The following is a 72,089-nucleotide window of genomic DNA, read 5'->3' as shown; positions in this document are numbered from 1 at the left end:
CTTCCGCCTAACTGGCGGGTGGTGGTTTTCTCCACCCGCCAGACCTATCAATCCCTCAATTTCAACATGGTATCAGAGCCTACTTTCCTAGGCTGTTTTTCTTCAAATATTAAAACCCTAATATAAACCCTAGCTTTCCGCCGCCGCTGCTGCCACCGGAGAGTAACCACTGCCGCCACTGTTTTCTCTCGTTCCGACGCACTTCTAGTTGTTGTTCAAAGCAACTAACACCACAGCCTTACTCGGAACCTTGTCGCGAGCCGTCGCTTGAAATCCGGTCGCCATTCACCGTCGCACGCGCCACCACCGTCGTCGGGAGTGCTTTCGCTTTTCCGGCCAGATCTCCTCTTCTCCAGTGATTTTGTGATCTCACCTCCTACACCAATGGATTCCTCTCCCTCTTGCGACCTTATCTGGAAAATTTCATCGCTTTCCTCCACCGCCGTCGTCCTCACGCGCCACCGCCGCCGTCATGCGCCGGCGACCTTCCTCACGCGCCGGCGCGTGAGTCTGCCTCCGGCGAGATTTTCCGGCGAGATTTTTCAGATGGTTGTTTTGCCCTTCTTTCAACTTTTTGGTGAAATTTGAAGGCTTCTTTGGGTTTGTTGCCGAACATTTTCCCATGGTGTTTGTGTTTTGGTATAACCGTGTTTGTTTCTTTATCTCCAGTATGCCTTATCCCATGGATGGTCAGTTTCAGCACTACTATAAAGGCCTTTGATTATTTCCCATGTTTCAAGTAAGGGGGAGTGTGACTATCTACAATTGGTGTGCTATCATTTACTATTATTTGCTATTTTATCTACTATGGGCTCCCTTTGCTATTCTTTGCTCCCTTTCTACCTCTACCGCTCTCTTGTGTCCGCTCTCTTGTGTTATCGGGAGGTTGTTCATGTTTAACTCTATCCTTGGTGTGTTCATCTTCATTCCCGAGGTTCATGTTCAATTCTGTCCTCGGTGTGTTCATTCCCAAGATCGTGTTTAGCTTCGTCCTTGGTGTCTTCGTCTTTATTCCCAAGGGTCCGTGGTGTCTTCGTCTTTATTCCCAAGGATTGTGTTCAGCTCCGTTCTTGGTGCCTTCGTCTTCATTCCCAAGGAAGGGTCAGACATAGCGCAATCTCTTTTGAAGTCATCCATCCTCGAGTGCTTATATTGTTGTGATGGTGTTCGTGTTTTCCCTTGGTGCCTCCATTCCCAAGGATGTTCGTGACAAGCTTTGCCCCTGGTGTGTTCATTCCCAAGGGTTGCATTGTCCCTCCGAAGCCATCTCGCATTGTTATCCTCTAGTTGCATTTAATTTTCACTTGTAATTTTGAGTGAGGTAGAGTGCTTGTTTTAATCCAAGCTTGGATCTTCAGATGTTCCAGCTTGAGGGGGAGTGTTGAATAATAGGAAAGTTGTCTTAGTTTCCTATTCTTATTAGTAGTTTCCTATTCCTATTAGGACTAATTTAGTATCTAGTTTAGTATATATAGAGGTCCATAGAAGTATAGAATAGACATTAAGAGAGACAATCTATTGTACTCTTTCATTATAATATATTCTCTATATTCTCTTGTTCTTTGGTTATCACATATTTTGCTTCCGCCTAACTGGCGGGTGGTGGTTTTCTCCACCCGCCAGACCTATCAATCCCTCAATTTCAACAGTAGCATAGTATATCCCTCTCTTGTGTGTCTAGATCATCTCTTTTCTCCTAAGAAGATAGATCACAAGACACAAGTCCAATTCTACCTAAGTATATTATCCCCCAGAGGGTCGGGAAAGGTTTCTAAAACATGAATTACTCGCCACATTTATGTTCCTAACCTGTGGGTTTTGACTGTTAATTTTGTCAGAAAAGGCACCTCAAAGAAAAAAGAATCGGGTACCTCATCCTCGGAAAGGTTGGTTGTTATTCATGTAGTGTATACGTGTTGGCAAAACTTATTTCTTAATGCGAAGAACTTGTGTTTTCAGGTGCGGGAAGAAAGCGCATAGAAGTGGCCGCAAGCCTAGGTAAAGTGTTGTTCCATCTGAAGCCTTAATCGAGGTTAAAAAATCTGGCGCTTATGCTTCAGAATGAATAACCTAACAGTACAATGCAGCTGTAAAAGACCAAATGGACTCTAGACTTGTTATATATGGTTGCTTTTAATCTCTAGTATTTGTGCTACTTTGATAGTTAACCTTAACTGGAGTTATAGTGAATATGTGCTTTCTTTTATTGAATTGCAATAGGTAAAATATATGTATGGAGTCTCTGTCTCAAAAGTAAATATTCATTAGAGATTTAGAGTGGCATGCAGTAAACTTCTATGGTTATATAAGATCTTTAATTTAAATTTGAAGTTTATTTGTTTAAAATTCTAAAGCAACTTTAAGAGTTAATACACAATTTAGTCATTGATTATAATGATTTTTTCTTGATTTAGTCATAAACGTCTTTTTGTGTTTAGTTAGGTCTTCGATTTCGATGGTTTTATCTAATTGAATTCTCTGTAATTGTAGCTTGGTAATTTTCTCTCTATTAATACTCAATTTAGTTTTTGATTATAGTAATTTTATCTAAATTAGTCTTTGATTACACAAATTATTATATAGACCCAGGTCTAAATGTTCACAATTTACCTTTTGAAAATTCACAAATTGTATACTATGAACACACAATGTCAACATATATGTAATTGATTACCTTGTTTTGTATTAAGAAGTTCCTTTCAAATACTCTAGTTAGACAATATTAACATATTCGTATTTGATGACCATGTATTGTATATGTGTTTTGACTTAGAAATATAATTTATATTTTAGAAATTCACAATTTCAAAACTAAGAATACACAATTTATACGTCGCTTAGGATTAAGGTTCACCTTGCAAAGTGGACCTTGTCCATGGTACAACAACTCCTTTGATTATAGTGGTTATCCATATTGGCTCGCCATATGGGTTAGGTTGGGTTGAGCTAAACAGCCTAAACAATAAAAATCTTGACACAATCTAACTTATGGTAAATTATTGTATGGACCACGGTCCAAAAATATCATCCTGAAAATTATGAGTAAAAATAATGTATATTATGTGTTAGAATAATGTACATTACGTGTTAGAATAATAAAGCATCTGGGGTAATATAATGTACATTATGAGCTATAAAAATGTATGTTATAGTTGAGCGCGTGAAAAAATAAAATTAAGCAAAATGATGTTATTCATTTTTTTTTTTAATTTTTTAAAAAAGCCCAAAGATCCTAAGCTCCTATTACCAGGATTCAAACCTATGACCACTCATTTAGAATCGTAACTGAGATGCCATCACACTACATAATAGTTGACTTCATTTTCTTTAATTTAGATTTATTATATTTATCAATACTAGATTAAATATAACTTGGATTGGGTTAGACCAAATAACAAATATTATAACCTGACCCACAGTTTTTTTTTTTTTTTTTTTTTAAATCAATCATTTTTTCTTCAATTTCTTTACTTTATAGTTATTGCATTTATCATTGTCTAATTAAAATAAGTCATGCAGGTTGAATCAAACAGTAAAAATTTTGGCCTAGCCTTTCCAACAGTCCAGAAAAAAAAAATTTTAAACTAATTTTTCATTCAATTTCATTAGTTTAGAGTTATTATATTTCTCAATTTATATATTTATTTTAGAATTAATACCCAATTTAGTCATTGACTATAGTGATTTTTCTTGATTTAGTCTTAAACGACTTTTTGTGCTTAATTAGGTTATCGACTTTAATTGTTTCACACTTTTACCTAATTGAGTCATATGTTAAGATAACTTGACAATTTCATCTCTATTAATATCTAATTTTGTCATCGACTATAGTAGTTTTACTCAAGTTAATTAGTCTTTGACTATAGTGATTTTACCCAATTTAATTTAGTCATTGACTATAGTGGTTTTTCTCGATTTTGTTATTAATTTGAATAGCCGATGACTCAATTGGGTAAAACTAACAAAATCGAACAAAAAGACTTTTAGGACTAAATCGAGAAAATCACTATAATCGATGACTAAATTAGGTATTAACTCATTTATTTTATTATAAAAAGTTACAAGTTAAAAGTTATTTATTTACATTTTTTATTATAGTTATTAATAATCTTTATAACTATTATAAATTTTAATTTATAATTTTATTTTAATATAACAAATAACTATTATCATCGTTAAAACAATTAATTTTTCTAATAAATAATTTTGTAATAGATTTATGTTTTTAAAGAATGAATCAAAAAGAAAAAACTATAATTTTATAACTTTCAGCCAATAAAAAAAGTCTATTTTCTAACTTTAGCCAAACACTAAAAAATGAAAATATTTTTTTTTGAAAATGATTCATGTTTTAAAAATTATTTTCTAAAAAATATTTTCTGAATTTTAAAACTGATCGAGCCTGAATAAACATGCAATATCAATTAACTTAATGAACTTGTAATAATAAATTTATAGTAAACATTTAATGAGCTTGTAATAATGACTTAATAAACTTATACTAGTGATTTAATGTAATTATATGTTAAATAAATAAATTTTTGGTTTCAAAAAAAATTGTTAAAAATCAATATGGGTGTCATTAATTTAAAAATTTTATAGGTTAATTTTAGTTTCACAAAAAAAATTTAAATTAAAAAATAATTTAGTGAGAAAAGTTTGGAATTATTTGATTTGACTTAGGTTCATCTTACAAGATGGAACGGAGTCTTGAATATAACAATTGCCTAATTACACTTAAGGTTCTATAGTACACGGTTTGATTCAAATTGTACGCTTGTCATTTTTATCTCAAAGTAAATATTCATTAGAAATGGGGTAGGTGGTTTCAACAACTTGTAAGAAAATAAATATACATTTTATTTTAAAAGTTTATTATAATTAAGGCAAAGAACGTGTATAATTTTATAATCACAAATCATAATTTACAAGTAAATAATAAACATTAATTAGCATTCACCAAATTTACTAGTCTCTTATTATAATTAGTATAATACTATAATACCATCTATAATCCATTCTAGAAGAGGAATTGTTAAAAACCAACATTGACTAACTCTACTTGTCACACATTAATAAATATATACAAAGTCACAATATTAAAAAAAAAAAAACACACACACACACACACAATTAGTTGGCCACTACTATGTAGTACCATTTCAAATGGGTAATCACATGATCAAATTTTGGTAGTGAGAATATTAATTTTTTGAGCTGAAAAAGATTAAGAAAATATAAAACAGATACTACTTATAAAAAATTATAAGTATTTTAAAAAGTATATATAAAAAAAAAAGAACACAATTAGTTAATAGAGTATAAAGGAAAGCAACACGAATTGAAACTTAAAATACACACGTCACAATTTTAAAAGTAAGTTCCAATAATGAAGGAAAATAATATTAGTTAAATTGCTATCATCCAAGAAACGCAGCAACAATTCATTATCCAATAATTTTCATTGAGAATATTCCACACATTTAGTTTTGCTCTTTTAATTTTATTCCATTGCATCCTTAATTTGTATTTTCTTGACACAATTAACGAACCATTCTTTAAATTCCTATCATTTTGGGGGTTAATAATAAATGTTATCAATTTCATAATTAAAACAGCTTACATGATAAGAAGATAAATTACGTGTTGCGGCAAAAAATTTGAATAATTATATTAAATTACATGTCAATCTTCTTTATTAAATGTTGAATGACAAAAATGTAAATAGATGTTTAATTGTGGCAAATGAATAAAAAATTAAAATATATAAAACAATTTTTTTAAAAAGTAGAATTAAATCTGGCAAAGGCTACAATATTCACCACAAAATTAAAGTGGAATTTTTTTATTTTTTTTTTGTTTTTGTTTTTGTTTTTGTTTTTGTTTTTTTTTGTTTTGTTTTGTTTTTTTTTTTTTGTTTTGTTTTTGTTTTGTTTTGTTTTGTTTTTTTTAATAGCGACCAACTTAGATCACTTGCTTTTACCACATATATCTAATATTCTCATCATCAATGTGTTTTATTCAATTAGAGAGAGATAAACTCAATTTAATTACAATTGAGTTAAAACCTGATGATGATTTGGTCCCTCGATTATTAAGATTTCACTACTTTGGTTCTCAACTTCCAAACTTGCTCAATTTTATCTTTAATTATGCAATTTTTTTTTTTATCTAAAATCGTCTTTTGTCCAAATCAGAATAGTGATGATTATGAGCATTTTGGTTAACAATTGCATAGTTGGTGAAAAATTGAGCAAGTTTAGAAGTCGATGACCAAAGTGGTGAAATCTCAATAGTCGAGGGACGAAATCGAGTATCAACACATTACAATTCATAAATTTTATTATTTAATTGAATATTAGTAATTAAATTTATATATTTACAAACTAATCATATAACAATAGCACGCATGAGTCATGAAATATGTCGATAATGGAAGATCATTTGATAAATCATTTTATTCCTTAGAATAGAATTTGAGGGGTCCTTGGTATTAAGTTATTTTTGAATTCTTATGAATAAGTTTTTTTTTAAAAAAAAATACTCAAAATTTTTTATAAGGCAGTATTTGTTCTATATATACTTTTTCAAACATTTTCAGTCCAAAGAATTTAAACCCCCACCCTGGGTTTGAACCTATGACCACCCATTTAGAATAGTAACCGGGATGTCATCAGAGTACATGGTTGTTGGCTTGAATAGCTTATTTTTGGTAATACCTAATTTGTCATTATCTACCTTTTGTTATGTATGATGACAACAACAACAACAACAATAACAATAATAATGGAAAATCACTGTTTTGGTCGTTCAATTGTTTTGCAATTGTCAATTTAGTCCCTAATTTTTAGTTTAGTCGAATTGACCTCTAATTATTTTAAATTTCATCAATTAAATATAATTAAGGGATATATCACTTAGGATAAATCTCACCTACCCCCCGGCCCTTTCAATTCTTGGCTAATACGGACTTTCAATTATTATTAGAAAAAATCATTGTTTTGGTCTCTCAATTGTTTTACAACTCTCGATTTAGTCCTTAATTTTTAATTTGGTCGAATTGACCCTTCAATTGTTTTAAATTTCGTCAATTAAGTCCCCTAATCACTATTCCATAAGTTATAGTGGCTGGGGATTTAATTGGCGATATTTAAAACAATTGAAGGGTCAATTCGACCAAATTAAAAACTAGGAACTAAATTGAGAGTTGCAAAACAATTAAGGGAGCAAAATAATGATTTTTCCTAATAATAATTGAAAGTCCGATTTAGCCCAAGAAGGGGGTGAATTAGGCTATGAAAAAAATTGTGTCGATTTATTCTAAGTGATATATATCTTAATTATATTTGATGCAATATAATTCTAGGGGATCAAGTAAATATGCATAATTGAATGTACATTGAAATGTGTGTAAGAAAAATTGTAATTTATGTCCCACATAAATATGCGAATTATCAATGTCACACCTGAATTATTACTGGTGTAAATGTTGCCCCTCAAATTTCAAAATATGACATATATTGTCCCTCTTCTAATAGGAAGAAGGAGAAACATTGTCATCGGTAGGGCCGGCCCAGAGGGGCGGGCAACATGGGCACACGCCCAGGGCCCAATGTTGAAAGGGGGCCCCTAACTTGAATTTCTATTTTTTGATAAAATTAAGAGAAATTTTTTTTTTCTTGCATGAGCAGAGATTTGAATCCACAACTTCAAAATTATTATTTAAATTAAATTAACTTAACAATTACAATCATTTAATATAATAATTCAATTAATAGATACTCGTATATATTAGAGAATATTAAATTAATTTATAATTAAACTTCATATAGGGGCCCAAATTTTGAATGAGCACTACTCCTGGATTAGTCCAACTTATTTCTTTTTTAAAAAGATAAAGTCTTAAAAAATTATATGTCAATAAAAATTCAAGTTATCCTTGAATTATTTTCAATTAACACAATCTTTTGAACCATATATATATATATATATATATATATATATATATATATATATATATATACACACTAGCATTTCGTACGCGCGATGCGCGAAAATTTATGCCCAATATTAACACATTGATAAAAACAAATAATTAAAAATTATAATTTAAATTATATATACACAAATAATATATGTATTTTGTACACACACATATTTAATTCATCATTCATAGAAATTTAATTAAAATATAATTAAAAAAAAAAAGGGAAAAAGATATGATAGATATATGTGTATGATAATAATGATGTGTTGTCAATGTTAGAATTAAAAACTAACGGTGTTATAACGGTGTAAGGGTAATTTTGTATTATAACATTGAAATGTACAATATTTAAAGTAAAATGTACACCTTTATTTGCATACAAAAAGAGGGACATAAATCAAAGATATAACTTTAATTGAGGCTTATTATGTTTTTAGATATTAATTTTATATATTAAGGGCCCTTGTTTATACTTTGTCTCGGGCCTTGTATATATATATATATATATATATATATATATATATATATATATATATATATATATATATATATATATATATATATATATGAGTTCAAATTAGAACAATCTCGGTAATTGTTTGTAGATTTATTAATGGCCGATAACCAGGGCCGGTCCTATCATTTTATAGTCCCGAGGCAAAGTATAAACAAGGGCCCTTAATATATAAAATTAATATATATATATATATATATATATATATATATATATATATATATATATATATATATATATATATATATATATATATATATATATATATATATATATATATATATATATATATATACTAGCATTTCGTACGCGCGATGCGCGAAAATTTATGCCCAATATTAACACATTGATAAAAACAAATAATTAAAAATTATAATTTAAATTATATATACACAAATAATATATGTATTTTGTACACACACATATTTAATTTATCATTCATAGAAATTTAATTAAAATATAATTAAAAAAAAAAAGGGAAAAAGATATGATAGATATATGTGTATGATAATAATGATGTGTTGTCAATGTTAGAATTAAAAACTAACGGTGTTATAACGGTGTAAGGGTAATTTTGTATTATAACATTGAAATGTACAACATTTAAAGTAAAATGTACACCTTTATTTGCATACAAAAAGAGGGACATAAATCAAAGATATAACTTTAATTGAGGTTTATTATGTTTTTAGATATTAATTTTATATATTAAGGGCCCTTGTTTATACTTTGCCTCGGGCCTTGTATATATATATATATATGAGTTCAAATTAGAACAATCTCAGTAATTGTTTGTAGATTTATTAATGGCCGATAACCAGGGCCGGTCCTATCATTTTATAGTCCCGAGGCAAAGTATAAACAAGGGCCCTTAATATATAAAATTAATATATATATATATATATATATATATATATATATATATATATATATATATATATATATATATATATATATATATATATATATATATATATATATATATATATATATATATATTGCTCTCGTTTTACTCTTTACTTTTCAAGTTTTCTTTATATTTTCTTTTAATTTTGACCTAATCTATACAAGTCAAATATATAACATTTTCCTTTTTGCGTGCATTATATTACTCACTAAAAGCCTTTAGAAGCTTCTCTAAACCAACCCTCTGGCGAAAAGTTGTTGATTAATTAGTGTTGAAGAGGTCATTAATGAAGTTTAAATATAAATAATAGAAGAGTGCAAACATTGATTTGATTGAAGTTTTTAGTTATTAGAGGTCTCCGTCGGTTAAGCAACTTAATTTAATGAAGATTTGACACCAAACCAATGAAAACACCCAGCCACCCTTAAGACACATGGGAAGAAAATCTGATCAATCATCAACTGCCTGCCGGCTATGTTTAATGAGTCATTTTAGACTTGAAAATGAGTCATAGAGCTTGTTTAAGGGGTTTTAGAATACTTCAAATAATTATGACTATCTTTGCACCCAAAAATAGATGTTCACATGATAATTATATTCTATATATGTTAGTTTTGTTGCGTGATATTATTAAATTTATTATGTACTCTGTAATATTTGACTCTTATTAATATGATATTATCTTATTTAAAATATAAAAAACTTATATGCTATTCATAAACCTTAAAATAAAGAATTTTTAAATTTTTTTAGTTTATTTTGTGAATTGATCTACCCCTTATTACCACATACATGTTGATAAATATTGCATGACTACAAGGGAGCGTTTGGTCCAAGTTATTGTATTATATGATCCTTGGATAATGTTATCGCAAATTATGCCATGGAATCGTGTTCACCGAGAATGGTGAACACAAGGCAAAACGACGTCGTTTTTAGGCTAAAAAAAAAATTTTGCGGATGTGGAGTTAACGGCGCACGTTTGATCAAATTATGAATTTTCTGTTATGAGATTATGAATTTTATGAAAATTCATAATCTCATAACAGAAAATTCATAATCGCATAACAGAAAATTCATAATCTCACAACTGAAAATTCATAATCTCATAACAGAAAATTCATAATCTTATAACAGAAAATTCATAATCTCGTGGTTCCAAAGTGAATGTGTAGGCATGGTTCCAAAGTGAATGTGCAGGCATAAATTCATAATTTATGAATGTCCGAAATTATGAATGTAATGAAAATTCATAATCTCATAACAGAAAATTCATAATCTCATAACAGAAAATTCATAATCTCATAACTGAAAATTCATAATCTCATAACAGAAAATTCATAATCTCATGGTTCCAAAGTGAATGTGTAGGCATGGTTCCAAAGTGAATGTGCAGCCATGGATTCATAATTTATGAATGTCCGTGATTTCGGACGGAAATGTGTAGGCATGGTTCCAAAGTGACTGTGCAGGCATGAATTCATAATTTATGAATGTCCGAAATCTTTGTTCACCTCAAATTAAAGTGAAACCACAAAATGTGAAAATAAAGAAGAAAAGTCACGTAATTAATTTAAAAGAAAAAAAAAATAACGGTGTACTAACACCGTTAGAACCGTGTTCACCATGAATGGTGAACACGGTTCCATGGCATAACGTCTGTAATGTTATACATTGTTATTTGGTTTATGAAAATCAGAAAATGTAATATGACTTTTTTTGTTAAAAGACAAAACGATATATGTGGTTTGAATTTTAGTTTATTATATTTTAAATCACATCCTGAACACACCATCATATCATTAGTCCATTACCCCTTCATCCGGAAAAAACCACAACAACCATGGTTAAAAAATGCATAAATAACGACTACTTTTTTTTTTGAATGTTATTGGCTCTATTACATTGTAGTATCTGTTCATATACTTTCTCAAACTTATTGAAACACAAAGAACTAATAACGACTATTTTTTTATTACTTACAAAAATATCAGAAAAAGTAATAATTTTTAATTTTTCATCAAATGATTGTAGTGGACAAAAAAAAGTTAGAATAGATAACAATGAAAGCAGCCGATAGTAATAAAAGCAGTGGTGTAGGGCTAGATAGCCTCAACTTGAATGATGATACACAACCACTATTGCAATCACAATAGCTCAATCATGACTAGGTACGTAATTATTAATACAAAATTTCTTACTTTTTTTGTAATGTTAATTGTGAATTATAAGAAGTATTTTGAATTGTAAAGTAGCTGTTTTGGAGTCAAATAACATTTCTAGAATTATAAACTAGTTTTTTGAAGGTAGATATTAGAATTAAATCATTAAATGTGATTAAATTTGCTATTGCAATCTATATATAATCCTTTTGGTGATGTTGTATTGTTATGAATTTACTACTTGCTTGCATGTGTAGTTCAACTGGTTATAGAGGTGAAAGTTTAGAAGAATGACCAGTGATTGAGTCTCACTAACGGTAGTGTGTGCGCACCTTATTGCAAGGTGTATAATTTGTATTAAGTTTACAAAGCAATGAAATGATTTTTTTTTTTACTTAATTATTTTATGATCACCGATGGTCGGAAATGGCCACCTATAAATTTATTTATTTTTAAATAATAATTTCTAACCATTGGTGGTCGAAAATCTCTACTTTGTAATCTTTATAAGTTGCCGGCTCCAACCATCGGTGGCTACTAGTTGTTGGAAATACCCACGCTGTAATCTTTCTGAGTGGCTGTTTTTTACCACTGGTAGTTGGAAAATACGCAACGTCACTTTTTCACCCACGACTAATTTTTCAACCACTTTATATTAGTGGACGCGGTTCCCGACCACTTCAAGTGGTGATTGAAAATATAGATGGAGGTTTTTGTAGATACCTCAAATGGTCAGAAAAAGTAGTCAAAACAAGAATTTCTAACATTTTTTTTTTGAATGCTACGGATGACTCTATTACAATGTAGTATATGTTTATAATTACTTTCTCAACCTACTGAAGCACAAAGAGCAAATAACACCTCCACTAACGCTCAAGCTCACAACTTCCCATATATGGGAGTCCAATCCGGATAACATCCGTGCACAAGTTTCTGACATGATTATAGTGATTTTTAATAACTTTATGGTGAACGAAAATCAAAGATTTTCAACGGTGAACAGCACTCTAATTTATTAATTCCTAAGATCCCGTCGTATAAAACTTCGATGACATATATTCAGGGTTGGTTCAATTTTTTGAATAAAAAATTTACTGTACGTATAGGACTACGTAAACATCGGCTGCCATACACTGCAGTTATGACTTATAATGGTTTTTTTCAAAGGGGTAGGTGTTTGTTTGGAGTAGGAAGATAAGGTTTGAAATGAACTAATGAGAGTGACTTTTATGTTGCAGCTAGTCATCCCTTCTAGGACGCATACAGTACAGGTGGTCTTTATTTTATTTTATACATAGGCTTCCTACATTAAGCCGTCGAGCCTTTTAGTCAATTCTCCATCTGACTGTGTGCACATACAACCCAATTCACACCTACTCTAACCTATAGAGCTCAACATAACTCCAATGATGTTTGGAGTAAAGTTTAAATTAAACTCCTACCTTATTGCCTCCAATCTTAACTTGAGACCAGATGATCAATCACTTGTGCTGAGTAGAGATAAACAAAGATCCGTCAAAATTCAATTCCACTTAAAAATGAATGAGATATCAATCGACCACTTACTGAAAATCCACCACTAGAGGGTTGAATGCATATGTGATTTCTCAAAGTCTGTTATATTCAATCCTCAACTATTATATATATATATATATATATATATATATATATATATAGATATATGTGTGTGTGTGTGTGGAAGGAATCAGGTACGGGTGAGGTTTCCCGTGCGGTTGTGCGGGTAAGCGCACGTTAAGCATTAATCTGACGCACTTAAAGTACAAAACACACGCACATTAAGCACACAAACAAAACACCTTAAGAAAACAACCCCATGCACGTTAAGCACAAGCCTCACGTATGTTAAGCACAAACCTCACGCACCTTAAGCACAGAACTCAGACACATTTTAAGTTTCAACAATTACTCACATTAAGCACAAACCCACGCACGTTAAGCACAAAACTCACGACTTTAAGTACAAGACTCACGCACCTTAAGCACAAAACTCACGCACATTAAGCACAAAACTCATGCACATTAAGCACAAAACTCATGCACCTTAAAGTTTCAACAACGACTCACATTAAGTACACACTCACGCACATTAAGCACAAAATTCACGCACCTTAAGTACAAAACTCACGCACCTTAAGTACAAGACTCACGCACCTTAAGTACAAAACTCACGCACATTAAGCACAAAACTCAGTACACAGTTGCGCACATTAAGCACAAACCTCACGCACAAGACTCACGCACCTTAAGTACAAAACTCACGCACATTAATCACCCGCACAATCGCACGGGAGACACTTACTCGCACTGGAACTTAATTTTATATATATATATATATATATATATATATATATATATATATATATATATATATATATATATATATATATATATAAGCGGTCAAATGCGGTCAGCCCCTTAGGTGCGGCGGTGTAGCTATATCAGCACCGTCCAATCTTTGCAATCCAACAACAGTGACTAATTACTGAAGATATGAAGATTTAAGCGCGTTTGGGTAAGTGGGGGGTGTTATGGTAATTTCAGTGGCCATTTATAGCGGCCGCTGACAAAATACACCATAGTATAGACTAAAGCCTAGTAGTTTACTTTTTTACAACATATATACTTTAATTTGGAGGTATTTGGTAAATAGCTGTTAACTGATGATTATTTACTTTTTTACAACATATGTACTTTAATTTGTAGGTGTTTGGTAAATAGCTGTTAGCTGATTATGGCATGACCCTTTTTGGTTCATTGTCAACAAAATTATTGAAATGTCATTAAATACATAAACATTTTGATCTTTAAAAAAAAAAATACAAAGTAGGTTGACTCGCTATATTTATATTTATATTTTTATTTATTGAACAAATTCTAATTGAAGACTGAAATATCCTTGTATTTAATGAGATTTAAACGATTTTGTTGTCCAAAGACCAAAATGATCATGCCACAATAATATTAGGACCAAAAGGGATGTTCTGAAAAAAATAAAGGACTACCGCATATAATAAGTCTAAGACCATAAATGAAATTAACTCTTATTATTATTAGATTTTTATTGTTTTGTCCAACCCAATGAACTATGTAAGATTCCGAAAGTTGTCTTTTGAGTAAAAGTGTTGGAAGACATTTTTCCGCCATAATAATCATTCTTTCTTTTAACTAGAATTAATATTTTCTATTCAATTCACTTTATTTTTCTTTGATAGTTAACCATTAAAAAAATTTAAAAATCCCTTAGATAGTCATTTTCCACTTTCCAAATTAACCCTAAATGTATAGGCTAAATAAAGACTAAGCAACTTAAATTAGTTTATCCATTTTTATGTATGGTGTCCAAATTAAGTTCAAAGTTGCTATTATCTCAACCGAGAAATATTATTAGATTTAAATTGTCTTAATTAGTATTATTTGGGTTCTCTTACCACTCTCTAGGTCCCTATCTCACCTAATAAAAGGGGATTAAGTACCTAAGCTAGGTATTACATTTTATTCCTTTTGCCCTTTAATGTTTAAATATCTTCTCCCAATGTTTAAATATCTTAATGGTACTATTAGTCCAACTTATTGGCCAATTTAGATTGACCGCCAAGAATTGAATCAAGCACATTATATTCACACAAGTACAGGTGTACAGCATTCTACATTTAAAAGAAAATTGATATTTATTACCTTATGAGATAGATAATATAATATAACATTATATATATATATATATATATATATATATATATATATATATATATGTATATATTATTTATAAATTTTGACTATCTTAACACGAATTAAAAAAACAATCTTGTAGTGATGAAATAATTTAATAAAAAAAAAAAACACTTTTGATCCTTTAAGTTAAAATGTAAGTGTAAGTTTAGTGATAAGATCACAAACAATTTATCAAAGTTGTAATAGTTGCATTTGTAGTCCTTGATATGTCTCAAATGACGAAAATGGCTACTATTGTAACTAATTAAGGATCAAATTTGCAACACATGATAACTAGCAATTAAGCTTACACTTTATGACTTAGAGACTAATTATTTTTCCTATAATAATAATAAAAAAAAAATTAGTATGTAACACGTTCAAAGTCTTTCTCCAATCAAATAAGCTTAAATGACACGATTCTTGCCAACACCCTTACGGTCGAACCCATTGCATAAGGTCTTCTTAGTACGGTTTACTTCTTTTGTGTAATTTGCACGCTATTATGCAAATGTTTTGGAGTTTACCTAGTGTACACTATCGGGTAGTGACTACGAGTTTTCTTTGTCACCGACTCACCAAAAAAAAGGACTTAGATGAAAAATGCAATAAAATTTTTGTAAATATAAAAAGTCTTTCTACAAATCGTTTTGGAAAAAAAAAAAAAAAAAAAAAAAACTTGCATCATTTTGAAAAAAAAAAAAGAAGAAAAACTTCATCATTCAAGAGAAAAATACTAAATATGCATGGATACTTGAACACAAATTGTTTGGAAAAGTTGTGCATGCCTTGTTGTGCATTGTTTTAGACTAGCTAATTAAATGCGCCTAGTCAAACACATTAATTTGGTTTACATATGTTTGGATATATAAAAAAGGCTAAATACACAGTTTAGAATAAGTTCACATCGTGGTCTAAATGACATCAAGTTGCACTTCCATATAAGAGATTATAGGTTTGAGTCTCAGTGGAGTCGGTGTTGACTCTTTGTGCTTTAATATGTTGCATTATAACAGGGTTAGTAGTACTAAAAAAATTTCACATCTTTTATTCATTCAAATTTTTATATATTTACACAAATGTAACCATGCATCTTTTTATAAAAAAATTGAGAATAGATGTGATCCATATGTTTTTGGCAATAAACAAACGAGATTTATTTTCATTCCTCACACTATATATGCACCATATATTTTCACAGGATCACACACACATTTACATGGGAGGGTTCAGGTAAGAACTTGCTCTTAACTAAAAAAGAAAAGAAAAAAAAAAGAAGAAAAAAAAAAAAAAAGAAGAAGAGAGAACCGATTTAATTCATCCATCAACGGTTGTGAATTGCTAAAAAATAAGGGAAAAGGCGAGGTAGTGTTAGGTTTATAAATATTACAAATTTGAAATTTTACCATTCTTATAAAATTGCTTTTTTTTTTTTTTTAACATTCAACAATTGATAAATTGAGTGGTTCAAATGGGTTCTCACTTTTTACAGATGAGGTTGTTCTTGTCGGAACTCACCCTATATATGTTTGTGTTCTTTTTTTATGACAATAATTTCAACAAAAAAATAATAGTTGATGCCAACACAGATTTTCAAAAAAAAAAAAAAAAATCAAATTTCTAAATTTCTTTATTGAGTTGAAAAAATCGTAGAATTTTTTAAAATGAAAAAGACTGATAAAGAGCATTTTTTTTCTTTAGAAAAATAGCAAAATTTCCATTTTACTAAGTACCCCTAGATTTTTAGGTGTCAAAGAGTACTTGGATAAATAATATTTTTAAAAAAAATTTAGGTTAATTTTTTTTTTTGTAGGTAATAAATCAATGACTTATGTGGCATGACTAAATAAAAGATTTGTTAAATTAACAAATAGTAAATAATTTGATAATTTCTTTTTTAAAAAAAATGAATAAACTTAGCATATTATAAAGTTGTAATGTTGAGAAAAAGAAATGAGAGGGAAATGTTTTCAAAAAAAAAAAAAAGAGAGGAAATAAAAGATATAAGAGTCAAATTCATATTTCACATTTTAACACACACACGCGCAAAACAGAGAGAAGAAATAAATATAATTTGCATTCACTTTTGAAAAGGTTGAACCCCACAGAACATATGAGATGATGTAAATCAATTGAACATGAACCACAGACTCGATATGATCCCTGGTTATACTTTCCAAACTTCACATCTATGATCCGGAGCTGCCCATGCAGACATATAATTTGCATTCACAAATCACAAACTCGTAGTCATTAATTAAAGATGTACACTGGGTAAATTTTGTTCTATGTAATAACTCATAAATTCGCAAACCACAAAAGGGGTAAATTGTATTAGAAAAAACCTGTGAGACGAACTCAACTAATAGAATATTGACAAGAATTGAATCCATAATTTATAGAACAAAAATCATGCTCCATCTACTTGACTTTTGAGACTCGATCTAAATCTCTCTTCTTTTTTTTTTTTTTTTTTTTTTTTTTTTTTTTTTTAGTGACGAGGAAAATCCCCAGCTACAACTCAAGGGTGTACTGCACTAGGTGAACATGACTTTGTGACTCTAGTCGACAAAGGACCACAAGAAGATAAATCAGTCTAGATTTTTCATAACTCACCAGTTCAAACTAAGAATGCTAATAAATCGTTTCCAAGAAGCCCCTTTGACATCTCTTCATCTGAAAATAATTCTCGACGTGAAAACACAGAGCTAAGGGGACTGATCTTTAAATAGGAAAAAGAGTGGATCTGCAGGGTCCCAAATGAATTGGCTTATTCGAAAAAAAAAAAAAAAACCTTGTTCTTTGGAAGATCTATCTCATGTCTTGTATTGCATGTTTCCAATCTGCAAGAACTCTGAATCATTCTCTTGAAGCTCATCATCTTTATCATAAAAGATCCGCTTGCCCCTAAATGACCTAGATCAATAGGAAAATCTCAATTCATTGGGCCTTTCGATACAAAGAAAGCCCCAAGGGCGCCATATTCTAGGAGCCCAAACTATCTGATTGAATAAATCCTCATCTATCGGTTGCGGGTCAAGGGTAGCTAGGGTCAAGAGCGCCTTATTCAAACTCCGATTCGTATTTTTCATAAAAAAATATATGATCAAGAATAGAACAAGATCCATTGTGCATTATATCTAAGGAATTCTTCGATTCGAACTGAAAAAACAATGTCACTCAATCATTATTAAACTAATTATAATTTTTTCTGGCCGCGAAAATCCCACCGAGTTGTGGATCCAAATCTCTAACTTACATGTTGAGGGAAACGTACATAATCGCTCGGGCGATTATCAATTGGTTTTTATTAGTTACTTATTAATAAATCAAAAATATTTTTGGAGAACTTATAATTCATTGGGTCATGTCTCATGACCACAACGGAAATTCACAGTTCTTGGTCGATCAATTTTAATAGGCGATTTTGCTGAGCTGGCAGGTTGTTATTTTTCATTAATTATTTTTTTAGGGAAATATGTATTTGATAAAAATAATATTGTAGGAAAATTAATTAACATGTTTGGTGTTCTAGAAACATAAGAATTAAATTTTCTTGAAAATTAATTAAGATGTTCGGTTCATTATTTAAGTTTTTATGTGATTTTTTTAAAAAGAAATTCTAATATATCATTGCTAATAACGAATAATTAAGAGTTTAATAAGTTTAATAAATTACTTGTAAATTAATAAATCATAGGGCAAAAATTTCATACTACAACAAGAATATTAAAATTTTAAAACAATACATATGTAAAATTTCTTATATTTCTTATATCTATTAATTTACTACTACTACTAGAAAGTGAAGTGTGTCTACTTTAATTACTACGTACTACTACTAGAAAGTGAAGTGTGTCTATTTTAATTACTACTACTACTATTATTATAATAGAAAATGTGTATACTTTAATTTTGAGTTTTGAAAATGGGAATAAAATTTCATTAATGTAAAATATATATGGAAAAAGGGTCAAATAGGCTCTCAAATAACTTAAGAAGTCAAGTAGGCTCTTAAATTTTTTAAAGTAACAATTAAACCTATCAACATTGTATTTTGGTGCAATAAAATCTAAACATCAATTAGTGACTTGTTATCACATGTCATCAGAGTTCCGATAACCTTCAATGGTATTTCAATTCTGACGACAAAAACGATCGGCGACCGACGAACCTGCACTAGTCGCCATAGAAACCTAGAAAGAAGGCAACCTTGGTCGCCATTCTTCGGAGAACACCAGAGAAAGTGACCACTGGGTCGCCTTCATAGTGAGAAGGCGACCAAGCTAAGATCGCCTTCTTTCTCAGTTTCCATGGAGACCGGCACCAGTTCGCTGATCGTCGGTCGTTTTTATCGTCGAAAATATTGACGGATGTTTGTCGGAACCCTAGTGACCTTTGATAGCAAGTCACTAACTGGTTTTTGGATTTCATTGCACCAAAATATAGAGTTGATGAGTTTAGATGCTACTTTAAAAAGTTTAGGGCTCTATTTGACTTCTTAGGTAATGTTCGAGGGCCTACTTGACATTTTTTTCGATCAATATAATACTTGGTAGTAAACTTATTTTTGAAAGAAAAATTGAGAATCATGATTGCATATCACCAAAGAAAATTCATTCTCAACTACTTCCCATTTTTTTTTTTGGTTGAAAAAAAAAAAAAAAAAACTACTTTCCATTTTTATACAATTTTCCTTTCCTCGAATAGAGCTGCCAACTTTCGTGGTAGGTGAATCGACTTCCTATAAATACCGTACCCCCTTGCATGGGGTCGTTGTACTCCATCTATCTCTTTTCTCATTTCCATACTTACAAGTAATTAACAAACGCTCACGACGACAAATATGCCGTCGGTTTCTGGCCGAGTTGTATGCGTCACCGGCGCCGGAGGTTTCATTGCCTCCTGGCTCCTCAAACTCCTCCTGGAGAAAGGCTACACCGTCAGAGGAACCGTTAGAAATCCAGGTTTTTAATTTATTCATTACCTTCTGATCTAATTAGAAAGATCGAATACTAAGTAATAATGTAATTAATGTTGTCTTCATTTATGATTAATTGTAGATGATCAAAAGAATGTTCATTTGATGGAGCTTGAAGGAGCAAAGGAGAGGCTGACACTTTGCAAAGCTGATCTCCTTGATTATAAGAGTTTGCATGAAGCTATCGACGGCTGCGATGGCGTTTTCCACACTGCATCACCAGTTACCGATGATCCTGTACGTCCATTTTTTATTTAATTTATTTAATTTGTAATGTTCTTTGATTGATTACTTAGCTTGCTTGAGTTACGTTGTTTCTTTTATTTTATTGGGATCATATATATCATGTGTTCATAATTATATTTTAATTTGTTGTGAAAATAATCGAGAAGAAACCTGCAAGTGACTATGGGTTGACCAAGTTATATTTTGGGGAGTATATATTCTAGCTTACAAATACTATTTGTATCTATTTGTCAAAGCTAAGAGAAAAAGGGAAAAACTAATGCGCTGGTCCAACTCGTCCAAGATAGATTGTTTATAGCTGATTAATTCAAATAAAAAAAAAATTAATAAGTTGCTTCTATTAAGAGTTCAATTTGAAAATGTATAGTTACTATATTTGTGCCTTACCAACTTGACTAGAATCAAAAAGCGGGATATTTACCACTTTTGAGTAGTGATTGTAAGTATAATTTTGACCCGTTACAACAAGAAGAAAAGAAAAACAGGTTTTTAAAAATTAATAATCATAATAGAACTAGTTTATAGATTGTGGAGGTCATCTTTAATTTGTTGTTTATAAATTAAAGAAGAATTAAAATTTCATTTTCTTTATTATAACTAAAATTGATATGAAATGTGGGAGCAGCAAATGGTGGAGTCAGCGGTGATAGGGACGAAGAACGTGATAACGGCGGCGGCGGCGGCCGGAATTCGCCGAGTGGTGTTCACATCTTCGATCGGTGCGGTGTACATGGATCCTAACAGAGAGCCAAACAAGGTTGTGGATGAGACTTGCTGGAGCGACCTTGACTTCTGCAAGAACACCCAGGTACGTACTATACGTTAGGTGTTTTGGACAGACCTTAACTGTAGGAGGAGGAACCAATTAATCGTCATATCATCATTCGCACTGGACCGCTAGTCAGATTAGTTTTTTCATACGAGGGGGGTTTGAACTCCTGACCTCTCTTAAAGGATGAGAGTGCACGATCACTCACCCCAACTAAACTGGTTATAGGCTAGCTACTATTTAGTTCAGAATAAATTCATTTCAAATTAATTTATATATATGCATTTGTAGAATTGGTATTGCTATGGGAAAACCGTGGCAGAGCAAATAGCATGGGAAGTGGCAAAGGAGAAAGGAATAGACCTAGTCGTGCTCAACCCAATGTTGGTGGTCGGACCATTGCTACAACCCACAGTCAACGCTAGTGTCGTTCACATTCTCAAGTATTTGACTGGCTCTGTCAAAACTTATACCAATGCAGTCCAAGGCTATGTCCATGTTAGGGATGTAGCCCTAGCTCTCATCCTTCTCTACGAGACCCCTTCTGCCTCCGGTCGTTATATCTGCGCTGACACCATCCTTCACCGTAGTCAAGTGGTTGAAATTTTGACTAAATTTTTTCCCGAATATCCTATTCCTACCAAGTATGTTACGTTACATTATATTATTCTTTATGAATTTGTTTTTAAAATTTGTGAGGATTTGTTAATGATGTAATATTTTTGATGTGGTGTTTAGGTGCAAAGACGAAGGGAAACCCAAGGTAATTCCGTACAAATTTACTAACCAGAAGATTAAGAATTTAGGACTGGAATTTAAGCCCGTGAAACAATGCTTGTATGAGACAGTTAAGAGCCTCCAAGAAAACGGTCACCTTCCAATTCCAACCCAAGATGAGAATCCAATTCATATGTAATATTTTCATTTAGTTACTATTAGATCCAACGTGACCAAAGCTTACTATAAGCACAAATCATGGATTAAAAGAAAGTACGTTTATTTTTATTGGTCTTAGATCAAAGTTATATACTTAGAAATATACAATCCTGGGTATACAAGTCTTGTATTATTTTACTTGATCAATAGCACTTTTCTCATTGTTTGACATCCAAAAGAAAAAAAAAAAAAAACAAAGATATGTTTTGTCTTTTTATGTTAATTATTAACAATAAAACATAAAAAATTTCATCTAAAGTCACATGATCAAAATAAATGCAATATATTAAATTAGCATCTATAATCTATTCTAGAAGAGGAAGGTAAGTATCGATAATCAACATTCACCAACTTTACCTGTCTCTCATGAATAAATATATAACATCGCAATTAAAAAACAGAATTAGTCATAGAGGAAGCTAAGTATTGACAATCAACATTCACCAACTTTACTAGCTTGTCTCTCATTAACAAGTATATGAATTCACAATTTTTAAAAACATAATTATTTAGAGTTAATTCCAGAAATAGTCAATTGACTATTAACATTTATCAAATTTTATCCTCGACGTTCAATTGAGTCATAAATGGTCCATTAGCTATTCATATTTACCAATTTTCATCCTCGACTTTCAATTTGATCATAAATGAGTTCATTGACTATTGATTTTGTTCCAAGTTTAACCATTCAGTTAAATATAAATTTAGTAAACATTAAATTTAAGGGTAATAATGTAAAATTTTGGTTCTTCACATTCCCACTAATATGAACCCAATGTATTAGGTTTATGGTCTTGGTTTTCAAAAAAAAGTTTATAAACTCAATTTGCCGATCTAGACAACAAGCCAATTTTATATTATTACCCTTAAATTTAATGTTTATTAAATGAATATTTAACCAGAGGACAACAAATTTGGAACAAATTAAAATCAATAGCCAGGAGACCGGAACCATTTATCGTCAAATTGAAAGTCAATGATGAAAATTGATAAATGTGATTAGTTAAGTGACTATTTATAGCCCAATTGAAAGTCAGATAAATACTCAATGCAAAATTTTTGAAATTAAATCTAATTAGTTATAGAGTATAAAGAAAAATAACACACTTGTGAAATTTAAAATACATATGTTGCATGTTGCATGTTGCATGGGGAAAGATATGAATAAAATTGGAAAAGATTTTTTTTTTTTTTTTTAAAGAAGAAAAGTGATGAGACTAGGTTACCATTGCTTAAAACAGACAATCATTATACCCTAAACCACGGCGCGCGTAGCACTGTGCGCCGCGCGCCTCCCAAAACAACGTCGTTTTGGGAGGCGCGGTAGGAAGTTGCTGTGATTATGTGTATTTTTTCACACAATTATATGTATTTTTCACACAATTATGTGTATTTGTTCATACAGTTATGTATATTTTTTATACAATTATGTACATTCTTTTTATACAATTATGTACATCCGAATCAGAAAATTTGTGTGTATTATGTTAAGAGTTGATGTGTATTATATTAAAAGTTTATGTTTATTATGTATTATGTTAGATTATGTGTATTATCTTTTAAAAAGAGTATGTATATTTTGTTATATAATTATGTACATTCATGTATACAATTATGTGTATTCTAGTATAACATTATGTACATTTTTGAACAATGGATTTTTTTTAAAGAAAAAATTACTGCCATTCACTGGGACGGAAAATTTCAAAAAAAAAAAAATTAAAACGACGTCGTTTTACATCTGGCCGCACAGTACAACGCGCGCCGTGGTGTAGATATAAATTGCCTAAAACAGAGTTTCGCTAGAAAATGTACCCAAAGATCGAAAAGTGTCTATAATTTAATAATTTGGAGTGTTTTAGGCCAAAAACTTTGGTGAACAATTGGACCAGAATGCCCAAGAAATCCCATCCACACATATGCCATTGCCAATTGATAAAATCTTCCACAAGGCCACCAACCTCCCACCACGTCACAAAACAAGCCCATATGACCGCCAATGGACTGTACCCCATTCAACATCGGTGGCCTTGTAGGCATTGAAAGTTTAATGGACTGATTTGTGTGCTATTAGGCCTTGGTTGATAACTAATTACTTTAATTTCATTAATTGGACTAAGACTTATTTAATTGGGTTCATTATAATGACCAAATAAATAATTAATTGCTCTAATTACTTAATTAAGAGTAGTTGGGTGTTGGATTGTTCTACCTAAATTGATGGAATATTTAATTGGGTTGGACCAAGTTATTTGGATTAATTGGACTGTCTAATTGGCGAATTTGACTTGGTTTTGGCCCATCAAGAATATATGCAGCAATTATACTGTGGACCATGGTCCAAAACGATAGACATTATAGTGTATCTAAACTGACACTGTCTCAAGTATTATTTTTATTATATTATCAAATGAAATTACAATTGAATTGAAATGAAACTGTACTTGTGTTGAAATGAAACTACAGTGTATATAAAATGAAACTGAATAACAATTTCACATATTTGAATCATATGTATATTGTCCAACGAAACTATAGTTATATCAAAATGATACTGTAGTTGTGTTGAAATGAAATTGTAGTGCATATTTGATGCTGGACCACAATGCATTGGACCGCGGTCCACAATATAATTTGCCGAATATATGTGGACCATATAATTTTATAAAATTTGGATAATCTAAATTGATTTGAAGATAGGATGAAATCATGAACTTGGACGTGATGGTATCACGACTCACGATGCATTCTTCATAATTAAATAAATTTATTTATATTTAATTCAAAAATTATCTTAAAAGATAGAAGTTGTTAGAGCTATCCTACCTTCACCACTATAAATAGTGGTTTCAATTTGGGGGAAAGGAGCTCTCAGACGGTATACCGAAACACGGTCAAAATCTAGCAAGATATCATCTGGAACGCATCAAACATACACCCACATACACCCATGCTGAGGATCGTGCCATTTGAGAACCAGGAGCCCTTCTTTGACGATCAAGCAACATATAAGTCTTTCATTGAAGAACAAGCTACTTAACTCCGGAGGTTCTTCAGCAAGGAACTAGGACAATTCGACATACTTCAGTAAAGAATTAAAGGACGTCTCATGTCCAGAGATTGTATCCCTTTCTATTTAATACTTCATTGTAACCGATACTTTGAATTTGATATACAATCAAGTATTTTTTATGTTTTCTTTTGGGTATTTACAGGCCCCTTGCCGTGCTCGGGCGGGTAAGGGACACTAGCTGCTGCCCTACTTGGTTGGGCGGGGCTCAAAGGTGCCCCTTGTCTTTCATGCAAAACACAACCACTTGCCACACTCGACCATACCCATGACCAGTGGATAGGGTGTCAGCCAGGTGGAGGGCAAACATACCCTTTGTCACGCCCGAAGCATTCCCCCTTCCTAGTCTTTACACTTTGACGCTCTATACTTTATGCCTTATCGTACTTCAACCCTTGAATATCCACCTCGCCCCTTTCTTTTCTACACTTTTCACCCTATTCATCCCGTCTTTACACTCTTACCTCCTTAACTTTCCGCCTTGTCCCACTTTGGACCCCATCCCTCAAACATTTACACCTCAACCCCCTTACAATCATATCGTTGATGTCTATAGAGAAAACCAATGCATCTTGCCGGGCAGCCCTTCCTATGCATAAATCTTCGTTGGTGAACATAATAGGCTCTATTCGTTGTATAGTTAGCTTGGTTGGGTCACCAATGGCCCCCACATACACACCATCTCTACACGTATTCTTTGTGGTATGGTCCACTCACCAAAGAATACATAGGTTTCTTTACTAACTTTTTGTTTATGTCAATCGAGACTTGTGCTTGTCCATCATTTCCCCCTCCCTTGCTGTGAGGATTGGGTCATTGTCTTTTCCCTACTCGCCTCAACATTTTTCTCTGCCACTTTGTCCCAATCCATGAAATCTTTAAACTCACCAAATTGTATGAGTAGTTTAATCTCCCGCTTCAATGTGACACTCGTCTATGTTTGACCATGTTGCTTATGGAATCAATCATATTAGAATTTGTACACTAGGGAGTTTTGTGAGGAGTGGTGGGGGTAACCATACCATCTTGCATTCTTCAACATAGGACAACACCTCACTTGGTCATACTATAAATGGAGTTAGAAGTATCGGTGTGTGGGGCATCAATGGGAGAAACCTTGGGGGCCTCCTTGGGATTAGCATCTCAACTCTAAGGTTCTCTCTCCTTACTCTTGGGGCTTATCCACCCATCATTCTTTTTATCTTTTGCTTTCTTGTTTGTTTTAGCAGGTTCGTTCCACCACCTGGGTCTTTTGACTGGCCCTTCCTCGTGTGCAATTAACAAATAAGAATCCCATACAGCTTTGCTAGGGTTCTATGTAATAACTAATTAAACTTTACACATACCATATATACTTAAAGAAATAGAAATATTATAAACTCAAAAGTTTAAGAACAAGTTAGTATGATAAACTTCACAATAATTTAAATTCTTAAAGAAAATTAGCTACTCATATGGCGAAAAAATCACGAAGGTTCAAAATAAGCATCTCAATTAGAAGAAGAAAAGATAGAAAAAATATAAAACCTTACGTATCAGACGATCGACTTATGGATTTGTCATCCACGAATAATTTATATCTTCCTTCCCAAGCTTGTTATGTTTGAGATTCAACTTCAAGCTAACTTCTTGGTGAGATTTTATCTCTAAAATTGAAGTTCCTAAGCCCTAAATTTGTCCCTCCACCATTCTTTCCCCCTTTGGAAGAATATATATATATATATATATATATATATATATATATATATATATATATATATATACGCGCACACACACATACACATATCAGAAGAAATAGGTTAGAATTTTTTTTAAAAGTTGCTGAATTTTCTGGACAGATTCGCTGGTCTATCTTCAGCCTAATTTTTGACATTCTAAAACTCAAATTTAGGCTTTGGTGTCTTGAGAAAAGTTGTTTCCTAATGAGTTAGCTTTTCAATGTCACTTTGCATCATATAAATTGAACTATTGTAGACAAATATATCCCTATAGTACTCGTATTGCTTTCTAATATCCTTTTATCATTTCCAATTAATTAATTTTTATTTCCTTTTGAAAATGATGAGCGTAAGGTTAACCCAGAACTCCAACAAAGCGCTTTTGCTCTCTGGACAATTCCAACTCATACATCAACCTCGTCCTCCCCCCTCCTCTCTATTAGTGCATGGGAGGGGGAGGCTAATGCTCCCTCCACAGTTAGTCTCTAGCAAACTCAACTTTCTAATAATCGTCTTTTCTTTTTTTTTTTTTAATTGAAAAGGGCTATTATTGATGAGAAACAGAACGTCGGAATACAAGACCCCTAAGATCACACAAAAGAGCCAATCTGGCTTTAACAGGCAACGAATTCAAAGAGCTGTAAAGAGCGGAAGAGCTAGTGTTGAGGCCTTCTGTGGCCAGAGCATCTGCCACATGATTGGCCTCCCTGTAGACATGATGAAGCATGGAGCCCCATAAGGAGAGACAACCCCGTGCATAGAGGATAGCTTCCCGAAGCCTCCAAGGTAGCTTCGCCAAATGATTTGTCACAAACTGCACGAGAGCCAAAGAGTCAACTTCGATAATGAATGGTCGTTTAACAGCTGCATCACACCAACTCAAGGAAAATCGTAAAGAGAGAGCTTCTGCTTCAAGTGCTGAGCCTGCATCCAAGTGATAGCATAGCCCCGCTATGATCTGGCCTTCATGATCGCGAAGGCAAGCGCCCCCTGCTGCTCCGTTGGGAGAGAAGAGAGCATCTGTGTTTAGTTTCAACCTCCCCGATGGCGGTGCAAGCCACTTTATCCAAAGAGTTGTTCGTCGAATAGGGTTAGCAAAACGAATGATTAATCCCTCCGTAAGAAGAACTGAGTCCTCCGGCCTCTTGTGACGAATCGGCTGAACCAATGAAAGGGCCGCCGATTCGCTTTTGATACGCTTGACTGCACCAATGACGGAGAAAGCCTTGCCCTCATAAAGACCCTCATTATAGGAACACCACAGATACCACAAGATTAAACAAGGAATAAAATAAGCATAGTGTCGCAGCGCCGAGTCCGGAGATGCATTGAGCCACCAGGATTGACAAGTCGCCCGAACTGAGGTCGATGCGTCCAACGAAACACCGAAAAGGCCACCAAAGTAACACCATACTCCTTGGGCACAACTGCATTGAAAAAGACAGTGCTCCAGACTCGCACTGGCTTTCATGCAAAGAGGACATCTCGACGTCAAACAAATACCAAAACCTGCGAGAATGTTAGGGAAAGGAAGCAAATTTCGCAAGAGCTTCCACATGAAGATTGAAATCTTCGCTGGTATACCGCATCTCCAAATGCACTCGGCAGAGAGATATCTCCCCGCACGGGGTCGGAGAGCTTCGTAGGCGGTGGAAAAACTGAAGTTGCCGTATGATGAGGGGGTCCAAATTAAGCCCTCCGGACGGGGGGCGGTATTTTCCTCGACAAAGTCTCTCACCTGCATCATGCGCCTCCATGTTGGTGAGTCAGTTGCCCTTGCAAGGTTATCAAGATAGCGGGCATGCATAAACGAGCTCCACAAAGAATCCCCCTGCAAGTAATTAAAATATAGCTTGGCCGAGCACGCCTGCTGGACTGCAGACAAGGATCGAATACCTAACCCACCCTCCTGCGTAGGAAGGCAGATTTTGCGCCAAGAGAGCCAATGCCTTTTCTGTTTCCCGTCCGCCATGCCCCAAAAGAATCTGGCGAATTTGGACTCCAGGGATTTTTCCGTGTGCTTAGGGAGAACCACTGAGGACATAGTGAACTGTGGAATTGTAGATAGAACGTGCTTGATTAAAGTCAGTCTGCCGCCCGGGGAGAGCAGCTTGCGCTGCCAACCCTGCAACCTACCGTCCACACGCTCCAAGAGGTGTTGGTAAAAGATTGGTCTATTTCTCCCTCGAAACAAGTTCACTCCGAGATATCGGAAGGGGAGGGTTGAACGTTGCATGCCCAAAATGCTTGCCATATTCGTCGCCCTCCCGTTGGTACAGTGCCTGGAAGTCACAAAGAAACTCTTTCTAAAGTTCATTTTTTGGCCGGACCCAAGCTGATACTGCGTTAGGACCTGAGATAAAGCCGTTAGAGAGCTGGAAGAACCATTAACAAAGACCACTATATCATCTGCAAAAGCCAGGTGGGTAACAATTGGACAGTTTAAACCTGCAGAGTACGGAGATAACATTCATGTGCCCATTTTTAGAATAAGGGAACGAGAAAGCGCCTCCGAGACAAGGATAAAGAGGAGGGGAGATAGCGGGTCGCCTTGCTTGACCCCACGTGTTGGTTGGAAAAAGCCGCTACTGACACCATTAACCAAGACAGAGAACCTCGTCGCTTCAAGATTGCCCATGACAAGATTGATAAAGTTCACTGGAAAACCGAACTTGCTTAAAACAGCCCTAAGGAAGGGCCATGATACTCGGTCAAAGGCCTTCATCATATCCAGCTTGACGACAACATTTGAGCCCCGACATCTCTTATCAATATGTTGCAGAAGCTCTAAAGCCAACAAGATATTATCCTGAATATTCCGTCCCTCCACAAAGCCCGCCTGTTCCCGCGAGATCAACTTAGGCAGCAAAGGGTTGAGTCGGGAAGCAATAATTCTTGTGAAGACTTTGCTAGTGAAGGTACATAAGCTAATCGGCCGGAAGTCTGCGAAAGTGTCTGGATTCGTCTTCTTGGGAATTAGTACAATCTGGGCACTGGCTAGAGCTCGGGGAAAAGGGACACCCGCAAAGAAATCCAGAGTCGCCATATAAACATCCTCATGAATAATCTCCCAGCAATGGCGAAAGAAAGCGCCTAAGAAACCATCGGGGCCAACCGCGCTGTCTGGATCCAACATCCAGACTGCGTCTTTAACTTCCTGCCGAGAAACGAGCCGGGACAGAGAGGCAGCATCTTCCACGGTTAGCGCCTGGGGCAGGCAATGTAGAAGATGCTCCATACCTTGGCAATCTTCAGCCGAGAAAAGACCGGCGAAGAAGGCAACTGCTTCCTCCTGGATTGCCGGCTGAGACAAGATGAGAGTGCCCGAGGCGCTCTTAATGGCGCTAATGCGTTGACGGCGATGCTTGTCTTTGACCACCACATGGAAGTAACGGGTGTTAGCGTCCCCCTCTTTTAGCCACTTGATCCGAGCTTTCTGTTTCCAGAACAATTCCTCCTGTCTGAGGGCTAAAAGCAGGTCAGCTTGCAGTTTTTGTAACAAAGCCCGAGTGTGCTCCGAGGGGTTGTCATCATAAGCTGTTTCGGCTACGCCAACCTCTAACTCCAGGCTACGAATACGATCAAAGACATTCCCAAAGGTGTCTCGATTCGAGGACCGGAGGGCCTGCTTGAGACGCTTTAGCTTGTAAGCTAATGCTCGCATTCCACCGCCATCAGCCGGTTGATTCCAGCTTAAGTGGACAGTGTCCATGAAGCTAGGATGCGTAGTCCACATCGTCTGAAACCGGAACTGCTTAGGAGATGATAAGGCAGTGTTAGCACCGGTTAAGAGAACCGGGGAGTGGTCAGAGGATGTTCGAGCCAAAACATCAATACGAACTTCCGTGAAAAAATCCCTGAGCGCTGAGTTCATCAAGAAATGATCCAGCCTCTTCCAAACAGCCCCCGTATGACGGATACCATGCCAAGTGTACTGCCCGCCCAGCGTGGGAAGATCAAGCAAAGAGTTGTCCGCAATAAACTCTGAAAAATCCGAGATGCTTCCAAGTTTCGGGACAGCAGATCCTCTATACTCAGACACACTTGAGATGACATTGAAATCACCCCCAAGAAGAACCGGCCTGGTGCCGTCAATTAGCGGAGATAGCTGAGCCCAAAGCTGAGCCCGGTCTGCTCTTGAATGTTTCGCATAGATAGCAATGAAAACAAAGGAGAACTGCCACGGGACAAAGCGGACATTGCATAGCAGAAACTGATCACTGTCTTGCTCAACTTCCACTTCGAACGAATCTGCCCATAAAAGCCAAATCTTCGACTGTAAAGATGCAAAACCCCCAGACATCCCGAGGTCCCGGACATAATGATCCAGCCGATCAGGGGTGAGGAAGGGTTCAATAAGAGAGATCAATTGTATGTGCTCACGTCTTAGTAGTCGTTTGAGCCTGCGACGTGAGGATAGCAGGCCCCTTACGTTCCAGCTTAGAAGAATCATTTAAGACGATGCGAGAAAGTAACTCTTGTGATCTTTCCCGCAGCAAGGCGTGTAGTGACGGATGGGGTGTTAGCAGAATAATCTTTCCGGGGCCGACTCTTTTTCTTCGTGACTGTTATGAAGTCATTCGGGTTTGAACGCCCAATTTTTGCAGCAAAAATTTTGCTCGCCTCCTTCCAAGATTCTAACAGCGATCGGTCGAAGCTTTGGGCATCTTGTACTTCATCTCCATCCGATAAGTGTCCAGGTTGGGTTCCTGTCCTGGACGAAGATCGAAGCCCTTGATCATCGATAATAAACTTCCCAAGGGAGGCGTTGGTGTCCGGAATTTCTAGGGGCACAATTGTGCTTCCCGTGTCTTGAAGCGGGAGCTCATGATGTGAGGGAACAGGCTCAGCAGCGTGTGTTTCAACTGGCACAATGGGTCGCCACCTCTTTCTAAGTGGCACAATTAGCGGTCGGTGGGTATCCGGGAGGGCTTCAAGTTCCTTCGTGGAGTCTCGACGGCCTTCATGATATGGGGTGTCTTTTTGGGTACTCCGGCAGTTTGAAGCAAGGTGTCCAAATTTTCGACAACCCGAGCAGTAGGGGGGAATGAATTCATAAGAGACCTGCTGTGCAAAGCCGCCGAAAGAGCCATTATTGATCCAGATCTGTTTCGGGAGATCATTGCTGACGTTTAATTCGACGCAAACTCGGGCTATGGACGGGCGATTGTGTGTCAGGGTAGAATTGTCGACTTTCAGCGGGTTGCCAATCAAGTTGGCGATGGAGTATATTGCTATTTTGTCGTGAAGGTGAGCTGGGAGGCCCTCGAACGCAATCCAAACGGGGACGATGGGAGATTCTTTTTCTGGGTTGAAATCTGGAGTCCATTTGAAGACGCGCATTATGGATCCGTGTATCGTCCAGGATCTTCGTAGCCAACAACGTTGAAAATTCGACTCGTGATCAAAATTTATCAAAACATGTCGGTGATCGAGCAACCCAAGCGTGAAAGCACCCCCAAAGCCGATCTGGTTGAAAACCTTCCGGAGATCTGCCATTAAGGGTCGACTTTTTGCAAATTTTCCAATCAGCGCAAATCTAAACCTTTGGGAAAAGCGCTGGACGTCCTGGTCTGAGAAAGATACCGCCGACATGCCCTTGAATTTGCCAGGAAGTCGAAGGGGCATGTCTTCGGAGGTGGCCGAGATAACGTCCGCGAAGGTACGGGGAGGGGGCACGACGGCCCCCGGTGATGCCGCCATCAGAGCGCAGTCGAGGTAGAGAGAAGGTTTCGCGAGAGAGTTCTAGCTTAGTAAAATCATTGTCTTTTCATGATTTTTAATTTTTATTTTTTAGACTTTCTTCAACTTAAAGTTTTGATCCTTTCTAATTTGTTTGTTCAAACAAATTAGGAACCAATTTACTATTACAACACAAAACTTAAATGTTTCTTAATTTTATTTGGAAAGTTCAAAGGATTTCAAATTCAAGGAGTGTTCAAGATATATTTTTATATATCCAAAAATAATCAAAATGTGATACCTTCATAAAAGAAATCATTCAAGACATACATGAGATCGACATAATAAATAGAAAAATAGTACAAATAAATTCAATTAAAACATATTATTTATTTGGGCAAGCACTAAAATAATATGTAAATAAATTAATCAAAGTTAAATTGTGTCAGTTTACATGTAGTTCCTGCAGGTAGAATCAAAGCATGCACGAAACCGGCCTGCGGGAATATGGCATGCAATAAGCAGATTGCATGTGTATATGCATATGCATATGGTCCAAGTTAGAAGGATTCATGCATATTGATAATGGACTAATGATTATTATTACTTATTAGCAGCAGCCATTATAAATTATTTTTCTAACGGTACAAGCTAAGTTAGAATGATCCATGCATATTAATGGACTAATGATTATAATTACTTATTAGCAGCCATTATAAATTATTTTTCTATATGTCTGCCTATAGTTAGCCTGAAAGAGGGTGAACATGTCGATTTACGATTGGATTTACTATATATGTTAAATGTCTTGCGTGCGTTCGATCTCATACAGATCTAGATGCAAATCCTCTCCAGTCCCCATTTCTTAATTATACTCCGTATTTAGTAATGCTATATAACACAATAGCACTGAATAATTAAGTATCTAGTGAAAACTAGGACTACGTGGTCTAATGGTATCCGGGTTGGACTTCCAATTGGAAGATTATGAGTTCAAGCCTCAGTGGAGGCGTTATTGGTTCTTTGTGTTTCAGTAGGTTGAGAAAGTATATGAACAGATACTACAATGTAATAGAGCCAGTAACTTTCAAAAAAAAAAAAAAAAAGTATCTAGTGAAAGTTTACCTGTCTATAATATTGATATATATATATATATTTTCTTTTTATGTAGCAAGTTTACAATAGTACTTAGTATAATTAGGTATATGATACTACTTCGTGCCCACTACTACCAAAACGACAAAACTAGATAGGTGTGTTAGGGTGTGAGTGAATGCATAAGGTAAATATAGTAGCTCTAGTTAAAAATGAGAATGAATATCAACTGTCCATCTCAAAAATAAATGGAAGAAGAGCTAGATGATTTTTTTTTTTTTAAAGGAGGGTGTCTTTTTTGTAAATGAGTAAAGTTTGAATGATTAAATAATGTGTATTTGTGCTAAAAAAAAAAAAAAAAAAAAAAGCATGTGTATTTATCCCAATATGATGGTGTATATAACTATATATCTAATTTTATTTTGTTTTGTATGTATCAGGTATTGATATTACTCAATATAATTAGGTATATCATATTACTCAGTACCTACCACTATCAAAACAGTGCGCGTGTGAGTGAATGAATAGGTACTATTTATTAAAAATAAGAACAAATCTTGACTGTCCATCTAAAAAACAAACGAATTGAATGAAGATCTGAATTTTTTAAAAAATGCGGTGTCATTTCATAAATAAGTTTAAATGAATAAACAATGTATATTTATCCCAAAATGATGGTGTTTTGACTTCTTGATATTTAAATGCTTATTCAGATTAAATGTTTTGACTAGAGTAGGATTAATCTAGAACTCCAACAAAGCACTTTTGCTCCCTGGACAATTCCAACTCATACATGTACGTCGAGCTCGTCCTCTTCCCCTCAATCGGAGGGGGTGCAGTTTCTAGCAAACCCTACTTTTTAATAATCTTATTTTGATGATTTTCAATCTTTATTTTAGACTTTCTTCAACTTAAAGACGTTATTCTTTCTAATTCAATTGTTCAAACAAATTAGGAACCAATTTCTTATTACACCACACTTAAATATTGCATAATCTTATTAGGAAAGTTCAAAAGATTTCAAATTCAAGGAGTGTTCAAGATATTTTTATATATCCAAAAATATCAAAATGTGAAGTACTTATTACATTAAATAAATCATTTAAGACATACATGAGATCGACATAATAAATAGTAAAGTAGAAATAAATTCAATTAAAACATATTATTTATTTGGGCAAGCACTAAAATAATATGTAATCAAATAAATAAATTAATGTTAAATTGTGTCAGGTTACGTGTAGTTCCTGCAGGTAGAATCAAAGCACGCAGGAAACCGGCCGGCCTGCGGGAATTTGGCATGCAATAAGCACGTTGCATGTGTATATGCATATGAATATGGTACAAGTTAGAAGGATCCATGCATATTGATAATGGACTAATGATTATTATTACTTATTAGCAGCCATTATAAATTATTTTTCTAACTGTATGTGTCTGCATATAATTACAGTCCCCATTTCTTAATTATACTCTGTATTTAGTAATGCCATATAACACAATAGCACTGAATAATTAAGTATCTAGTGAAAGTTTACCTGTCTAATTGTCTATAGTATTGATATATATCTCTTTTTTTTTGGATTGTATGCATCGAGTTTACAATAGTACTTGGTATAATTAGGTATATTTTTTTTATACTACTTCATGCCCACTACTATCAAAACTAGATATGTGTGTCAGCGTGTGAGTGTGAAGAAAATGACTTCCGCCAAATTTTTTTCAAGTCAACAAAAATAATTTTGGTTGACTTAATTTTTCAAGCACATTAAAATGCTAAAAACTCAAAAAATAATTTTCAGAAATCATTTTATGAGTTCCCAAACACACCATAAGTATGGTATATAGATCATAATTTTTGTGACATATAGTACTCTAGCAATGTAAATGCTATGCAATGGGCCAAGCAGTTGATTTTTTTTCTTTTCTTAAATTAATCTTCGATTTTTCAATCTTTTTTAAAAATTACATAACTGACCAAAAGCAAAACCATTAACATTTTTTGAACTATATAACCAAAAGTAACCTGAAAAGTGAAAACAAATTAAACAAAATAATAATAATAATAATAATAATTTAAAAACATAATAAGTCTTAATCATAGTTATATCCTTCATTTTTTTTCATGTTTTTAATTCTAACTATTTTGTACATTGTACTTTTAGATTTGTACTATACAATTTTTTGAACAAAAATACCCTTACCGTTATAACTTCCTTATCTTTTCCATTACTTTTACCATGCACATGTCTCTATCATATCTTTTCTTATATTCTTTAATGATAACAATATTTGTAAAACATTATATTCATCATATATTGAATTAATATAATATAAATAAATTTTATTTCACTTAAATTTTAATTAGTAAAAATTTGTTAGTTATTTTTAAAAATATAAATATTGGGCATATGTTTTTGCGCATCGCGTATAGAAATGACGAGTAATAATAATAACATTGAATTATCCGTGGGCGATTTTTCGATTGATCCCTTTTTTATTCCCACCCGGCCCTATCCCTTGTGAATTGTGATCTCACTCCAATAATAGAACTTCATTTTCAACGTACTTTCCATTATTATACAATTTCGCTTTACTTGGCTAAGTGCTAACTTTGGTAGCAGTTGGGTCGGTATTGTTATATTCACTAATTAATCACTATATATACTCCCAACTCTTTCCTCATTTCCATACTAGCTAACATACAATTAGACAAATATGCCGTCGGTTTCTGGGCGAGTTGTATGCGTCACCGGCGCCGGAGGTTTCATTGCATCCTGGCTCGTCAAACTCCTCCTGGAGAAAGGCTACACCGTCAGAGGAACCGTTAGAAAACCAGGTTTTTAATTTATTCATTACCTTCTGATCTAATTATTAGAAAGATCGAATACTAAGTAATAATGTAATTAATGTTGTCTTAATTTATGATTAATTGTAGATGATCAAAAGAATGTTCATTTGATGGAGCTTGAAGGAGCAAAGGAGAGGCTGACACTTTGCAAAGCTGATCTCCTTGATTATCAGAGTTTGCGTGAAGCTATCGACGGCTGCGATGGCGTTTTCCACACTGCATCACCAGTTACAGATGATCCTGTACGGTCTATAATAGTGCTCAATTTATAGATTGTGAAGCCAACGTGCAACATTTATATGGAATTTATATTTTCGACTTTTATTATTCATCATGTGATTCTTATCATTGTTTTGTTTGTTTGTTTGTTTTTTGTTTTTTTGAGTGACGAGTGAAACTTGCAGTCACTATTCGAGGACATGCGTTGGGTCAACTTTGTCCTGTGACCTTATGTGACAAAGATCACGGTAAACCAACTTAGGTTGTCCATATATAGTTGACCGACTCATATCAAGAAGGTTGAGATTCGAACTCGTGACCTTGTTATTACAAGTTTGTATCCTTAGCTAACTTGACAGGATTTATCCCATTTAATCTAAGGGTCCCTCACGTTCCCGGTCCTAAAGAGTTTATGAGAGGAGGTAAATCCGGAATGTGCTTCAGTGACGCAGTGATCTGAGTGTTTGCATGCATGTGATCACATCTTTGTTGTTTATAGATAGGGATTAAAATTTCATTTTCTTGACGGCTAATTTGATATGAAATGTGGAAATAGCAAATGGTGGAGGCGGCGATGATGGGAACGAAGAACGTGCTAATGGCGGCGGCCGAGGTGGGCGGAATCCGGCGAGTGGTGTTCACTTCTTCGATAGGTGCGGTGTACATGAATCCTAACAGAGAGCTAGACAAGGTTGTGGATGAGACTTGTTGGAGTGACCTTGACTTCTGCAAGAGCACCAAGGTACAATTAGCTCCTTTTTTTTTTCTTTTTTTTTTTTTTTTTAAATACTACTTTGTTACAATGCAATATTTGATAACTGTTTTCTCAATCTACAGAAGGACAGACAATCAATATTGCCCTCATTGAGGAAGAAGTGAATAAAGACTGAAATGCCCTTAATAATAATAACAATAATAAAATTGTCATTTGTTGTGAAATTCCAATTCAGTGGGCTATGGAGCCTAGAAATTACAATTCCTTCCAGCCAAATAATGACATTGTAAATTTTATGAAATTTGGTGAAAATGAAATTGCAATTTCATCTTACCAAATGGCACTATAGTTGAAAATTAATTCTTTTGAAATATTATATATGCATTTGTAGAATTGGTACTGCTATGGGAAAACCGTGGCAGAACAAATAGCATGGGAAGTGGCAAAGGAGAAAGGAATAGACCTAGTAGTGCTCAACCCAATGTTGGTGGTCGGACCATTGCTACAACCCACACTCAACGCTAGTGTTGTTCACATTCTCAAGTACTTGACTGGCTCCGTCAAAACTTATGCCAATGCAGTCCAAGGCTATGTCCATGTTAGGGATGTAGCCCTAGCGCACATCCTTCTCTACGAGACCCCTTCCGCGTCTGGCCGCTATATTTGCGCTGATAGCATCCTTCATCGTAGCGAAGTGGTTAAAATTCTTGCTAAGTTTTTTCCTGAGTATCCCGTTCCTACTAAGTAAGTTATTATTTTCTTTGAATTATGTTTAAAAAGTACCACGGTTGGTTCATAGTGTAATATTGTTATGTGTGGTGTTTAGGTGCAAAGACGAGATGAAGCCAAGGGCAATTCCGTATAGGTTCAATAACGAAAAGATTAAGAACATGGGGCTAGATTTTAAACCAGTGAAACAATGCTTATATGAGACGGTAAAGAGTCTCCAAGAGAATGGTCACCTTTCGGTTCCAATTCAAAATGAGTTACTTTGAAACATAATTTTAGTCCTTGTGAATTACGACTTTATATATATGTCCATAATCAGGTGAGAACCTGTAGACAAATTCAAATCATTAATCTAGTTATATATATATATATATATATATATATATATATATATATATATTAATGTACTATGTTTCTTGCAATTGTATTGTTTTACTTGAGTAATAATAATTTTCCTCGTTTTAATTAAAAAAAAAAAAAAAGCCATGTATTATGTATTATATCTTTTGATGTAAATAGTGAAGAATGAGTGGGAGGTGATATTCACTGATACAATGAAGCCAAATATAGACAAAGAAATAAGAAGAAAACGCAAAGCAGTTTCACGACTAGACTAAATCAAATATATACATTCAAATGCACCTACAAGACCAATTCTAGAGGAAGACAATCTACTCCTTATTTCCTTAATATGCCCCTCCAAGATGGAGGATTCATCAGACACTATAATCTTGGCACGAAAGTGCAATATGGAGAGAGATTTTATATTTAATGTATGCAAAGGAGTGGTACGGTGAGTTTACGGGTGAAAATGTGGTTCCACAAGGGATTAGGACTATGACACATTTGCTTGACAACTAATATGTATGTTCTAGGCACTAAAGTATTGGAACCCACAAGGATCCAAGCAAATTCATATTCATGGTTGAGCAAATATCAAACAATTAGAGATTAAAAATCTAGTATAAGATAACACAATTAAAACACAAGTAAACACAATAATAAGAGATGAGGCTCAAATTAAATTAGTGAATATTACCTTCTAGATGCTTTAACAACTTAAGGGAATAGAGAAGAACAAACAACTGAGGAGTCAAACGACAATGCACATAAGAATCCTAGCCTAAGCCACTCCAACGAGCCAATAAACAAAGATTAGAACAAAGAATTGTTTCAATTTTACCTAGTTCTTAAAGCACATAAGTATTTAGGCCCCCAATTTTACCTTTTTTTTCATAAAAAATCGGATTTGAGGAAGGAGTGACTTAAATTCTTCACCCAACTCTCGTTGAGGCAAGGCCAGGAATCACCCAAGAACATCCTAATAAATGTTACATACAAAATATTAACAATATTTAAACATAAAACCTTCTCAAACAAATGAGCCGTAGTTTGAAGTTCTTCCCCTTATGCAATAATCATATATTTAGCATTTATGCTGACAATATCACCCTTGAAATTTCTGTGTTCGTATATATATTGTATCTAGTTAATGATTCAGTATTAATCTTTTTGAGAATCTGTCTTATCACTAACCCAGTATAGGTTTATTCTACCAGTTCATGTGATAGAGAAAAGACAAGGTGCAGAAATTAAGTCAAATAGAAAGAAACAACACAAGGTATTGTTTACCCAGTTCGATACAACAGTATCTACGTCTGGGGGACCACCATCAGTAAATCCAATCCACTACCTCAACAGTCAATCATACAGACAGTAAAGAAACCTCAATCTCAACCCAATGTGTGATACACCTTACAAGGTAAGTACCCAATCTGATGAAGCTTATAGAAGATTGTTGAGGCTGAGGTCCATGCAATCAGCACTCCAAAGAGTTCCTTGTTTGGAGATCCACGTTGTAGCTGTCCGTCTCACTAACTTACCCATCACTGCACCACAGTTGAATGGAATGTGGTCCACAAATGATCACTTTGCAAATTGTCTTCTCAATAAATCTTCTTTAACTCCGATTACAAAAGTATTGAAAAGATGATGATTCAGGGAATGGACCTTTAGAAAAACGTAGAAGGAACCTCTTGAACAAATATTAATCTCTCATAAAAAATAAAAAATAAATAAAAATAAAAGTCTCCTTAGGTTTAACATCCTTCTCTCATATATAGGAACTCTGAATCTTGAAAGACAAGTAATCTTCTAATGTTTCCTTGTAGACAAAAATTACTTGTCACGCCTTCTTTTTGGTAATTCTGACTCCAACAAGGATAGTTTCTTAAAGCCTCAATATGGTAACTGATATGCTAGTCTGAAAAGAAAGGCGGTGAAGACCATCTGATACTTTTCCAAAGCTCCACTAGTGTAGTGCATGTTCTGTCAAAGCATTCTTCAGTAACACAAGACCACTAGAGCTCGGGTGGAAGGGCTCAGCACGAAAGCCAAGGAGCTTGGGTTGGGGAGCAAGACTCAAGTCATTGCACTAGTGGAGGTTTAGACCTCAAGGTTTGGAGTCCAACCCGAGTAAGGTATGGAGCTCAAATCCTTGCACTTGTTAGAGGTCGGACCCCAAAGGTTGGAGCTCACTCATATGCAAAGAGAATTAAGCACAAACTGTTGAAGGAAAATATACATATACGCGTGTGACTTCGATGCTATGTTTAGGAGGAAGTAGCGTCGTGTTGTCTAAGGTCATGGAATAGGAGTACTCTCTTTCACTAACGACTTCTCGCAGCTCAGAGAGTGGAGGACTAATGATGGAATAATTACAAATGGACTCGGAGCGGAATAATATGGAGCGAACCAGGCCCGAGGCATTAGACCCGGACCCACGTCGAGGTCCATCGAGACAATGGCTAAGGTCCATCGAGGCATGATCGAGGTCCATCGAGACCATGGCCGAGGTCCATCGAGGCATGGCCGAAGTCCATCGAGACTATGGTCGAGGCCGGCCATGGTGAGGTCGGACACATCAAGGTCGGCCACTTGGCTGAGCTCCGTGCTCGGCCAAGGGGTGCGGTCTCTGTATTGTCCTAGTCTCGCGGCATTTGTTGCGGTCCAAGGCGGTTGAGGGGACCTCCATCAATTTCTCTGGGGTTGTTGGGCGACATGGGGTATAATAACCCTCATTTGTTTCTTGTTTAGACATCTCTTATCCAATCCATAGCTTTGTCTCATTATTGCACAATTTTGTCCTAATTCAATACCTTGTATTGTTATTACATAATTCTTATCGTTGTAATAGCATTTTATACACAATTAATACAATATTCGTCCTCGTGACTTATATTCGTATCAATATTCATTTAATCCTATACTTGTCACATTTATTCATTTATTCGGGTTAATTAATTCAGACCCCCGATTAATATAATCCATCCAAGGAATTAGAAGAGGGGAAATGAAGATTCAAACGTTTTAACCTACCATAGATTCATCCACTTTAGAAACAAACAATCTCAGGCCCTTTTTTTATTCAAACGAAAATCTCCGTAGTGAAATGTCCCAATAACCGACCAGCATTTGAAGAATAAAAGAACACACAAAATCATCTAAACTTATCACTGTTTAAGTATGTTGATTGAAATCCGAAATGAGTTATGCAAGGTTGATGATAATACAAAAGGAGACTTATAAGAAATTTTTCTTGAGTAGGAACAGAGAGCTTGAGTTCCTTCAATGACTTTTCGGTCTTCACTCCTCTTTCTTCTTCACAGTGATCTGCAGACTTGAGAACAAAATTCTGGGGAAGCAGAACGCTGAAATATTCATTGAATAATCGAATAATTCTCCGAATTTAAATTTGAATTTTGAACTGCCAAGTTAACGGTCAAAATGAAAACAGAATTTGTAGTAGAAATTCAAACTCTGATTTGAGGTGAGTTAAATGGGCCTAAATGTATATGCAGGCCAGAAACTTGGCATAGAGGCCCACAACTAGGAATTTTCTTAGACCCAAGTTATACAGCAATTATAATGTGGACCGCGGTCCAAAAAGGTCACACTTTAAGTAAAGAAACGACGGCAATTTATATCCTACACCACGGTGCGCGTTGCACTATGCGCCCAGATGCAAAATGATGTCGTTTTAATTATTATTTTTTTTTAAATTTTCCGCCCCAGTGAATGGCAGTAGTTTTTTCTTTAAAAAAAACCCGCTGTTCAAGAATGTACATAATGTTATACTAGAATACACATAATGTTATACATGAATGTACATAATTATATAACAAAATATACATACTCTTTTTAAAAGATAATACACATAATCTAACATAATACATAATAAACATAAACTTTTAACATAATACACATCAACTCTTAACATAATACACACAAATTTTCTGATTCGGATGTACATAATTGTATAAAAAGAATGTACATAATTGTATAAAAAATACACATAACTGTATGAACCAATACACATAACGTTGTGAACAAATACACATAACGTTGTGAACAAATACACATAATCTCAGCAACTTCCTACCGCGCCTCCCAACACTATCCCAAAACGACGTCGTTTTGGGAGGCGCGCGGCGCACAGTGCTATGTGCGCTGTGGTGTAGGATATAACGATTGAGAAACGACGCGCCGTTACAATTAACGGAGCGTGCATGTTTGGTGTATTAATTATCAACTGCAATTACAGTATATCTAAACTAACACTGCTTTACGTATTATTTTTATATTATCAAATGAAACTGCAATTGAATTGAAATGAAACTGTAGTTGTGTTGAAATGAAACTGCAGTGTATATAAAATGAAACTGAATAACATTTCACATATTTGAGTGTATATTGTGCAATGAAACTGTAGTTATATCGAAATGATAATGTAGTTGTGTTTTAATGAAACTATAGTGTATATAAAATAAAATTTAACATTTTCACATATTTGAGTGTATAAATATCGAATGAAACTGTAGTTGTGTTGAAATGAAACTGCAATGTATACAAAATGATTACTTTTTGCGGAATGGTGCGGAACGGCGAGAAACGGGTGCCGTTTCTTTTCATTAAACAATATGACATCATTTAGAAGCTCGGTGCATAATCCATTATGAACTGCGATGCACAATATAATTTGCCTACATCCGTGATTTCTCATGAGTCATGACGATTGTGCAAGTTGGGCAGCTAGGCAGGCTGTTCCGGTCGATGCAAGACAGTTTGCATCAGTTATACCATGGACTTTGGTCCACCTTGCAAGATAGATTCGAGTTCAAAATACACAATTTACATACTAAATGTTCATAATTTAAATTGTGAATGTAAATTATAAATTTTTGAACCTGGGTCCACCTTAAATCCACAGAATAATTTGCCGACATTTTGTCTCTTCAATTCGTGTTAATTAGTATGTATAGTTAGTTGGGTTCATTCTTGATGACTTGGTCAATAATTTGGAAACAACCCATTGTGGCATGTTCAACTCTTAGCTTTCAAGGAAGTTGAGTGGTTAGTTACATAATCTTCCCTATCAGAATGTCTTTCAACTCAAGTACTAGCGCATTATTTGGTATGAAAATGTAAGCACCACAATATATATGACAGCAAATCTCTTGCTTGCAACACTACTGTTGAATCAAACACATTGAAGTTGACACATTTATTATTTTCTAAATTTAATTGTTGGTGCAGTGGACATTCATTCCCTCTATGAACCAAGGAACAATATGTTCACAAATGATTTGAGTTATCTACTATTATAAAAAGTACTCAATAAACTAGATATAATTATTACATATTTGGTGCGGGTATAAGAGAATAGGTGAGTAATACCAGTGAAATTTTTCGTTCTTTACGATTGAGATTTATGATACAATACTATGATTTTAGACACTAAAATAGAAATATAAAACAAGAAACTAAGCAATTTATTATACCACGTTAATTCAATAACATAACAATCAATTAGCACTTAAGATAACAAAATAGTCATCAATACTAAGTCATTCATTTAATTAAGGCAAGCAAGGACCTACGCAAGAGAACATAATCATATAGATGCAAAGAACCTAAGGATTAGGGGTATAATAATACCAAATAAGAGTAATGAAATATCCACACAGGAATCCTAACCATAAGCCACATTTGTGATCATATAAACAAGGATTAGAATCAAGCTAAGAATTGCCTCATTTTCAATGTGAATCAATTCTAAGTCCTGCAAGCACAATAAGCTAATTCTGCTAATTCCCCAACTTGTATAGAATGAAGTAAAATTTGTTTGAGAAGTGGCTTGGAAGTTCAATCCAATTCTCATTGTAACTGGATTTTCATCCCAAACATGCTAATGAGTGTGAAAATCAAACATTAGCAATTTAAATCGATTACACAAAATTTCCACAAACATCAAGAGCACTAATTAGGTAATTCTACCCCCATATGGCATAATCATGAAATTAACATCTAGGAAGATTAAACTACTTTAGCCCCCTTTCAAAAAAAAAAAAAAAAAAAAAAAAAACTACTTTAGCCCAAGCCCTCAAAACAACTACTTATAGAGTTACATATATTTAATGAGCAATAAGTAAAAAGTACTCAATAGAAATGTAACTTATGGAAGGTGTAGCTATGACCCATGACGCGACACGAGAAGGAACGAGCAGCTTGAGCCTATTTGTAGTACAATAAGAATTGAGCTAGCTTATTATTCATAATGTAATAAAGACTAGAGTTATTATTCCCAATGTAACTTGACTCTAAATATGAGACAATCTAAAATTTCTATTCCTTATAAGGCTCCTAGCTCAAAATATGTATAAATAGACCCCATACATGGGGAGAGGGGAATCAATATTCACTATTCACGAGCAATTCTTAACAATACAATACATATATTCTCTCTATATTCTCATACACTCGTTATTTAACAGTAGTGTTGGCCCGCCGTTGAATGCCCAAAAGTCATAAAACCAATAGTAACCATTGCAATATAGATAATGAAAGATAAATTATACATATCTCCTCCCAAAAGGTTGAATCCTCAACCCTAAAGGCCCTCATGCACGACCCGACAAAGCATGTGGGAGTAGGTGAATCACGGTAACTTAGTGCCTTAGTAGACAGGGTCAAATGCCGGTGTGAACAAGGGATCTGCCCACTTTTGAGGATAATTCCCACACTGCCACTGCCGAGTTTCAAAGATTGGTCTTTTCTCCCAAATACTTCCTACTAAGCAAGAAGCTAAGCAAGCCAAATCATGTTGATTCAATTAAGTATCAACCAAACTATAAATTAAGTCGATAAAATAAGTGATTCAATTAAGAAAAGCAAGGACTCAAACAAATGAGCATAATTTTCTAGATGCAATTAAGAAAAACAAGGACTCAAACAAATGAACATAATTTTCTAGATGCAAAACAACCTAAGGATTGGGGGTAAAATACCAAATAAGAACAATGATAAGTATGCATGTAAGATTCCTAGTATACACACACCATTTTCATGATTAAATAAAGCAAGGATTAGGACTGCAAATTGCCCCATTCTCATTGTAAACCAATTCCAAGTCCTTTGATAAGTGTATAACTTTCTATGTTTTCACCCTTACTTGGACCCATTTTAGTTGATAATAAATGTTTGATTTCAAGCAAAATGTACCTTAATTCCATTTTTTACATCTTCAGGTACATATATTTTTATTTGGCGAGAATTTGACATTTCCACCAAATTTTGAGTGAATTTCAAGTCAATGAGAAGTTACGAAAATGGATAAAATACTTCTAAGAGAGTGAAAAGGTGTTATTTTTCAATGGTATTGACCATATGACAAACCAAGACAAAAGTGAAATAAAAGAGTAGAGAGTTTCCATTCCCTCTCAATATGACCATTATTTGGTATTTTGATCATATATCATTGTAGGAATGTTCAAATTAAGTGATTTTTGGTCCAATAGAAAGATAACTCAAAAAGATACAACTTTCATGAAGATAATTAAGAATAATTCTGACGTTAAAATTGTTAAAACTTGTGAGAAATCGATTTTCACAAGAATCACAAGCTAATAGACGGGCATCCCAGAGGCAGTCTATCACTCTATATTCTCAAGTTAAACTGTATTTTGCCAGGTAATGGATAAGCATCCATCCAACCATCCCAAAGTCTGCTCTAACATACTCTACTCAGGCATGATTTAAACACTTTTTCTATGGTTCTGACCTATAGACGGGCCCTAACCATTTTCTATCATTTCCTTTGATATTTATAGGTTAAGTTACACTTAGATTTATGTTCCTTTACATTTTAGAGCACATGATGGTGCATTCATTCATACCTGGTGGTGCAAACTCACATGTCCGAAAGAAAAAGTCTGTCTATATGTATAAGGGATCGGATGGGGTGGAATTAGCTCCTTCCCAGCGTGGTTCTTATGCAAGGGCTCAACCTGCCTTTGCCCAGGCCGGCCATATGCAAAGCGAACACTAGCGACAAAAAGGTCTACTAATTGTGCTTACAATACTCATGCACCATTATCATCTCCCAAGTCCCAACACACACTTACACTCCATCAAATTAAAAACCCCTGCTGGAATTATGGAATTTCCGACCACCTGAAAGTGATCTTAAATCAAGTTGAAAGCAAAAAATGGTTGAAAATAGCAATAAAGGGTTTTCTGAATACTAAAAGTGGTCGGAACAAGACTTTCGACTTGATTTAAGATCAATTTCAAGTGGTCGGAAATTTCATAATTTTCAACAGTGAACGACGCACTAATTTAGAGTAAGTATATAAATATTATAATATTGTAACCTTAAAGGCTTAATTAAAGCAATCAATACACCTGAGGCTCCACATTCCGCGTATAAGAATGATATCATATCCTAATTCACTCATCATGACTGAGACAAATAATTTTCAATTCGAATTGAAAGAGAAAAATAAACTGTACACAACCATCTTCCAATCAAAAGGTGGCATGGATGAATCGAAATTACAAGAAAGACGAAAGGAAACAAGGTACATAATGCCTGAAAAAGACTAAAAGTTATCCAATGAAATAAAGTTGATCAATCTAACTACTACTAGCTCCTACGTGTCCACATACTGTTGCCTGAATCCTAATGAATCATGTAGTATTGACGCTTCCATGAAAAGCACTTGCGTTTATTGGACCCCCACAATCATGCTTGCTCCATTTTTGTCCGACGCTGATACTTTGCTCTTATATATATATATATATATATATATATATATATATATATATATATATATATATATATATATATAATCGCACTTAGGTGCGAATGCTTCGCCCAGGCGCGAAATAGGAATGAATTCTGTTCGTCCACGTATCCAGATCTAATGGATGAGAAATACTGATTTTTTTAAAAAGCGCGGTGGCATTTTCGTAAATAATTGAACATCGAAGTGCAAGTAAAATCACTTACAAGTGCACCTACTTTCACCTATAAGTGCATGTAATTTTGCCTTGTTAGCATTCACTTTCCGCAAACATTCATGCACCTGGGTGTGCTTATAACTATATGTGCAACTATTTATAACTACAGGTGCAACTACTTATAACTATAGGTGCACCTACTTTCATTCACACACACACACACACACACACACACACACACACACACACACACATATATATATATATATATATATATATATATATATATATATATATATACACACTATAATAAAGCTATATGGTTTGGGAAGTAATTAATGTCACAACTTCCTTTATTATAAAAAAAAAAAAAAAAAAAAAAAAAAAAAAAAAGCACAACATTTGAAAAATAAAATAGCTATATATTATATAATCCTATAAAAAATGTACTTTTAAAAAATAAAATAGCTATATATTATATAATTATATAAAAAATGTGTCCAATTAGAGTTTAAATTTACTCATACAAAATTTAAAATTTGCTTTCCAAATGTAATTATCTTAGTTATTATTCGTATTGTGAAAATTATAATATAGATGAAATACATGTTGGTGATAATGAACCAAAATCGATTTAATATCGTAAAATAATATTTATATATACACACACAAGTATATAAAATATTATTTGATATTTATCCGAAATATATATATATATATATATATATATATATATATATATATATATATATAACGGACTTAAAGGTTATATATACATGTATATCTACGAAAAAGATATACCAATATATATCAACCAAAATTGGAACTAATAATCCTCAGATTATAAATCCAATCCAACGAATATATCAAAAGATGGAGAACGAATTTTTGCTTAAAAGCATAATCCAAAACAAGAAAGAACGAGAAGGAAGAAAGAGCAGTACGAGTTAGGCAAAGTGTCTGTCTTTCCTTAAAACCTTATTTGCCATCTCCCAAAAGTGCTAGGAGCGTTGTGGCCTAGGTTTCCCAGGATAAACGTACAACGGTTCGACGTTTGAGCACCCAAACGAACGAACCCGGCGAACTAGAGCACAGGAAAAACACAGTAGCAAGAAAGAAGAAGAAGGAGCAAAGTTTTGAGAAGAAAAAGTGCTTATCTTTGTGTGTTGTGTCTCTCTTGTTCTTCCCTCACGTTTTTTTTCTTTGTTCACTTGCTCCTACTGCCCCTTCTTATATAGGGTATGAAGGATTCAATAGCATCATTATGGCATTAAAGCTGATATTAAATCAGTCTTTGTAACACCTGAAACAGCCACCATTTAAAAAATTAACATTGTCCTAAGGGTTCAGGTGCAGTTGATGCTTCCCATGCGGTTAGACGCACCTTAAGTATTAACATTGCGCACCTTAAATACATAAATCACCACGCACCTTAAGCACATAAACAAAGCACCTTAAGAACATAAACAAAACACCTTAAGAACACAAATCACTCAACTTAAGTACAAAAATCACACTAATAATGAATTCAATGTATTAAGTTTATGAACCCAATTTGCGAATTCACTTTGATCCAACCTAAATCGAATGTAGACCCCACATATATTTATTTGTACCATAAAATAGCACTTAAATGTTATTTTTAAGCTAAAAATTTCAACATTTCCTTATGAAAAACTCTTCCAAAATGTACAATTGGGATTGCTCTAAGCTCACACAAAATTAATTTGATTTTATTCTTAGTCTAGATTGTTATAATCTAATTGGATTTTAGTTTAATACTTGGTAAATGAATAAAATGATGAAATTCGAATCACAACGTACACTCGTCTTTGTGGTGTGTTTCCACTTTCCAAAATCTTGTAGCAAAATTTGCACAATTGATGAAGCTATTATATATACAAGCACCGCGGTATAGTACCTAGCTAATTGGGGTGAGCAAGGTATATATATAGGCCTTCAAAATGAGGAATTAACCAAAACCGATTCAAACTTTCAAAATATTATGTTACGTTGCTTATAGCAGCCTGAGATTTTCATCAAACCTAATGACAAATAGATCACAACTGAATGCTTTCCCTCGGTCACATCAATGGCTCTCTGATCTATTGTCGTTCTCATCCTCTTGTTATTACTTATTACTATCTAGCTGCTTATTGCTGGAAAATATTAAATCCGCCAACTCAAACAGGCCATGCATGTCACTCTGATCCACATGTATTGTATACCCAGAATTTCGAAGTGAAAGCTCTCTCTTGCGTGATTCGAACTCTCGTTCCTTTCATCTTAGCTAGCTGCTTATTGATATCATTGTTGATGGTCACTCATGTTATAAATAATTAAAATAACTTGTGATCATTCATTTAATCATTTTGAGACATTTTTAGTGAAGTTTACTAATGATGATTTTGATTTAGTCAAAATAAACTTGGAAATTTATTAAGTGAGGAGATGGATTATAATTAATATCTAAATTAAATAAGAATTTGATTTTTAAGAGATATATATATATATATATATATATATATATATATATATATATATATATATATATATATCTACATCTACAATACAATTATAATAAGAGACAATAATGTTAGGCCCTGGAATAAAAAAAAATGTCAGTACTACTTGTTTCTTAAAATGAATGGTTCATAGTATTTTGATTTTAGTATTGTTAATGATTTTCCTTATTTACCCTTTGTTATATTATTTTATTTCCTTAAATAACCTTAAATTCCATTAGTATAAACTTTATTAATGGAATATTCCGTTAACTATTTATTATTCTTAACTTAGTTATCAATTTCTATAAGAAATGTCTTAGGTTCGAATCACATTCCAATTAGAGTTAGCATAATTGTTAAACATATACTACGAATATGTTAAAATGTATTAAAAAAATAAAATATAAAATTTAACATAAACTTTGGTCAAATAATTAGCCCGACTAAATACATAGCATTCAATGATTATAAATCAGGAACTTTGATAATCATTTGATTTTCTTTCATTAAAAAAAATAATAAATTTAAGTTCAATTTTTTTTTCCGTTTAATTAATCTTCTTTTGATTATTGAGAACAAAACTTAATATTTCAATTATGCTTTTATCAATGCATGAAAACTTCCAAAGAAATTTGTAAGTTAATTTTTACTATATTATTATAACAATATCTATTGTAACCTTATGTTTTGAATTATTTATTATCATCATCCATTGACAGCAATTGTTATTGACAAATTAAACTCTCAAAACAAGTTGTTCAATAACGAATGGAAATTTTTTAAAAAAATCAATGATTTCATTATTGTGGATGAAAAGTATGTATGCCACTTTATTCAATCGTTATGCCGTGGAACTGTGTCCACCTTGCAATGTGGACACAGTTCTATGTTTATAATTACTGAACTATATGTTCATAATTATAAAGTTATATATTCATAATTTTTTAACTTCATATTCATAATTATTGAACTCTATATTCACAATTACAGAACTCTATGTTCATAATTATTGAACTATATGTTCATAATTATAAAGCTATATATTCATAATTTTTAACTTCATATTCACAATTATTGAATCTCTATATTCATAATTACAAAACTATATGTTCATAATTATGTTCACAACTTTATATTCATAAGGGAAAATGGCACTTTTTCCCCCTGAGTTATATACCTATAGCATTTTTTCCCCCTAAATTATTGAAGTGGCTGTTTTCCTCCCTGAAATGTTAAATGGACATATTTACCCTTAAACTAAATATTTAATTTATTTTTTTCTCCAACAAATTATGACCATAATTTGGTTCAAACCAAACAAACACTATAGCAACCAAACCGAAATATTCCAATTACAATTTAGAATCGAAATCCGATATTTAGAGTTTTTTAAAATCGTGAACCAGAACGGACGGTTCATGTTCCGAACTGAAAAAATAAAATACATATATTGTTGAATTTATACTATTTTAAAATAAAAATAAAATTTTAAAATAAAGACGGTTCAAAATCGCGAATCGGATCCAGAACCGCCGGTTCACGGTTCAAGATTCAATTTTTTTTGGTACGTAATTTTAATAAATTGACATTTAAATATTTGATTCTAGATCTGAATTATAACCGAAAACTATTAATTCGATTGCTATAGTATCCGGTTCAATTCAAACCGAACCGTGGTCATCCCTACGTATACGCAATAATTTGTTGGAGAAGTAAAATAAATAAAATATTTACTTTAAGGGCAGGGCCGGTCCTATCATTTTATAGGCCCGGGGCGTAGGAACAAAAATGGGCCCTAGCTACATGAAATTAATATACATTTTTGTAACTAAAATTTTTATTAAATAAGGACGGGTCACAAAATAGGCATTTAAAAAAAATAAATTTGTGGCCCGTTCTTATAAATAAATGAAGCCCTATCAAAAGTATAAGAGCAACCTTTAAAACCAATATTGTAAAATATAAGATTTTTATTTCAAATAAGTACGAACGGTGTAACACTCAGTTGAATGCAAAAATCACAATTTATACTGTAAAATATATGATTTTTATGTCAAATAAGTATGAACGGTGAAAATATTAGTCCCTCTAAAAATTGAGACCTTGTGTTGTTGCTCATCTTGCATGCCCCAAAATCCGACCATGAAAATACTAATGTCAAATAACTTGAAATAAGATTAAAAAGTGTTTAACTATTTTACATACATATGAAAACAATTCTATATGTTTTCCTAAATTCAAAATTATCAATACCTGCATCAGTGACTTCATAAATAAACAATTATAGCTTATAAAAACGAATAAACAATTTGATACCAAATAAGCTTATACGCAATCACATTATGATTATTATAAAAAAAATAAAGTAATTATTATTAAAAATTTATAAAACAAATTTATAAACAAGAGCAGAGCATGAAATCTTAATTATTGAGAAAAATAAATCAGAACACTTTAAGTGCGATAAAAGATATTCATAATAAAATATGAAACATAATTAATTTGATAAAATAGTTCGAATAGAAAACACATTATAAATCACATATCTTCTATATTGGTATTATATTTATAAATACTTTTTATTTTAGTTAGATTAGTTTCAAGTTTTTTCTAGGTTAATTTAAATACAATAACACACAGTAGAACTTCTAAACTACATTAACTAGATAATTCATAAAAAAGTAAATTATCTTTTCAAATATTTTTCATAACTAAATCACAAAATATATTACATGTACATTATTCACTATAAAGTTCACAAAATAACATGTATTCTAAATATAAATTGTAAATTACTCGAATAGAAATTGATTCCAAATTTAATATAGATCACAAATCAATCTATATTATAAATCTCATCTCATTATTATTATTGTACGCATAAGGGCTCAACCCCACAACCTTTTAAAAATTAACAAGGCAACTTACCAATTAGGTTGAATAACCCATTTAGTAATTCTATTGTATATTAAATACCTATACAATAACACTATAGTATAAATAAAACATAGTGGGGTGGGATGGGGGCCCCCTTCCAAGCGTAGGCCCTGGGCAAGGGCCCAGCCTTCCCTTGCCCAGGGCCGGGCCTGTTTAAGGGTATAAATGTCAATTGAATATATCAGGGGGGAGGGGGGGGGGGGGGGGGGGGGGAGCACCACTTTTAGAATAACTGAGGGGCTAATGTGCTTACCTAAATAATTGAGGGGGAAAAAGTGCTATAAGTATATAACTCAGGGGTAAAAAGTGCCATTTTCCCTATTCATAATTATAGAACTATATGTTCATAATTTTTGAACTATATATTCATAATTATGAACAATTTTGGAACCGTGTCCACCTTTGTCCACCTTGCAAGGTGGACACGGTTCCACATCATAATTTTCCCACTTTATTGCTCTTATTACTTAAATTAAAAAATAATTTAGTAGCTACAACAAAAAATAATATATATGCATTTAATTAATTTAGAATTAGATGTCTCACAACACATTAAACATGTAGGGAAAACTACCACTACCAAATATCAACATGTGCTTGTAAGATAAAGAGTTTATAGCACAACTAAGATCTCAGTCATATACACAACAAGACAAATCTAAAACTTCATACATCATAATCTCATTGCATGGTGAATCCCTCTATGATACTACCAATAAACCAATTGCACATGACACACTACCAATAAAAAAAAAATTAAAAAAAAAATTAAAAAAAAAGACATGTACTGAAAATGAAAACAATAACAATGCTACCTAAAAGAGAATTAGAAACATTTAAACCAAAAATAGTATTTATTTAGACTATCGCTTTTAGACTTAGTACTTAGATTAACGTTATTACAAAGTTGCAAACATGTATTTTGTGACAGTTATATATAATCAATCTCTCATATATTATCTTGCATTTATATACTTTAAATTACCGATTTAAATAAACAAATTCAACATTTATTTACCTATGCATGGACATCTTCTATATAATATTGCATTAATATACTTTGAAATACTTATTTTTAAAAGTAAGTATTGGGCATTATCCTATTCGCGCAAAGCGTGTAGAAAAACTAGTATATATATATATATATATATATATATATATATATATATATATATATGATCAAATGAGTCTATTTTGTTATATGAGTCCGTGTGACAGATCTAGGTCATTGAATGCTTGAGATTAATGGTTTAGATTCCGCCAACTGTGCAACGCGAATTATGCAAGTGAAGTGCCCAGTTGCACAGTTGGCCAAATCTAAGCCATTGATCTCAAGTATTCAATGGCTCATATCTGTTCATAGGGACTCATATAACATGGTGGATGCACAGGAGCAGTAGATCGACTATATATATTGATTGAGAGTGAATTATGAAAGTTTAAATTTACTTTTTAAAAGATGTGAAATATATTAACGAGTAAATACCCAAAATGGTCCCTCGACTATAGCTAAATTCACAAATTGGTCCTCGACTTTTAATTTCAATCAATTAAGTCCTTAACTTTGTAATTTTAACACAATTTGGTCCTCTGTCTATTTGACCGTTTGTTGACTGTGATTTTTGAGGATATATATGTACTTTCATGATCCATAGTCGGTTTTTTAAAGTTCCGGTTGCATTTCCAGACCGCACTGTTACATTTGAATCCACTGCTGAAAGCAATCTACCAAATCCGGTCGCCTTTCTTCATCCTCCCTTTGGATTCAATGTAGTTGAGTTCGTACCAGAGCGAAGAAGACGACGTGTTTCCAAACCGGTGCAACGTCATCTTGGAGGCCTCCACGTGCTCCGACGAGAACTGAAGGTTCTTCTGGAGATCGTCGATCACGGTCAACAAACGGTCAAATAGATGGAGGACCAAATCGTGTCATAATTGCAAAGTTAAGGACTTAATTGGTTGAAATTAAAAGTCAAAGACTAATTTGTGAATTTAGCTATAGTCGAGGGACCATTTTGGGTATTTACTCTATATTAACCCTAACATATCGTATCTCGAAACCTTATTTCTTTTTTGGTCGCAGTCTCTGGCCAGATCTGGCCGAAGCTTTGACGGAGCTTCGTGTCGGCGCGTCCTTGGCCGGCGGTCTCATATTTTCCTTTGTTTTTTGTTTTTTTAGTTTCATAACTTCCACTGTCGATTCAGCCCCAACCCTTCAAGGAAGTTGCAAAAGTTTCAAAGTTCAAGGATTCAACCATATCTGGATAATGAGGTGCTTTGATTTTAGTGAATCCGTAAAATAAAGTTCAAGAGTTCCTTCCCTTTTCTTTTGTGTTCTGTATGTGTTTGTGTTTTTCTCGTTTGTGTGACGACTGAAAAGTTTGTTTTCCTCTTGTTTCTTTTGGCGAGTTCTTTTCTTCATAAGTGTGAAACATAAAAGTTGGTCATGACGTATATGTGAACCTCATCCTGGGTTACAAATTAAAGATGACAATGAAAAAGAGCATATGCAGTTCGGCCTCATAGATATATTGTCAATGAACGGAATGTTGAAAACAGATACTCAGGTGGTGTGCAAGACTTTTCAACCAAAGTCAGTCTTGACTACGTTTGATCAATTTTTCAATGATATTAATTAGCGTTAAGTTCATCCAACGAATTTAGCTTCAAATTGTGAAACAGTCTGCGAATCAAGTTCTTTGTAGCATTACTATGGAAGTTATTTCTATGTTTGACGGTAAGGAATGGTATACCGCTCTACGTACTGATCCTATTTATAATCGTATTAAATGAATGAGTTTCTTTATTTAAAAAAAAAAATGGTGAAATATATTTGTAAAAAGTACACATACAGGTGTGCTAATAGACTATTAGGATCGGACTTTCCATCCTATTCTAATATACTCCGTAGTCCGTATTAGATTATTTGAATGGTGTTTTAAAATAATTGTTTTAAATACTAACTCAAATCAAAACTAAAATATTTAATTTTAATTTGACATTATATTCAAATCAAAACAATTATTCTAATTAAAATATGCAAAGTATGATAATTGACATCCAAATCCAAATTAAATTAAATCCTTAACATATATATACATATACCAACCTCCAATAATGCCCGACACAAAGTATTTTTGTTCACCTCTGTTGTTTCGCCACAAGTCGCAATCCCACAAGTTGTGTGGTCATTTTGACTCGCCATGACCTAGTGGGCCATGCTCTTCCCCAACACCCAATCCCCAACATCCACCTGCTAAACTCTCCACCCACCATTGTTACAAAGCTTAAATTAGAAATTGCCATCTATCTAACCAAAGAAAGTGACAATATCAAAGTTTGTGGTCCCTAATACCCTATTCCTTCACACCCAGATTCATCTAAACTTTACAAACCACTATTTTTTTTTTTTTTTGAAGGACCTCCATTATTTTGCTGGTAGGGCCATGCTAAGAATTAAGAAATCCCCTCACTTCTAGAATTTGTAGTCCAAAGGCATTGTACGTTGCATGACACAATTTCATTAATTTGTGTGTACACTCAAAGTATTTATTTGTGTTGTAATAATTATAATGAAAGAGAACCAGTTGAGAAATGAGTGATTGAGAATTTTTTTTAAAATTATTTTGAATTTTAATTTTAGTTTTAATAAATTAATTCTTCTCCCTTAAATTCTTTTTCTAACCTAATTTTTTTTTTCTTTTTCTGTTTGTACAAATAAATTAATATATAAAAATATATTATTAACAAGTTTTTTTTTTAGATATTTTAAATGAAATCTATATTGATTATTTAATTAACCTACTATTACATTAAATAATAATTACATGTTTGTTAAATGCATTATTGTATGTTCAATTCGTTAAGCCATTACAAGGACTATAATATTTCATTCCCTCTAATTTACAAAGTATATTCCCCTAATTTAATATTTTTAAAAAAGTTATTCAAACTTGTCAACATACTTAAATGCTTCAAACAACTATTACCATAAAAGCTTAAAAAAAATAAAAATAATATAAAAATAAAAAAAAAATGCTAGAGACCCCTAATATTTTTTTCCTCCAATCTATCCCTCATGATGTGGCAACATCTAATTGGTAAGTAACTTTTTCTTCTCTCAAATACTACTTAGTGACTGGACGAGTGAGTTTAGTCTCTGCAGGCTAGTAGGGCCATGCTAAGTATGTATTACGGAGTACAATTAATCATATCTCTCTAATAGTAAATTTCTCCATATACAACATATTCACCTTCAATATTATTTATTTATAATATAATATTCATAATAAATTAATTTAATCATAATAAGTTAATTATAAGGCAAAAATTTATGTGACCCTAACTATAAATATACTGAGCATCCTGGATTACACAGTATGTATTTGTTCTTTACTCGAAATGATGAAAAATACGTTAAAGATAAAGTTGCGTACGATATCGAATGAAAGAATTAGGAAAGGCAAAATATGTTGGCCAACACAAAACAACATAAGAGAGCCCCTAAAAACAAATTGCTATAATCAACCGAAAGAATCTTGGGGTAAGAACCATCCAACAACCATCACCGAAGATTGCCACCTTAAAACAAGGAAAGCAAACTTAATTAATTGCCACCTTAAAACAAGTAAAGAAAGCAAACTTATTTTCAAATTTGTCACATAATTGAAGTATTATGATAGGAAATTACAAGATGCCATTCTAAAAGTGAACCTGCTAGTTGAAAAGCAAATATGTGATTCATAAAGTTACCCAGCCCTTAAAAGGCAAAATAAACAACTTTTATCGTTTTTTTCAATTCAACCAGTTCTTTTTTTTTTTTTTTTTTTTTGGAATAAAGTTTAAATTGGCCACTGAACGTAACCTGAAAATGCAATTAGGCCACTGAATGAAAAAAAGTGCAATTAGACTATTGGACACTCCAAATGTATGTAATTTCACCTGATAGCAGGTTATCATCAATTTTAGCAGGTTACCTGTTTACGTGACAACTGAGTTGGCATTTTTAAGTAATTTTTAATAAATTTTTGTTTTATTTTTATTTTTTTAATTTATTATTAAAATTTATTAAAAATTAGCTGTCACGTAAGCAAGTAACCTGCTAAAATTGATGGTAACATGATATTCGGTGAAATTGCATACATTTGGAGTGTTTAATGGCTTAATTGCACGTTTTTAGAGTGTTCAGTTGCCTAATTGCACTTTTTTTTCGTTCAGTGGCGTAATTGCATTTTCAGGTTACGTTCACTAACCAATTTAAACCTTTTTTTTTTTTTGTTGCCTAGGTATTCCTCAGGCCAGAAGACTAATTCCCGTCGTAACGTTCAGTGCACTAAACGATAGATTGCTGGCCAAATGGTTTACTTCATTCACATGGTGAGGATCGAACCCCTATTCCCACCAGTTGGTTACAACTTACAAGTAGTTCTCTTTACATATCATTACTTACACTAAAAATGAAATTAAAGCAAATGACTTTGTTTGATTAACTCCAAATAAGATCAACCTGAAAACTCATGAGAATGGTGGTATAAGTGAAGTTTACATAATCACCCCCTATTCACAAAATTCAACCTCAACTTACAATAACTATTTTATCTCGCATGGACCTATAATTACAGAGCCTACCATTATACGGTTAACTTTGACAGTTACTCTCACCCTGCCATGTCCAAACGATGTCTTTAAGCGCAGGTCTAACGTCTTCATCGCAGAACTTCCTATACTCCAACGTGTCGCCGGCGGACTTTGAGAACTCGACCACCGTCACCTCCGGCGCCACTTCGAACATCTCGGCGGTCACCGAGAGCTTCCCCTTCCGCCCTTCGGAATTCCCCTGCATCTTCACCTTGAACTCCTTGGCGCACGCAATTCTAAAATTCAGCTTCTTGGCCAGCGATTCCAGCTTCGCCAGGATATCAGGAGGGGAACATTTTGACGTGAAAAGTGACCCAGAATTCCGGCGGGTCTCGAAGAGGCCCGACAGGTCGAACCCGGAAGCCATTGAGGAGATTAGCTCGAACGCGTTGAAGAACGGCGGGGATGATTTGGAGGTTATTTGAGAACCCGGTTCCTTAATCTCCTCCTCAGGATCATCTTGAATTGGAAATTTGAATCCCTTTAGAAACCAGGGGGCTCTCATGATGGCCGGAATCTTGATTCTCCGGTCAGGATCTGGGACTAGGATCTTGGAAATTAGCCTCTTGGATTCCGGGGAAAACCATGGCGGAAATTCAAACTGTGATTTGAACATTTTTCTATACATTGTCATCATATTTTCGTCTTGAAATGGAAGAAAACCGGCCAACAAAGCATAGAGAATCACCCCACAAGACCAAACATCAGTCTTGGAACCGTCGTACCCTTTCTTCCTCAAAACCTCCGGCGCCACATACGCCGGAGTTCCACACTGCGTATGCAACAGCCCATCATTCCTCTGCTGCTCCGGCAAAGCCGAAAGCCCGAAATCCGAAACCTTCAAATCCCCATTCTCATCCAGCAACAAATTCTCCGGCTTCAAATCCCGGTGAGAAACGCCGCGGCTGTGACAGAAGTCCACCGCGCCGATCAATTGCTGGAAATACTTCCTCGCCGTCTCCTCTTTCAGCCTCCCTTTAGCGACCTTATCGAAAAGCTCGCCGCCCCTGACGTACTCCATGACGACGAAGATCTTGTGCTTGGTAGCCATGACTTCTTTGAGCTCCACGATGTTTGGGTGCTTCACCAATCGCATGACTGAGATTTCCCGCTGGATTTGCTCCATCATGGCCTCTTTCTTCGCCACATGGTCTTTGTGGATAACCTTGATGGCCACGCTCTCGGAGGTTTCCAGGTTTCTGCCGTAGTACACCTTGGCGAAGGTTCCTTGACCCAGCAGCCTCCCCATCTCGTACTTCCCGAAAATAATACCCCGACACGCTCCATTGAAAAGGTGGTGTTCAGATTGGGTTTCCATGGTGATATCCACTATTCAAGGCACTTACAAAATCATTATATTGTGTTTGGGGCGGTTATCATGGTAGTAGTTGAATTGAGACGAAAAGTAAAGTGGGTTTGGAGAGTAGAAAACAATGATTTCGGTCGGGAAATTGGGTGGTGGTGGTGGCGGCGGTGGTGGTGGAGGGGTTGTAAGGTGGGTGTGGCTAAAAATTTGAGCTTTAAAGGATGGGAATTGAAATGAATTGAATTGGACATAAAAGGGTGAGAAAGAGATAGTGCGTTGGATGTTTGCTAGTGAAAGGAGGACGTGGTTTTTCTAGTGTGGAGACAGTGGGAGTGAGGCAAGCCCATTGGAAAAATATCTCATCATTTAAATTATAAATTACAAAATTTGGGCAGTAATAGCAATGATTAGGTTTTTATTTATTCGCGAATATTACATTGTAATAGATTATTACATTTTAATATAGTTACTAACATTTAAAACAAGTAGAAAGAGAGAGACAGAGAAAATAATCTTTTTCTTTTTTACATATTACATAAATTCTTTTTGTTTTGGAGAACATATATATTATATAAATTCTTATCCGTTGCACTTTGGAAACACGATAAGAATAAAACGAACGGAACACCTAATCTGTGGGCATTTTGCTTCGAAACTATTGGCTGTTGTAAAGTATTTCTATTAAATAATAATAAAATAAAAATATTGATTTTTTTTTATTTTCAAAAATATATTTTAATATTGACATGTATTTTAGAGAAAAATAAAAATAAAAATTTTTGTTTCTTACTTATTTTATTTTCAAATTATTTATAAGAGTACTTTTATAATTCGCCTCGGTCCTATCATTTTACAAGTCAGGGGCATAGCAAAAAAAATAGTTCATACATGAAGTTAACATATAAATTTATACATAAATTTTAAATTACCGCGTTCCTACGTAGGTTCTTTAGTTGTTGAGTGTTCTGCTCTTATTCATGCTTTATTGGATTGTAGTGTTCATTATGTTAGTCGTAACTTGAACAAGCTTGCTTACGCTTTAGCTAAAGCAAAGGGTGCGAACTTGTTTTTCAAATAGTGGAATGATGTCTCTCCCCCGTTTTAGATTTTCGACAATCTAAAAGTGATTGGAAATCGAAAGATTTTAAGAAAACACAAACCTTCTCACTAGCTATTTTTGGAATCTATAAAAATTCTCATAATTTTGATCACTAATCTAAGTAAGCAAAATTTTCAACCACTTTTTCAGTAATTAGAATGTTTGGTTGCTTAGGCACCAACATACCGACTAAACCATAATATTTCAATCACGTACTAGGCTATGAAACCGGAAAATTTTCAAGGGCTCGTTTACTAACTGAAAAATTTCTCCAGTTTTCTAGAAAATTAGAGAACAGAAACAAAAAGCATGTTTACTAGCACAGTTTTCCATTGTAAAAATTGGAAAGAACTAATTTCACTTTTGGTCCCACGACTTTAGAGGTTCTATCATTTTTGGTGCACAACTTTAAATTTTTTCAATTTTGGTGTCTAACTTTGTTATTTTTATCAATTTTGGTCCTTTTGACCAAATTGACTGCGAAATATTGCCGGATTTTACATTTTAGGGGCAAAATCGTCATCCCAAGGAAAGATATTCAATATCTAAACAAAAGAAAAATCATGTTAAGAAAAATATAAGAGTTTGGCAATCGTCGATGCTATAAATCTCATAGATCTGTGTCTAGTTTCTGTCCGTCTTCCCAATTATTCTCATCGATCAAACACCTATAGATATGATTTTAGAGTGATTTTGTTTAGATATTGAAGGTGTTTCCTTGGGATGACGATTTTACCCCTAAAAATATAAAGTCCGGCAATATTTCATCGTCAATTTGGTTGAAAGGACCAAAATTGATAAAAACAACAAAGTTAGGCACCAAAATTGAAAACTTTTAAAGTTGTGCACCAAAAGTGATAGATCCTCTAAAGTCGTGGGACCAAAAGTGAAATTAATTCAAATTGGAAACACTTTTTTTAGTTTTCTAGAAAAGTGAAAAACTATTAATTAAAAACTATTTTCTAAATAGAAAATAGAATTTTCTATCATTTATTTGACTATATGTCACTGTAACCACATTTTACCATTGTCTACTTACATATTTATTCATTACTATGATTACATTCATTTATCTTCAATCTTTTCTACTTGCTTTACTTAATTAAATATAACTTATTTGCTTATGCTAATAGTTGGACATTATTCACATTATCAAAGTTAAAAATTGAATTCTATATTAATTTTTATATTTTGATTGAACTCAATTATATTGATTATTGGTTCAGATATTTTTAGTTATGTTATATCATAATACAACTTTGGTCCGGATATCGGATATTAAAATTTCACATATATTACTATATTAGAATTCAAAGTAAAATATATATATATTTATATACATGTCATTAAATGAATATATCCAAAAATATTTTAAATATTAGGTAAAAAAAAATTATTTAAACTAAATTTTAGGTGAACTTTATAGGTTATTGGTGACGGTCTCGAAATGACCACATGAGCACATGTCATCCATAGATATTGTGTGGATCTATAGCTGTGTGGACCATGATTAAATAATGACGTCTTTTTGAGTAAAAAAAAAATTCACGTAACCCAATGGAACATACATTTTTATAATTCATAATGTGCACTATTCTAAAACATAATATACATTATTCTAATTTTAAAGTACATTATCTTTATTACAGAACTTTCATTATTGTAACACATAATGTACAATGTTCTAATTCATAAAATTCAATGATGTTGTTTTAGACCATGATCCACACAGCTGTGTCTAGGATAAATTTGCCCACATGTCATTGCTTAATTATCAACGGGAGGCCGGAAATGAGGTGTTAAGATATATATGATTTAAGGGCTTGAAGACATGAGCAGCCTGCGTCTCCAGCACATCCAAGTACCTCTTCAACAGGTGCACATACACGATCCAATCTCCATTGCAATGGACACTTGGCATCGGCATCACATATCCCGTTTGACCGCCCCATGGAAAATGGTAAGACCCGAAACCCGGCGCGCCCCATCCGAAGTCCACTTGCGACACCGGAAACTTAAGCCCGGACGACACCACCACGGCGGCTTCTTGCCCCTCTTCCTTACAGTAAACCCTCACGATCGCCTGTTCCGGCCTGTGCACTTCCACCCAGTCGATCAGAGCCAAGAAATGGGATTCCCTCGCCGCGTTCTCCAAGCACGCGTGCACCCTCTCCGCGACCCCACTCAGCGGCGTTGATCGGAGCTCCGTCACGCTCGCTTCGGAAAACGGAACCGAAAGGACGTTTCCGACGTAGCTTTGCAGGGCGGAGGGAGAAAAACAGCTTTTCATCATTCTTTGCCGCCCGTCTACGACGACTCCTAGCCGGCATCTCTTCCCGTCATCGCCGCCGCCTTTGCAGCCTTGGGCGACGGTTTTCCAGAGGAAAGCGCTGAAGGACTCGAGTTTGCTCCGCCGTTGTCCGCCGCCGCTGGCCAGGGACTGGAGGAGCGCGATTTGGTCGGAGGGGACGTAGTAGATGCGGCTGATGAGGCGGTCTTCATCATCGTCGTGGATTGGCGGCGGTGGGAGGGAAGATCTCATCAAGTACATCTCATCTAGGGATGGGTAGTGGGAAGGAGGGCGGCGTGGATTGAGCAGAGATCGCCGGAAAGATGGACGGAAAGATGTATTGTTTGCACGGGCGGTATCAGCCCAGGCCACCAAGAACATGTTTGCTGAGTGGGCATCGGCGACGCGGTGATCGAATGTGCATCCAACCACAAGCCCGCCGCATTTCAGTTCTGTCACCTGATCACCTCAGATTAAATCTAATCAATTTTCCTTTCAAAAAAAAAAAAAATCTAATCAATTTTGAGGTTGATAACAAAAAATACAGAGTTAAGCTCCCCATCTTATGACCTCTGGAAGAATCACTACATATCATTTAAGCATAATGTGCTTGACAGTTTTCTTGATTTAGTCATCAACATTTGTTTAATTAGGTCACTGACTTGATAGTGTTGTCTATTGTTAGAATCAAGCACTAAAAAAAAAAAAAAACCACACAGTATAAGATGACTAAATTAGGTAAAATCATTATAGTTGACGACTAAATTATGTTAAATTACTATAGTCAACGATTAAATTAGGTATTAATAGATGTGAAATTATCAAGCTATCTTAATAAATATATAACTCAATTAGGTAAAATCATCACATTCCAAGACTCAATTAAGCACAAAATTAAAGGATATTTAGAACTAAATTGATAAAAACCATCATAGTCTACGACGAAATTGGGTATTTATACTTCTTATGTCCCATTTTATTTATCTAGTTTGATTAATGGGACTTGAAGTGATTTTTAATTAAATTTTCATAATATGTTAATTGTAACAGACACATAATTTATTAATTGAATGTAAATAATATATTGACCGTAAACACATAATTTAAATGTCAGTTTAAACCAAAATCTACAATACAAAGTGAACATTAGTCAACGGTATAACAATTTGTTATACATGGCATGGGCTAGGGCTAGCTTGGCTTGTAATATGGACTAGGCTAAGTCATTATTTTTTAATGAGCCGGCCCAGTTTCTAGGCCCTTTTAAAGAAAAACCATTCTCTATTTCAAAATTTAAAACTTTTTTTTTACTACTTTTTTTTTTTTTTTTTTTTTTTGAATACCTTTTTCTTACTACTTAGCAATTGTGATTTGTAAATTTATTCTTATTAATTTTACACTATTGATTCTTGATTTCTTGTATAGTTTTTTGAAAAATAATTTTAATTTGTAAAATAATTTATTTATTATTTGATGGTTTTAGGGTTTTCGGGTCCAAGGAGGTCCAACACAACCTTTGGCTGGAGGGTGCACCTTTCAATAAAAGGTATGCCTATCTCGGAGATAATGCTAGTGCTCGGAACCTTTTTGGTATTCTCCCCCTCTGGGTGTTCAATTGTCTCCCCTTTTACAAGAATGGAGGAGCCTTTATATAGCGGCTCCTCCTCTACCGACTTGAAGGCCCTTAATGGCCGACTTCAAGGCTAATCAAGATATGGAGCCGTTGGACGCCATTACTTGGTCGACCAACGACTCTTCCAGGCTTGTAACAGCCTGACCGAGTCCCGCTTTCAATGCCCTAACGGCTCCCTTTTAAACGAGCCTCTTCAATGCTCTCAACGGCTCCTTGAACCGAGTCTTCCCCTGGGCTTGGGCCTCGGTCGACTCCTCGTCTCGGCCTAAGCTCCCACTGGGCTCCTCTTTAGTAGCTCTGAACCGGGCCCCGTGCTTGGGCCTGGGCCGGCTCCCGGACTCGGCCCAATTGCTTTTCGGACCCCTCTTTACACTGGCCCACTTCTCCTATCTATTTTCTTTGGGCCCCTATCTCTTGGGCCGGGGTCCTTACCCCATCAACTAGTCCCTCACTTTTCCATACCCGGTCCGCTAGCCTGGGTTTGGAAAAGTAGCAACTGTCCATCTCCTTCAATCACCGTATCTTCGCCTTGAATAGTTTTCGGTAACGTCCGGATCCTCAGCCATTCCCTCCGGATCTCGCGGGGCCGTTTGGATTCTTCCGTCTAAACTTGGCACCTATAAATGGCGTCCTCCCTTCTCTCTCACCTTCACAAGTCCATCATGGGTCGTTCTCCTCTGAAAGGAAAACGGATTGACTTCGGGTCTCCTTGGCGTCCGCTGCCCTCCAAGCGGACTCGGCCTGAACGAGAACACAAGAAGAAGACTCCTCGCCCAGCCCCTCAGAGGTCTCCTGCCGGCGCTATATCTTCAGCTTCTCAGCCGCCGACTCCTACTCGACGCGAGGTCGCTCCGCCTTCACGCCATCCGCCTACTCCCACGACTGCCCGAGTGACTTCTCAAGATGGGTCCTTTGTTGAGGTGGCGGTTCCAGAGCAACTTACTTTCAAAATGACCTTCTCGATTCCGCTGGACGACCTGGACGGGCCGGTTACGGGCCTGATGAATGATGAGGATTACGCCCGCTACCTGGAGGTGTATCCGGATGACAAGGAGCCAATTGCGCCACGACGACTCATGCCAGCTTTCTGGGACTCGTTCTGTCCATCCCCGCCTGGACCATCGGGGGGGTTCTTTGGGGGCGACTCCTCCTTGCCTGGCGAGTGATCGTATGTACCGGAGTCGGCCATAGTTCGGAGGAATTTCTTTTAGGAGCATTTTCATATTCCTTATTGTAATAAGCTCCTTGCCATTTGTATCCTCCTTTTTGCAATAATAATAATAATAATAAATCCTATCCTTGCCTTATGTTTTGTCGTGTTCTATTGCGTACTCATCCGGACGACTGGTCAAGGAGTCGGTCACGTCATCAGAATCTTTTCAGTCTGACACCTGCAAGATTCCCCATATCTTGGGCGAATCCAATCTTCTCTGCGTTGGCGTGCGAATCTCGCTCTTCTCGAGCGAATCTGATGGAACTAATCTCTGATAGAGATTCGCGTCATCCGTCTAATCTGGCTCAGTTATGTCAGTTATAATCTCCTCCGCGATTATCGCCTAGGTATTTGCCTTCGCTGGGCTATATAAAGGCCCTTTACAGTTGATGCAAATCGCAACATTCTCCACTTTGCGAAGATACGGCGCTATGAGTTATATGGACGGTAATCGCCGCTGGTCCATTCGTAACAAGGAGCATGCTCGTCTGGAGCAATTGAGGCAGAAGAGGTTGGCTAACGGAGGTCGTTTGGTGGGCGACTCGGCTTCAGACCCCATCGTGGTGCCTCCAGACATGCTGGACCTGATGTGTAGGGAGCCTATCGACGTGGAGATGGAGCCTGTGGTGGAGGATCCAGAACCAATGGTGGAAGAGAAGTGGGAGGCTCCTCCCCTTTTTGGAGTTGCCATGTCGCCGAGCGCCTTGGAGAGGCCCTTGCAAATGATCGACGACGGGAAGCCCGCCGTATATTTGGACGAAATGCCTGAGCCTGAGCCGAGTCCTCTGCCTTTCCGCTCTCAGTACCTCCTGGAAGGCCCTCCGACTGCTCGCCCGTCGACAGAGAAAGAAGCCAAGCCTTGACCTGTCTTTCTTTTGTAATTTGCATCGGCCGAGTTCTGGGCCTTGTAATCCTCGTACTAGTTAAATAAACTGTGTGTTTTTCTGTCCGACCCCACATTTTCTTAGTATTTTGTCGTCCGACCTCTGGTCTATGCGACTGATTCCTAGTCTCGCTATGGCGAGACCCTCCTGATGAGGGAGTCGCCGAGTCTGATTGCCGACCTAGTTACTAGAGTCTCTTCTTGAACTCGGCTGACATCATTCGATGAGCCGGGTTCTACCGGGTCGTTCTAGAAGCTTCCAGCTCGTATCTCGTGGGCCCAGAGGCCACGGCCCACTACGGGCTTCCGGCTTAGCAGGCCGGGTCACTGACGTTCCACCCTAGCCTAGGGCAGACGCGCCGTCTGTGGGCTAACCCTAGGCCTGAACCGTCACCCCGCCTTTTGAGGCATTAAATGCGGCGTCCCTTCATATCCCGTCACCTCCACTTCCTCCAACGAGAAGGTGGCACGTGGCCGTCCTTTGAGATTCCTCCCCTTTAAATAGCCATTTCGTCTCTCTTTCCATTCTTCTTCTCTAGTCTTTCCTTTCAACTTCAACTTTGAGCTTCTCCGGCCACTCTGTAGTTCCTCTGATCTCCCTCCTGACTTAGGTAATGTCTTCTTCCTCGCATTCTTCTTCTTCCCGTCGTTACTCGGTTGATAACTCGGAGGCGACCTCTCCCTCTTCTTCTTCTCCTTCTTCGTCTTCTTCTTCTCCTCCGCGTCGTATGGAACTCCCGGCGGACGTTCCATCGACGTCTTCTCTTCGTCGTATGGAACTTCCGGCGGACGTTCCATCGACGTCTTCTCTTCCTCCGACGTCTTCTCTTCCTCCGACCCCCTCTTCTTCGGGGTCGGTTACTCCGTTGAGCCCCGCTCCTTTGACGACGGTGGCGGCTCTGCCAGGTGGCATTGGACGGCCGCGGGGCAAGTTCGATTCCATCGTCTGCCCTTCCGGGCCACCGTCCGTTGTTAATGCGGTGGACCTGGAAATGGCCCAATACCTTCTTGGGCCTTCAGCCGTAGTCCTCGCCCCGGAGGGCCGGCAAATTTACGACCCCCCCCGAGGGTTGTGTCGGCATTCACTTGCACTCGGTTGCCTTTGGCTTCCGAGTTCCTCCGTGTCCTTTCCTTTCCCTTTTTTACCGCCATTATAACTTAGTTCCGGGCCAATTAGTGCCCAATTCTCACCGACTCCTCACCTATTTTGTCAACCTCTGCCACTGGTGGTTGTGCGAGCCGGATCTAGGCCTGTTCCGGTATCTCTTCACCGTGAACAAGGTTGGCTCGCACTCGCCTGGCTTTGTTCAAGTTGCCGCTCGCCCGGGGCGACAACTTTTCGAGGGGCTGTCCGATTCCATTAAGGACTGGAAGCTCCTCTACTTCTTCGTCCGCCCGGCTTTCTCTTCTTCACCTTTCCGACCTTGTGGCCGGCCGCTCTATTCAAGCCTTGCTCTCGGCGTGCCGTCCCTTCCGATGATGCGGTCCTGGGCGGCGAGTTCTTGAAGGGCTTTGGGCCGTACTCCGTCAAGTACTGGTCCCGAGTCCGGGCCATGGCTAAGCGTGGCTTGCTGCCGGAAGGTGCGGCCACCGTAGGTAGTCTTCGTTACCCCTCGTTCCTTTTCTTTTCTTATCTTGTCATATTCTGACTCGGAATACTTCATGGCGTTTCCTCCCTTTCGCAGGTACGTACGACTCCGACTCCTCCAGCTCCGACGAAGCGGTTGAACCGACTCCAGTGATGGCGGATAGAGCCGAAAAGATGAGGCGTCGGCTGACCCAGCGCACTTCTGGCACTGCTGCTGCTTCCTCCTCCCAACCGTCTCCTGCCCCCAGGTCGACTCCCCCACTACCTCGTAACGTGGTGGATTTGACTCCTTCGCCCGTCGTGTCGCCCACTCGGCAGCCGCCTCCTCCTCAGACAGAGAGTCCGGGCTCTAAGCGCCCGGCCGGTCAAACTGATGAGCCGGCTCCGAAAAGGATCCGGCTGTGCCATGAGGTAGAGGAGGATGCCCAGATCTGGATGGGTGCCTCCTCCGTCCGAAAGTGGTGTGCTAACGTCCTCCTGCCTAAGGACGTGTCGGCGACTCACGCTCTGGGGGATGAGTACATTATCGAGGCCTCGCTGCGTCAATCGTACCGTGTAAGTGTTCCCAACTTAATTCTTCTCATTCTTCTTTCCTTTTATTATCTGACTTGTGGCCGTTTCGCAGAACCTCACCTTCCAGATGGAGATGAGCAACCGGCTGCAGAACTACAGGGCCGAGATGCGGTCTGTGACCCTCAAGCTACGCCAGACGGAGGAGGCCTTTCTGGAAGAGCAGGCGAAGCACCTCAAGGTGGTGGAGGTGCACAATTCCGATATGCTGAGGGTCACCCGTCAGTGGGAGGAGGAGCGGGACAAGGTGGCGACGATTGCTGCGACCTCTGTTGAGGAGTACAAGAAGTCGGCCGCCTTCGAGGCGGAGGTGAAGGCAGCGATAGAGGCTCGCCAGAAAGAAATTGCTAAGGAGTGGCTGTCGACGCCGGATGGTGACGAGTTCCTCCTGGACTTGGGGCGAGCGTGACTATCGCCTCGGCTTTCGCGAGGCGCAAACAGAAATCCACTCTGCCTTGTTGGTCCGCGACTCCTCTTTCACTCCCGAGGGCTGGGGCCTCAAGCCCGTGATAGATGCTCTTCCGGCGACTGAAGGGCCATCGGCAGCTGTGGACCCGGTAGCTCTTCCGGCAGCCTCTGGTCCGGCGACTCTTCCTTCAGCAACACCCCCCGAGCTCGCCGAGTCCTCTCTTCAGGCTGAGGACCCTTCTTCTGTTCTTTGACTGGACCAACAGTAGGGGCTCAAGTCGAGGGGATTGATGTTGACACCCCCTCCCCAGTAGTTTAGGGCTATTCTTTTGGGATAGTCCCTTTTGTAAAGGCTGGCCTCCTTCTCGGGCCTTTTTTAACTTTAATAAAATTCCCGTTTTATCTTCCTTTGCGTATTATCTTGGGCTCGACACTTTTTCTTTAACCTTGTTTCTTTAACTGCTCACCGAGTCCCTCAGTCGAGGCGACTCTTCATGGCTTTTCCACGGAAACGACTAAGGGTCTGGCCCCTTGTTTCCTAACTCCTTCTCGCCGAGTCCCTCAGTCGAGGCGACTCCTTTGGCTTTTTATTTCTCAGAAACGTTTAGGGTCAGTGCCCCGTTGTTTCTTTAAATACTTGCCGAGTCCCTCAGTCGAGGCGACTCCTCTTGGCTTTTTCACGGAAACGACTAAGGGTCTGGGCCCTTGTTTCCTAACTCTTTCTCGCCGAGTCCCTCAGTCGAGGCGACTCCTTAGGCTTTTTCTTTCTCAGAAACGTTTAGGGTCAGTGCCCCGTTGTTTCTTTAAATACTCGCCGAGTCCCTCAGTCGAGGCGACTCCTCTTGGCTTTTTCACGGAAACGACTAAGGGTCTGGGCCCTTGTTTCCTAACTCTTTCTCGCCGAGTCCCTCAGTCGAGGTGACTCCTTAGGCTTTTCCTTTCTCAGAAATGTTTAGGGTCAGTGCCCCGTTGTTTCTTTAAATACTCGCCAAGTCCCTCAGTCGAGGAGACTCCTCTTGGCTTTTTCACGGAAACGACTAAGGGTCTGGGCCCTTGTTTCCTAACTCTTTCTCGCCGAGTCCCTCAGTCGAGGCGACTCCTTAGGCTTTTTCTTTCTTAGAAACGTTTAGGGTCAGTGCCCCGTTGTTTCTTTAAATACTCGCCGAGTCCCTCAGTCGAAGCGACTCCTCTTGGCTTTTTCACGGAAACGACTAAGGGTCTGGGCCCTTGTTTCCTAACTCTTTCTCGTCGAGTCCCTCAGTCGAGGCGACTCCTTAGGCTTTTTCTTTCTCAGAAACGTTTAGGGTCAGTGCCCCGTTGTTTCTTTAAATACTCGCCGAGTCCCTCAGTCGAGGCGACTCCTCTTGGCTTTTTCACGGAAACGACTAAGGGTCTAGGCCCTTGTTTCCTAACTCTTTCTCGCCGAGTCCCTCAGTCGAGGCGACTCCTTAGGCTTTTTCTTTCTCAGAAACGTTTAGGGTCAGTGCCCCGTTGTTTCTTTAAATACTTGCCGAGTCCCTCAGTCGAGGCGACTCCTCTTGGCTTTTTCACGGAAACGACTAAGGGTCTGGGCCCTTGTTTCCTAACTCTTTCTCGCCGAGTCCCTGGAATGATTAACCGTAACTTGTACTTTTATTCAAGTCTTTCAGGACCCTTGGGCCCATACATGTTTTGTCCCTTTCTATTAGTAGAACTTCTTCAGGTGGATAACGTTCCAAATCCGGTCCACGGGCTTGCCTTCCATGGTTTCCAATTTGTAGGTTCCAGCTTGGACAACCGCGGCGATGCGGTATGGTCCCTCCCACTTAACCGCAAGCTTGCCCCCTTCGGTGGGTTGACTGGCCTGTCGATTCCGTAGTACGAGGTCGCCGACCTGGAAAGATCGCGGACGAATCCTCCGATCGCGATATCTTTTTACCGCCTGTTGGTATTCAATCATTCGCGCACTCGCGGCTTCCCTCTTTTCTTCTAAGAAATTTTTCTCAATTCGAAGACTCTCTTCGTTCTCCGTGTCTGAATAGGTACGGACCCGGTGAGTGGGTTCGACCACCTCAATTGGAACCTTGGCCTCAAAGCCGTACGCGAGGGAGAACGGACTCTCTCCCGTTGCTCGTCGTTGGGTAGTGCGATAAGCCCATAGGACTCGGTCAAGCTCATCCGCCCAATTCCCTCGAATATCTTCCAATTTCTTCCGAATCCCATCCACCAGCGTTCGGTTCACGTTCTCGACTTGTCCGTTGGCCTGCGGGTATGCCACCGACACTTTAGTGTGGCGGATATCATGCCGGCGGCAGAAGTCAGCGAATGCCTGACAATCAAACTGTCGCCCGTTGTCGCTGACAATGTGTTCGGGCAGGCCGAAGCGGCAAATCACCCTTTTCCACAGAAAGCGTCGGCATTGGTACTCG

The 72,089-nt window shown here is 35.8% G+C and overlaps 5 protein-coding genes across 6 annotated transcripts in view; 3 read left to right on the top strand and 2 right to left on the bottom strand.

Moving 5' to 3' along the window:
• The window catches only part of LOC109165335, an 11,855-nt gene extending 9,551 nt beyond the window's left edge, over nucleotides 1-2,304 (top strand). Inside the window, exons 13-14 of the mRNA XM_019314054.1 lie at nucleotides 1,839-1,886; nucleotides 1,960-2,304. Coding sequence (XP_019169599.1) covers nucleotides 1,839-1,886; nucleotides 1,960-2,002 — 91 coding nt within the window. The 3' untranslated portion in view covers nucleotides 2,003-2,304. The remainder of the gene's footprint in view (nucleotides 1-1,838; nucleotides 1,887-1,959) is intronic.
• Nucleotides 2,305-20,090: 17,786 nt separating this feature from the next.
• Nucleotides 20,091-38,576, top strand: LOC109164749 (cinnamoyl-CoA reductase 1-like). Its single transcript, XM_019313297.1, has 6 exons — nucleotides 20,091-20,141; nucleotides 36,486-36,635; nucleotides 36,735-36,889; nucleotides 37,423-37,608; nucleotides 37,973-38,325; nucleotides 38,408-38,576. Exons 2-6 carry the CDS (start codon nucleotides 36,515-36,517, stop codon nucleotides 38,574-38,576), a joined length of 984 nt encoding a protein of 327 aa, XP_019168842.1. The 5' UTR covers nucleotides 20,091-20,141; nucleotides 36,486-36,514.
• LOC109164697 (cinnamoyl-CoA reductase 1-like) lies at nucleotides 20,097-22,398 on the top strand. The gene is made up of 5 exons (XM_019313239.1): nucleotides 20,097-20,266; nucleotides 20,363-20,517; nucleotides 21,152-21,334; nucleotides 21,587-21,939; nucleotides 22,034-22,398. The coding sequence occupies exons 1-5, from the start codon at nucleotides 20,146-20,148 to the stop codon at nucleotides 22,209-22,211; spliced, it is 990 nt and encodes a 329-aa protein (XP_019168784.1). The 5' UTR covers nucleotides 20,097-20,145; the 3' UTR covers nucleotides 22,212-22,398.
• A 19,940-nt stretch (nucleotides 38,577-58,516) lies between the features above and the next one.
• Nucleotides 58,517-60,334, bottom strand: LOC109165779 (CBL-interacting serine/threonine-protein kinase 5-like). Its single transcript, XM_019314706.1, has one exon. The coding sequence runs from the start codon at nucleotides 60,007-60,009 to the stop codon at nucleotides 58,693-58,695; it is 1,317 nt and encodes a 438-aa protein (XP_019170251.1). The 5' UTR covers nucleotides 60,010-60,334; the 3' UTR covers nucleotides 58,517-58,692.
• Nucleotides 60,335-62,856: 2,522 nt separating this feature from the next.
• LOC109164687 (shikimate O-hydroxycinnamoyltransferase-like) overlaps nucleotides 62,857-72,089 on the bottom strand; it is an 18,811-nt gene continuing 9,578 nt past the window's right edge. For both annotated transcript variants that reach the window (XM_019313224.1, XM_019313223.1), the window contains one exon: nucleotides 62,857-63,845. In XM_019313224.1, the coding sequence (XP_019168769.1) occupies nucleotides 62,871-63,845 (975 nt within the window). In that variant the 3' untranslated portion in view covers nucleotides 62,857-62,870. The remainder of the gene's footprint in view (nucleotides 63,846-72,089) is intronic.

Source organism: Ipomoea nil, unplaced genomic scaffold (assembly GCF_001879475.1).
Source record: "Ipomoea nil cultivar Tokyo-kokei standard unplaced genomic scaffold, Asagao_1.1 scaffold3069, whole genome shotgun sequence".
NCBI classification, from domain to species: Eukaryota; Viridiplantae; Streptophyta; class Magnoliopsida; order Solanales; family Convolvulaceae; genus Ipomoea; species Ipomoea nil.
The sequence above is the reverse complement of the archived record's forward strand: the minus strand, read 5'-3'. Positions and strand labels throughout refer to the sequence as shown.

Coding starts and splice junctions, on each gene's coding strand:
- LOC109164697 (XM_019313239.1), top strand. CDS start 20,146: ATGCCGTCGGTTTCTGGCCGAGTTGTATGCGTCACCGGCGCCGGAGGT. Junction 20,518..21,151: donor CACCAGTTACCGATGATCCT/GTACGTCCATTT, acceptor ATGTGGGAGCAG/CAAATGGTGGAGTCAGCGGT. Junction 21,335..21,586: donor ACTTCTGCAAGAACACCCAG/GTACGTACTATA, acceptor ATGCATTTGTAG/AATTGGTATTGCTATGGGAA.
- LOC109164749 (XM_019313297.1), top strand. CDS start 36,515: ATGCCGTCGGTTTCTGGGCGAGTTGTATGCGTCACCGGCGCCGGAGGT. Junction 36,636..36,734: donor AGGAACCGTTAGAAAACCAG/GTTTTTAATTTA, acceptor GATTAATTGTAG/ATGATCAAAAGAATGTTCAT. Junction 36,890..37,422: donor CACCAGTTACAGATGATCCT/GTACGGTCTATA, acceptor ATGTGGAAATAG/CAAATGGTGGAGGCGGCGAT.
- LOC109165779 (XM_019314706.1), bottom strand. CDS start 60,009: ATGGAAACCCAATCTGAACACCACCTTTTCAATGGAGCGTGTCGGGGT.